The following is a 72,089-nucleotide window of genomic DNA, read 5'->3' as shown; positions in this document are numbered from 1 at the left end:
GAGTAGCTCCATGGGACAGGCCTGTTCTGGGTCCAGTAATTTGTAATGTGAGAGTCAGGACATAGTGGCTATTTTCTGTCAGCATATCTTCTCCCTTCTTCTACAGGCAGATCAGCTCAGTCCCCTTTGAACTCAGGATATTTGCTGAGGCCTTAGGAAGTGCCAGGAACTAACACACACAGGAGAGCCATGTGAGTCCCTGGTATTAATTAGCTCATGGTTAGAGACAAAGCATGTCATGTGAGGAGGAAATCCAGAGCATTACAATGCACATCAGGGGTAAGTACTAGACGCCAAGAGAGACCGCAAGGAGGATCCTCACCCTGCCTTGGAGATCAGGGATTTATGAAGTTTTGTGTTACAACTTGGGAAGCCATATGTTCACATGTGTTTCTTCAGGATGTGATTCAAATTACTCTTGAATGATCAAGAAGAGCTAGCCAGGGAAAGTGGGGGCTGGCGGGGAGTCTTCCACCAGCTCAGAGGTAACGTGACTGAAGGATATCTTAGGATGCTTCAAGCTGTTATCATGCCCTTGTTTTTGCCTCCCCTGTGGCTTGGGGGCTTCCTAAGGACTCTTTCCTACCTAAGGATTTGCAGTCCTCCCAGCTGCGCTGGAGCCCTGCAATGTGGGGGTGAGGTGAGGTGAGTGGTGGAAGTATTCTAAGATCTTACGACTAAATGTAAATATTGTAGGGGAGGTCTGCCCCTAGGTTGTGACCCTCACAAGTTTCTCCTCCCTTAACTGCCCCTTCAGGTGGTACAGGAAGACTAAAGGGGGCTAGAATTGGGAAATACCCTTCCCCAGTGAGGTACCAAGAAAGACTTCTATGCCCAAAGGTCAGTCATTTGTGAGGAGAATGTGCTGGGTGTCTTCAGTGAGGCTTGCGCTTTTTGTTCCCTTAAGAGCTTCTCATTCTCCTACTCCTCCACATTCAGTCTTCAGAAATTTATCCAAATTATTTTTGCAAAGTTTGTACTAGTTCATGGCTCCAGCAGGTTCTGCTTCATATTAGACCTTGTCTGTAAATCTCCGGATTTACCTGCCTCTTCAGGTTTTGAGGTGGCAGATTGCCTTGAATGAAAGGCAGGTGTCTTTCTGGTGTGTCCAAGAAAAGCCACTGATTTTCAGTTCAGGTTTTTTTTTTTTTTTAATTCTTTTATTGTAAGGATGGGAGTGATGGCTTCCAGACTCTTTACATGTCAGAACCGAAACTGGAAGGACCACAATGGAATCAAACCTGTAATCCAAGCAGAAAAATAACAGTAATTCCCCAAACACTTGGAAGCTGAGTAACATATTTCTAAATAATTCACTGATCAAAAAAAGGAAATATCAAGGGGAAAATACATTGAACTGAATGAAATGAAATACAACATATCAAAATTTCTGAGACAGAGCCAAAGCAGACCCGAGAAGAAGGTTCATAGCAATAAATGCTTACATTAGGAAAAAAGTAAAATTTCAATTCAATAATCTATGATCCCATCTAGAGAACTGAAAATAAGGGAAAAAAATAAATCCAATGCAATCAGAAGGAAAGAAATGTAATGGTAAGAGTGAAAATCAATGAGATTGAAAACAGAAAATCAATAAAACAGAAAGCTATTCTTTGTAAATATCTATACAATTGACAAACCTCTAGTAAGTCTTACAAAGGAAAAAAAGAGAAGATACAACTTACCTATATCAGAAATAAAACAGTGGAAATCACTATCAACTCTACAGATGTCCAACTGATAATATTGGAATCCAACCATCTCTATATGTAAGTTTGACAACTTAGATGAGATGAACCAGTTTCTCAAAAAAACACAAACTGCCATAATGTACCCAATTTGAAATAGATAACCCGAGTAGCCTTATAATTATTAAGGAAATTAACTGCATAATTGGAAATGTCCCCCCAAAAGAGACCTGTATACTCAGCTGGATTCATTTGAGAATTCTGTCAAATGTTTAAGGAAGAATTAAAGAATTACATACAATCTCTTCTAGAAAACTGAAGGAGAGAGAGCACTTCTCCATTATTTTTATGAATTTAGAATAGTATCCTAATACCAAAAACAGATAAAATCAGTTTTTAAAAAAAGAAACCACAGAGCAATAACACACATAAATATAGGTGGAGCATTTATTTTAATTAATTAATTAATTAATTAATTAAGAGAACACAGTGTCAGAGCCTGGGAAAAAAGGCGGGCAAGAGGCTGGAGCAGAAACGGAGGGGGAGGAGGGCGGGCAGGGGGGAGGAAGAAGGATGGGGAGAGAGAATCCTCAACGGACTCTGTGTTGGCCTTGGAGCCACATGTGGGGCTCAATCTCACAACCCAAGATCATGACCTGAGCCGAAACCAAGAGTTCAAAGCTTAACCAACTGAACCATCCAGGTGCCCCAGATTTAGCATTTCTTAACAAATTATTAGCAAGTATACTTTAACAATAAGAAGAATTAATTACCAGAAGAAAGTGAAATTTACTCCAGGGATATAAGATTGGTTCTATATTTAAAAATCAATCAATGTGAGCCATAGTATTAAGAGGGTAAAGAAGAAAAAATGGCATGAATATACCAATTGATGCAAAAATAGCATTGACAAAATTCAACACCCATTCATAAACAAATAAATTGAAAACTGCCTGGGTGGCTCAGTGGGTTGAGCCGCTGCCTTCGGCTCAGGTCATGATCTCGGGGTCTTGGGATCGAGTCCCGCATCCGGCTCTCTGCTCGGCAGGGAGCCTGCTTCCCCCTCTCTCTCTCTGCCTGCCTCTCTGCCTACTTGTGATCTCTCTCTGTCAAATAAATGAATAAAATCTTTAAAAAAAAAAAAAAGAAAACTGCCAATAGAGGGAAATTTTAAATTGAAAACTGCCAATAGAGGGAAGTTTTCCATTTTGATAAAAGAAATCTTCAAAATACCTACAGCTAGCATTGTCCTTAGTAATGGAAAGGTAAATGCTTTCTCCCCTAAGATCATGCAAAGGCTACGGTTCTCTTATCTGATAGAGTATTAGAAGGTCTTGCTAGTGTAATGCTGTAGGAAAGGAGATAAAGGACATCAAGATTGGAAGGGAAGAAATAAAATTGTGCTTATTTCCAGGTGACATGATTGTTTACATAGATAATTCCAAAGAATCTATATAAAAAAAACAAAAACAAACAAAAAAACAAACAAAAAAACCCTCCTAGAACTAGTAAATAATTTAACCCATTTTACAGGATCCTAGATAAACATATAAGAATCAACTGTATTTCTATGTATTAGCAAAGGAAGTTTGAATACAAAGATTTAAAATACAGTAGCACTTGTAGTCCCTCACAAATATGAAATATTTCCGTGTACGTCTAATAAGACATGTATAGCATGAGTAGCTGAAAGTTGTAAAACACCGATGGGAGAATTCAAAATTCTAAATAAATAGACTTACCACATTCATGGATTAGAAAACTCAACAGAGGAAAGATGTCAATTCTCTGAACACTGGTAAACAGGTTATATATAATTCCTATCAAAATCTTGATAAGATATTTTGTAGGTACAGGCAAGATCTTTTTAAGATTCATGTGGAAGGTGAAATACCTAGAATAAACTAAAAAAACTTTGGAAAAGAAGGATAAAGTGTTAAGAATCAGTCTACCTAACCTCAAGATTTATTTTACGCCTGCATCAATAAGACTGTATGATCTCAGAGAGGGACAGACATATATTACAATGGAACTGAATAGAAAGCTCAGAAATAGATCCATACAATATGTCCAACTGGTTTTTTAAAAGAATTTTTAAATTTTATCTATCTATCTATCTATCTATCTACCTATTTGAGAGAGAAAGAGTGAGAGAGATTGAGAACACAAGCCAGGGGAGAGGCAGAGGGAGAAGCAGACTCCCGGCTGAGCTGCGAGCCCGACAAGGGGCTAAATCCCAGGACTCTGGGATCATTACCTGAGTCAAAGGCAGACAACTGACTGAGCCACCCAGGTGCCCCTGTCCATCTGATTTTTGATAATAGTGCAAAAGCAATTCAGTGGAGGAAGGAGTCCTTTTAATAAATGGTACTAGAATAATTAGACTTCATAGACCAAAAAAAAAAAAAAAAGCGACTGATCTACACCTCATGCCTTATGCAAACACTAATTCAAAATAGATCATGGGGGGTGCCTGGGTGGCTCAGTGGGTTAAAGCCTCTGCCTTCGGCTCAGGACATGATCCCAGGGTCTTGGGATTGAGCCCCACATCGAGCTCTCTGCCTGGCAGAGAGTTCCTTCCTCCTCTCTCTGCCTGCCTCTCTGCCTACTTGTGATCTCTCTCTGTCAAATAAATAAGTAAATAAATCTTTAAAAAAATAGATCATGGACTTCAAAATAAAATGGAAAACAATAAAGCATTTAGAAATAAACATAGAAGAAAATCTTCCGGATGTAAAGCAAGGGAAAGTGTTTTTAGACTTAACACCAGAAGCAAGATCCATTAAAGCGAAAACTGGTGAATTGTACTCCATCCCTAATAAAGAACTTTTGGTCTTCAAAAGATCCTGTCAAAAGGAAGAAAAGAAAGATTACAAATGTGGAGAAAATGTTGGCATTCCAAGAATCCAATGAAGAACTAGTAACTAGAATATATAAAGAACTCTTAATACTCAACAGCAAAACAAAAAACAAAGCAATCCAATTAGAACAAGTGAGGACACAAATCGACCTAGCACCAAAGAGGAACTACAAGATGGCAACTAATCATGGGAAAAGATGAGCAGCATCTAGCCATTAAGGAAATGTAAATTGAAACCAAAATGAGATATAAGACATGCCTGTCAAAATGGCTAAAATAAAGCATAGCGACAATACCCAATGCTTGCAAGGACCTGGAGAAATTGGATTCAGTCTTGTGTTCCTAGTGGGAATATATGGAACATGTCACAACCAATTTGGAAACGGGTTTGGCAGTTTCTTAGATAAGTAAACATGTAAGTGTCATATGACCCAGGGATTTTCCCCCGTGAAATGAAGACCTATGTTCAAGCTAAAACCTGTATGTAAATCTCCATCATAGCTTTATTCATGACAGCCTTAAACTGGAAACAACTGATGTGTTTTTCAATGGGTAAATGTTAAAGCAAACTTCGTTAGATCCAAAACTTGGAATACTACTGAGCAATAAAAAGAAATAGACTATTAGCACACGCAAATTAATCTATTGAAAGATGTAACAACTTTGATGAATTTCCAAGGACTTGTGTTAAGTAAACGAAGTCATTCTCAAATGGTCACATACTCTAAGATTCCATTTATGAAATATTCTTGAAAAAATAAAACTCTAGGAACAGAAGACATCTGTGATTTCCAGGAGCTAAGGACAGAGAAGAGAAGGGAAGTAGGCCAATAGGAGGGATCCTCCTGGTGTTGGAAATATTCTGTATCTTGACTGTATCAATGTGTTTATCTGCAAGAGGTCACCATTGGGGGAAGCTAGGTAGAGTACACGACCACCCTTTTTCATGGCATGAGTAGTTTCATACCTGCGTGCTTTATTCAAAGGCATCTCTCTCCCTCACTTCCCCTGCCAAGAAGAGTTCAACAATAACCACCCAGCAAATTTTATTCTTTTCATTAGCTGATACCTCAGTTTTCATAAGATTTCTATCTTCGGTTTGGCCTTAGGCTGATGGATAAGAATTCATTTGAATTTATGTAAAATTTTGCTCTCTGTGAAACATTCAAGGAGTTAACATAATTAACATATAAGGACACCTAATAGAGAATTCAACGGTGAACACTGGTCAGTACTCTCGGTATTCAATGACAAAGTTTTAGCTTCTACTCAGGATGCTTCAAACATCTTTAAGTCTCCATGAGAGACTACCAGGCAGCTTACCGACCCAGGCCTAATTGAAACATTGTCTGGAACAAAATAGAAACAGTCACTTCCTCCTTTCTTGAAAGTTTTGAAAGTGTGTCATCGCATAAAGGAAGGGATGGGGTGAAGGTTAGAAGTGAGAACCAATCTGAAAATCTGGTAGACACCATTGCCTTAAACATCATCTTAGATGTCCTTGCCTGAGCCTGTAGGATAAACAATATTGTCCCCCACGTAGCCCCAACCCACCTAATTACCCTAAGTAGGAAGTAGAGCTTACACTTTCTTTTAGGTCCGGCTTACTAATGCATGAAGTCCCTCTGGTTTCTTTTTCAGAGGCTAGCTTTAAAGCACTCTGCCAGCATGTGCCTCTCGAACATTTCTGAGCTTCTCAGGGAAAAGAGTCGTACTCCCACTCAGTTCTCTGCACTCTTCCTTGCTTCCAACCTCCAGCCATCTTGTCTAGGGGTCAAGCTATTACTTTTGCTGCTTGTGCTGGTCACTTGGCAGGGTGGGCATGTAGGATTCGGCTGCTGAACTTTGCTGATGCTTCCAAACTAGAGCTTTCAAGACATCTGTGCACCAGATACTGGCTGCCCTGGGTTCTGGCCCCACTAAGGGTGCTTTCACTCCTTTCCAGTAAGAGGCCAGGACTCTTGTTGCCAACCTGTGGTTGCAATACCAAAAGCAAGAGTTTCGCCTGCACCCCCAGAACCACTCCTGGTTCATGACCCCACTGGCTGTCTGCCATTGCAGCAGAACACCCCCTTTCTCGTGTGTCTGCTCATTTCCTGCCCCGGGATAGACCATGGATGGTCCTGGCGTGACTGACCATCACAATATCCATATTTTGACCACCAGGCAATGTGGAGTTAAGTCCCTATAGTCCTATGAAATCACCTAAAAATCATCTAGATTGGGTACATTCGGGAGATTTGGAGAGTCTGTTTGGTTTGTGGCCACATTACCTATTTTCTGATGTAACTGGACATATTGGAAAAGGACACATCATATCACTGACTCCTGGGGCGAGAGTTTTATTTGCCTGGTTTTAAAAACCGCCCTCCCTCCCTCTACTTTCATTTTAGTCTGAGAAGTGACAACGAAGTTTAGTGAACCTAAAAGCGTATGTAGACAGTACTGTATTGCTTATGTGGAGGCTGGAAATGAGATTGTTTTATTCAGGGCTTCTGATCATATTTAATACAAATTTCCTCATTCATTCTTGGCTTTAGAACGAGAAGGAGCCTTGTTAAACAAAAAGATGTGCCCTGGACACAACTATGCGTTTCTTGTTGAGTGCTAACAACAAGGCTGCACTTGATTATTTATTTATTGAATAATGGCTTCTGTTTTCCCAGATCCAGTTCACCAATATTAAAAGATAATGGTGACATATTTATATTTCACTGGATTTAATTTGCTAGATTATTGGTCCCTCAGGAAATATTATAATTGTTATAATTATTATTTTCCAAATAATCGAATGCAAACATCACAGGATTATTTAGTTGGAGGCATGGTCTGAGAGTGATTATTTGGAGCAAATCTACTTGTAATACAATTTGCAACTGCATTATGCCACTTGCTCTAGGAGAACATGGGCAAATTGATTTGCAAGTAAAATATTTCATAGAATTAATATTAGTGCATTTTATGTGACTTGTACAATTCTGGTGTTGTTTTAGAGACCACTTCTGAGTGCTAAATTTCCTTGCATATCTTGTAAATTAATGGTGAAGAAGAATCTTGGTCATTGGCTTAAAAAAATCTGCAGACTTGTTAAGGGTTGTGTCCTATAATTTAAATTTTAGTTTCTAGAAAATCACTTATAACTTACAGCAAAAGCGTTCTTGCATAGGGTCTATACTAGGATAGATTTTCATTCTATGAATTTTAAATATGCTACCATGTTGTATGTTCATGTTTTTATCTTTTGGCCTTTTTCTGTGCCCATTTGAGAATCAGTGTTTGAATTCGCGGAAGTGAGATTTTCGTTGCCATCCAGTGTACTTGGGCCAGATTCACCCAACAGCACTGGTTTTTTTGTCACTGAGGTCGGAAGGCTCCCATACTCCGTCGACCACTGCTCAGCCCATTTGTTGACTAGTCTGCTTCTCACAGGGTTTGGTTTCTGTTGCGTTCGCTTTTTGGGTTTTATTTGTTTTTCTCTTTTTGTTTATTATACAGATTAGAATCCACGAACTATTCTCCCGTCACATGAAACTTTATTTTAGTAAATGCTCCAAACAAAACAAAATCCCGAAGGAAGACATCGGAATGGACATCTCCCTTTGTGTTTAATTTGTGAACCTGTATGCAGATAAGTGTACTATTTTGGATTTCTAAGGAAAGGCATGGAGTCTGGTAGAAACCCATGAGTATATAAGCTTAGTCTATGCCACTTTGTACTCTAAAAGCATATAACAACATTAGTAATTTGATACCATTGGCTTTTAAAAGCATATGTATTTTGAAACAAAAAAAGCATAAATAGAATTATGCAGTTTAAAAAACATTCTTATACTAAGGTCCAGCTTTAAAAAACAGATGGTTAGTACCTATTTCTTTTATGCTCCTCCTTGATTCTGAACCCTGCCTAAAGGTTATCTGTTTTTTCTGAGTTTTATGTTTCTTCTTCTTTTTTTTCTTTATAGTTTTCCCATCTATGTATCCTTCCCTGAACAAGTAAGTGTTTGAATATGCCAGCTTTGAAGTACATGGAGATGGACTCATACCACATTTATTCTTGTCTGGCTTATTTCTTTTTCTCAACATTATTCTCTAGAGATTTATCTATAGTGATGCAGTAGTTCTAGTTAATTTATTTCTTAAATTATTTTACTGCTTTGGAGTATTCCATTGGAAAGGTATTTTGCAATTGACTTGTCAATGCTACTGCTATTGGCAGGCATCACAATTCTTTACTTCCTCCTGTTACTATGAACAGTGCTACTGGGACCAGTATATGAGGTACACACGTGCACATGAGCAGTATTTTCTTGGGGGGGGTCACTTTGATCATAAGGCACTTCTTTGTCCAGCTTTACAAGGCCAGCCCATAGTTCGAAGTGTTTGTACCAACTTAACATTCCTGCCAGCACATGTGTATTCTCCTTCTTATGCATCTTCTCCTGCACTTGATGTCATTAGACTTCAATTTTTGCCAAATTGGTGGTAGTGAAATGCACTTAAATTGCAGATTTAGTTTTAAATTTCCTGATTAGTATTGTGGTTGAATCTCATTTCGTGTATTTGTGGGCCATTCATGTTTTAATTTTTATAAATACATATTCATGTTTTTTTTTTTTTTTGGCTGATTTTTCCATTGGATTGATTAGCTAATTAAAAATGCTCTAGATGCTAATCCCTTATCCATTGTAAGGGTTGGAAACACCCTCTCCGTTTGTGGCTTACCAGTCCACTTTATATAGTATCTTTCAATGAATACAAGCTTTTTCCTTTTAATGTGGTCAAACATATCTAACTTTTTTTTCTTTTTGGGGATCTTGTTTAAAAAATCTTTTCCTACTAGGACACATGTGTGACTCAGTCAGTTAAGCATCTGCCTTCAGCTCAGGTCATGATCTCAGGGTTCTGGGATCGAGCCCCGCATTAGGCTCTCTGCTCTGTGGGGGAGTCTGCTTCTCCTTCTCACTCTCCCTCTGGGCTCTCTTTCTCTCTCCCAAATAAATAAATAATATCTTTAAAAAAAATCTTTTCTTACCTAGGGATCATAGAATTCTTTCAGGGTTTTTTTTTTTTTTTCTAAAAAGTTCAGTACAAACTGCATTTTTTTTAAGTATGAATAACCATTATTGTAGACCTTTCTTCTTTCCCCACTCAACTGCCCTGCCCGCAGTCTTAGACCCTTCCCGTGGTTGTGGGTCTATTTCTGGGCTATTCATGTTGACCTTGGCTCCACGCCACACTATTTGATTACTCCTACATTACAACACATCTTGATTGCTATTATTTTATTAAGGATTTGTTACTTAATTACTTTTACTTTATAGCAAGCCTTGATGTCTAGTAAGGCAGTTATTTCTACCTTGTTCTTCAAAGGGGCATTCGTGATCCTTGCCATTTGTTCTTCCTATTAAATTTTAGAAATAGTTTGTGAAATCTGTGAAAACTTCTGTTGGGAAATGTATTGGACTTGCAGTGAACTCATAGATCCATTTGTGTAGCACTGATATATGTTGAACATTATATTTTTTAATTAAAAATTTGGCATCTCTCTTCTTTTATTTAGATATTCTTTGATAGCTGTTTTTAAATGCCTTATACATCTTTCATGAGACAGTATTTCCATAGAATGCTTAAAATGTTTAAGTTCATTCTCAGGTCTTACATGTTTTCTCTTTGTATTTAAAATGGTATCTTCTTAATTATTTAAATAACTTTGTGTTGCTCTAGAGTAGATACTATTATTCCTTTGTGTATTGATTTTGCACACTTTGTAGCAAATATTCTTATTAATTATAATAATTTGCCTGTAGATTTTTTGAGACTTCTGTAGATAATTGTATTTTCTAAAAATATGGACTATTTGGTTTCTTATATTGAGTTTTACCTTTAATTTCTGTGTCTGTTTTACTGTGTTTACTTATTTTGGTCTATTTTAAAGAAAGCACTTGTAACTTCAGTTACAATTTCTCTTTTCATTCCGTCCACACATATTCACACATGTTAGCATTAGCCAGCAAACGAAGCCAACAAACATCCCAGATACCATAGAGCTTAAATTTTAGCAAAAGTAGCAGTGACGATGGAAAATAACCAATTAGCATAATAATAACTAAATTATGTGGTGATGTAGAGGAGGTAAATATCATGGGAGAAATAGTAATATGAAAAGTGGGTCAGGTCTGGACCATGTAGATGCTATAATGAGGTTTAAGAAGCTCCTTTTTGTCCTCCCTCCCAGTAGGGCATCCAGGTGCCAGAGACTGTGAGTCAAGCTTCTCAGCTCTCCGAGATTAGCGGTCCCATGGGGGTCTGAGGTTCTGGTCAGCAAGTCCTCACACCCTGTCATGTGACCGCATCTCACACACTTCAGCTGAAGTCTCTTTCCTTCTGCCTCTCCTGTGTGCGTCTGCTGGTGACTAACTCAGTTCTGACTTGTTGAATGTATCTGTATGGTGCTTTCATTCCTGAAAGATATGGGCGTTGAGATTGACAATTACTTTCTATCAGCACTTGGAAGATATTAATTACAAAGCCTCTTGGCTTCTGTTCTTACTGTTGAGAAATCACTCATCAGTCTGCTTGCTATGTGTTTGTGGTGATCTGTCTTTCCCTCTTTGCTTTTGACTCTTCAGCAAATTCATGACGAGTTTGATTGCCATTTCTGTTGATTGGAACTCCCTCGGTTTCCCGATGTCAGAATTGCTAAGTTACAATTGGAGAGTGCTTACAGCCATTGCCACTGTCTTTTGAATATTAATTATTACCCTTTATTTTCTCCTTCTGGAACTGTAGGGAGACAGAGTTAAAACTTTTCACTTTCTTTTCAGTGCTTAACCCTTCTGTTATGTTTCTCATCTTTTTTTTTTTTTTTTCTTTTGTTGCTGCTTTCAGGGTGATCTCTTCAGTTCTGACAGTTTGCTAATTCTTTTTTTTTTTTCAACTTTCTCCAATCTGCTCTTTAATTCACTAATTTAATTTAAATTTCATTTGTAGACAGTGAAATTGTGATGTCATTCTTTTTCAGATTTCCGTGGTTTTAAATAAACTCTTACAACCCTTTCATATTTTCAAACTCTTATTTCTTGAAGCATGTAAAATATAATTTTGATTCCGATAATTCCCATTTTGAGTGCTTTTGGATTTTCTTTTGCTGCCGTTCTCATACATGGGACATTGTTTCCTTCTGAGTTTTATGCATTTCAAAATGTCAGCTAGTTATTTTCCCTGCACTTAAATGTCGGGATATTTCCTACCTGGTGGCACTCAGCTAGGATTTGAATCTGCTTCTGCCCGTGGCCTAGAACCTCACCAACCTAGGTCAGCTTCAAATTTCCTTCCTACCTTCTTTCCTTCCTTTCTTCCACACGAATGCTGTGATCTGGGGCTGTATTGTGTGAAGGCATAAATTCTTCAGAGAGGTTCACTCCACCCCAGAGAGTATCAAAATTGAGATTAATCCATTTCCTCTCTGGACAGTGTCTTTACTCCTTCAGGATCTCAGCTTTATGAGGGAAGGTGTCTTCTGAGATTCTTCACGTGGAGCAGGCCCGCATATTTCTGTGTCATAGCAAAGCAGAAGCTCAAAGCCTCCAGTTTCCAATAAAATCCCAAGGCAAATCCAAACTTGCTTCTTACACTTCCTGCTTTTTTCCCAGGTTTCTGCTTTCATTTTTATTTAGATTCTGTGGGTTCCTTCTCTGTGCCAACTTGAGAGCGAGGCTCAATGGTACCATCTACGTGTCATCTATCTTCCAGTATTTTAATTGTTTCAATAAAGAAGATCAAGGTCATCCAGGTATCTAGTCTGCAAGAAATGTCAGTCTTATTGAACAATTTAATACAGTGTTTTTAGAATATCATAAGCATTTCAATATAAAATAGTCACAATTTTGAATATTGGTCTGGACCTGCATTGAAGCACGTATTTTTGTTCTTAATACTCATATTTTTATGCTATTTTATTACTTAAAGTCTAGGAACTGCCTATAATCTATATAATTATATTTTATATTTCAAATATACATCATATATATTTTAAAAGTTATTTTCAGAGTTTTACACTCTAGAATCCCAGAAAAGTTGTCCATAATAATATTTCCTAAGAGGTAAAAATGTGTGTGGGGGATAAAAATAGCTTTCATTTATACTATTTCTCTTTGTATTTTGTTCTATAATTGCAAATAGATGATATTTTTTACACATCCGTGTACACATTGTAGTTTTAAACACGGACATTTTTCTAGTAGTATCTGCTAAGCACTTAATGATGCTGCTTGATGAGAAAGGAGAAGATGTTAAAGGCAATAGATACACTGAAGAAACAAGTGTAGGAAGCTGATCTGTTTTACAATAGAAACATTCTTCTTAGAGAAAGACAAAATGAAGGTAGGGGTTTCATTTTTTTTTTTTTTTTTTTTTTTTAAATAGGAGATCTGGAAGGCCAATGCAATGCTATGGTGTATAATGAAATCCAACAAACTAAATCCACACAAAGGTTTTTTTGTGGGGGTTTGTTTTTTAGCTTGTTCAGCACCAACGACAACTCTCTGAACTTCTCTACATCACCTGCTCAAACACATCTAGTAGATTTCTCATATATGAGAATAAAGTTCAAATAAGACAGAAATTAGAAATAAAGGGAAAAGAAACCCAGAATCCCTATGTGTTTACCATACAGTGTGATAACATTCTACAGTTTTGTTGTGGTTGTTTACCACCTTCCTTTCTTTTAAAAAGTCACATTGAAGGCAGGCGGGCTACCGAAACCGTTGTTCACATCGAAGAAATAGCGTGGTTTTGTGATATCTGCTGGTGTTTTGCAGTTTAAAGGATGACCGCCTATGGTAGAGCCTTCTTTAGCAGAAAGACTTGGGCTTTCATTTGTGGAATGGGGAAAGAGCCACATCTCTCTGCTTTGACTTCAGCAGGAATTCGGAAATTCGAGTTCGGAAGGAGAGTATCAGGTCTGAGGAAGAGGATCATGAGCAATGAAAAACTCCTCAAGGCGGGCAGTGTTTGGGTATTTAAGAGAAAGTGGCCCTATAAGGCAGGACGGAGGTCTTGGAGGATACCCCAAATCCGATATGCTCAAATATCTCCAGGATTTCCAGCCTTGTAGGTACACCCTTATCTTAAATATTTAAATTAATGAGACAAACAGAAAGTATATACAATAGCTTTTCTCTTGTTGCTCAAGAAAAATGGATAATACTGAGAGGGATATTAACTGGTGACTTTCTGCACCTTATTTCAAAGCCAGTAAGATTACAGCCCAGCATTACCAGAATGTGCGGCACTTGGCTGCAAAGTCCTGGAATGAATTGTGGGATGAGATGCCCGAAGCTTGGTGAAGTATGTGCACTCTTCATATTAAATGGAGGCGGCTGACTTGAGAAATTCACAGAAAGCAAGTTTTGACACAAAGAATGGTAAAGAGCTCTTGGAAATGTGGCAGGGAGGGGGTCCGTGAGGCCCGCACACTTGCCTGTTAACTTGGTCGTGGCTGTGTTTGATTTCTTGATTTCCAGCTCACTGCTCCCCTCCGTCCATCAGCAGTGGTGGAGGGCCATGAGGAGGTCTGGCCAACTGTGCAGCTAGACGCATCGATGGGAAGGCTCCCTCAGTCCTGCCCTCGGGGTCTGGGAGCCAGACCAGGGGTTCAATGCGGCCGTCCATACTGCTGAGGCTTACTTCATTACACAGGTGAACCTCCCACTAGACTGTGTTGATAAATCTTCCTTTTTTTTAAAATTTATGTTATTTCAACAATTAGGCTGACTTATAATTTATAAAAGGCTAAATTCATCTAAAGTCTCCTAAATATTTCATGAGAGCAGCATATCCTGTCAAGAAGAGATTTCTTCCCACAGCACAACACTGCCCAATTAGGCATATTCCTTCAGGACTCTGAGCTCCTCCGGGCAGAGTGTTATTAGCAAAGCACAGTCTTATCTATCACATTCCTCTGTATATGTTTATGATGCCAAATAAATGCTAAATAATAATTATGGGGATTTTAATGTCTTCCTCAGAAGCATCCTCCATGGGCCATTGTAGGAGATGGACTAATGGCCATTAGATTTTACCACAGTCCCATGTATTTTGGGCAGCCTAGAGATTGTCTAGGTTGATAATAACCTAAGTTTATTTTTTTTTTACTTATGCCAACATATATTCTCAAAATTGGTAGAATGCCATTTGTAAGACTCAACGGACTCTTACTAAATTTTTTAAGATGCTGCCAACATGATACATGTTTCTTTTGTGTTTCCTGTTGTCCTTGAGTTGATACATACACAAGTGAGAAATTTATTTCAGAACCCAGTGCATACCAGTAATAAACAGATAGACAAATAAATAAGGAAGAAGGGCCGACTTTTCCTTACAGCAGAATGCCACATGCCAACTAGGAGATGTGAGAAAGTGCTGGAGCTGGAAACATCAAAGTAAAAATTGAACCAGGCAAAAATTGTCAATGGATGGGAAACTAAGGGGGGAATTTTGATAATAAGCACCCAGATGTCTACCCATAACTTTTCTTATTCATTAAAAAAAAATAATGATGATGCAATGGAGAAATTGGGCAGTACCATGACTAAGTGCTTACAACGGACATCACTGATGAGGGACAGATGGGCACTGTACGCTTCTGGACGTGCCCCCCCAAGAAGGACACAACATCCCCTCCGTGGTGTGTTCCAGCCCATACTGCATCCCCTGAGTCCAACATGAGGAGACATCAAGCACGACCTAAAGAATGTTCTGTTTAAAAGGGAGATGGGTACTGAACTCTTGAAAAATGTCAAGGTCATAAAAGAAGGGTGAGGAAATGTATGGGGAAGGAATCTGCAGACCCGGGAACAACAAAATGCGATCCCTGATCCAAGGCTGCATCTCATCCTGGAGGGAACAGAAGGTAAAAAGGACAGCACCGTGTCAACTGCACAGTAGGAATACGGACGGTAGATGAGATAAAAGGGTTGCATCGGGGTAATTTACTAATGTATGCCAGGGCTCTGCAAGAAGGCTTCCCCATCACTAATCCATGGGCATGGGAGGGTTTCAGGGTAGAAGTAAAACCCCATGCAAAATTCATTTGCTCCTTATTTGTATCTTCTTCCGTGTGTATGAACTATCACATGTCATTCCCTTTCTTCAACATCAGGCATTCTATTTCCAATATATAAAACCTGAGTTAAGTAAGTATCCACCTTTTGAGAAGTATAGAGAATCTTTCTGTGAGTGAAAGCCTATGAGAAGAATAGCTTCTCCTAATTTCCTTTTTCTAAAAATGCTGCCGTTACGGCTGCAAAATTACTTGAACATAAATAGATCTGTAAAAGGCATGTGTATTAGGCTCCTTTTCTTGGTTCTTTGCCTTTCTTTTTTTAAAAATTATTTATTTATTTATTTATTTATTTATTTATTTAACAGACAGAGATCACAAGTAGGTGGAGAGGCAGGCAGAGAGAGAGGGGGAAGCAGGCTCCCTGCTCAGCAGAGAGCCCGATGCAGGGCTCAATCCCAGGACCCTGGGACCATGACTGGAGCCGAAGGCAGAGGCTTAACCCACTGAGCCACCCAGGCACCCCGGTTCTTTGCCTTTCTTAGATGGGGGTTTGGAAAGGGGACCTGCTGCTCCAGCCGGGAAGAGCTCTCAGACACCAACCCGGAGTGATTCGAAGCGGCTCTATTCCCAGATCTAGAAGACCAGCGCACAGATAATGAACCACACTCCTTTCCTAGCTGCTTTCCCTCTGACACCGCTCACCCTTGCCAAGCCTCCCTTTCTCTGACCAAGTGTCCTGGTAACTTCATCTGGCCTGTGTAATGTAGGCCTTAAATCATCATGCAAGCCACATGATGTCCGTCCCTGGCCCAGGCCTTGGTGGTTTCCACCACGCACCTTCCATTCCTGACCACACGTGGACCGCCTGGGCCTCAGAGTCCTGGGGCCAGCTTCTTCCTGAGCGGTTTGTCAGAAAGACCTGGGATGCCAACACATCAGAAATTCCTTTCCTTTTTGTTCATCTGCATGAAATCTACCAATCATCTGCAAAAATGAATGCCAAGCGGTTTTGTTGGGCTGGGGCGCAGGGTGGGGAGGAATGACGGGTGAGCTCGTGCCCATCAGGTCTCTGGGGCTGGGATGGAGGCATCCGAGCTCAGGCACAGGTGGCGGGGGAGCCTGGCGGTCTCAGCGGCTAGCTTCAGCAATCCGTGCATGGATATGGACCCAGCTCTTGATGTCATGGTTCAAAATAAAATGGCCCAAATGCAATTATCAAAGCTTATTAATTTCTTCGTTCTGGGTCAGTAACCCATCTCTGGCTGTGGGGGTTTTTACGTAAGGAGGACAAGGATTAGAACACTATTTGGGATAGTTTGATGTGTCCCTGGAAGCCAGAAAAAAATTGCCAACAAACTGCTTGTTTTAATTATTGTTCCCCGGTAAGAACCAAAATTGAGATCTAATTTTTAAATAGTTAGCTTAATTTTGCCAAGAAGTAGTAACAAACATCTCATCAGCACACATCACCAGGGGACTACTTAAAATTGACAACGTGGGCCTGATCTCATTGTGGTGAACAAAAATAGAAAGAAAGAGGGAAAAGTTTACAAGAATACATCCAACTTTGTATTTGCGGTACCGAGGAAACCTTTTTAATGATCTTTCTTTGGAATTTTTATTAATTTAAAAAAAATTGGAAAACTGGATGCTAAAAACTGGTTTTTCCCTGGAATAAATTTTTGGTCGAAGAAATTGGGTGAAAATATCAGTTTAAAAGAGGTATTTAGAGAAAGTGTTTTTCTATGTTACTTCCTGAAAAACCCGTGTCTCAGAATTAGAAACATACCTCTTAGTTATAAATAGACTTTAATTTCACCTTCTTGCTGCCTTTTAAGAATGTAGGTGTACTCATTAAAATGCAAAAGTGGAGAGCGACTCTAAGTTTTATTTAGACTTTTCTCTGTATACAAATGAGGATGTCAAGTCTATTGTGATTTTTCTCTCAGAATTCATATTGGTATAATTCCAGGTTAGTTCTTGAGATCATATTTGTTGAATGGTTTTTAATCTTGCTTTACACTCACATGTGAAAAATGAAATAAGAAGCAATATTTAAGCATGTGAGTATGACAGTTTTTATCATTAGAGCAGATAGCACTGATCGTAAAGGAGAATTGCCCCTGTGCTATGGTCTGTGTTAGGAGTTGGGATGGAGAAATGAACACCACCAGCCCTGCCTTCAAGGGGCTCACAATCCAGTGGCAGAGAAGAGAGCAAGCAAATGGTTAAACCTGATCCCAAAATCTGAGTCCCGTGGGCTGGGTCAGGACTCCAGGCCCTGCTGCTTCACTGGGAAGAGCTTTTTCAGAACTCGGGGGACTCTGTTCCTGGCCCTCATTAGCTACCGAGTTCACCTGATCTGAATGAATGTACTGGGTGAACTTCCTGAATATTGTCAGAATATTCCTTTATATTACGTATCTTGGATGAGTGGAAGATGGTTCTTAAAACTTGAATGGCTAGTCTGTGTTTTAAAACTTTTCTCCTAAACTCCAGCATATAGATCTCCAAGGGGTGATTGGTAATTTTCAGCCACGAATAGAACTCCAGGAAGATTGTTGAAACTTTTTACCATATACCGCAATAGACCACAACAACACATCTGCAAAATGGTGTTATTTCTCAAGTGTTAATGGGGAAAAGATTTCCAGTTAAATAAGAGAACTGCTTTACTCCTTTGCTGGATCTGGGCTGTTAGAGGATACTCTGTGCTAGCACTTTCTTTTATTGGGATGTCGTTGACGCACGTTTATGGGATTTAAATGACCCCATGAAAAATCCTTCTGTCATAACCCACAGTCTCGGTGTCTTAGTCAAATCTGGCAGCCCTGACAGAAATTCCAAAGTGAGGAACTCGTAGAGCCTCGAGCACTGCTCCGGAGTTAGCTCTGACCATCAGGGTCGTCCAGGGAGCTTGTGGAACATACACGTAACGGGACCCCACTCTAGACCTGCTGCATCTGAATAGCCATGGAAGGGCCGGTGAATCTGGTTTTGAAACTTCCTCTTTGGAGAGGATTGTAGATTCACATGCACTTCTGAGAAATGGTACAGGGGGGTCCTGCTTACCCTTCACCCCGTTTCTCCCAGTGGCACCATCTTGTATAATCATAGCACAATTTCACAACCGAGGTGTAAGCCTACGTGTGTGCGCACGTGTGTTTGCACTGTGTTTGAACTTCTGTGCGTTTTCCTCACATGTGCAGATCTGCGCAATCACCAGTCAAGCCTCAGAACTGTCCCGTCACTGCAAGGCTCTCTCCTGCTACCCTCCACAACCACATTTACCGCTCCTCCTTCCCGCGTCCCTCACCTCTGCAGTCACTAACTTGTTCTGGACACTTTTGTCATTTCACAAATGTTCTCTGAATGGATTCCTACACTATATAATCTTCTCGGACTGTCTTCGTCTCACTCAGCATGGTTCTTGGAGGTTCATTGAAGGCATTGCCTGGACGGATAGTGCATTCCTTTTTATTGATGAGTAACATCCCACTGTGTGGACGGATCACGGTAAGCTTCCCCGTGCCCCTGTTGAAGGACTTCCAGGCCATTTCTAGTTTGGGCTGGCAAAAATAAATCTTCTGTGAACCACTGGTGTTTTTACTGGGTTTTGTATTTTAACTGTCCTGATAAATTTGTAGTGATCTCTCATTTTAGTTTTTTTTTTTTTTTAAGATTTTATTTATTTACTTGAGAGAAAGAGAGCGACAGAGTGAGACAGCATGAGAGGGGAGGTCAGAGGGAAAAGCAGACTCCCCACGGAGCTGGGAGCCTGACGTGGGACTCGATCCCACGACTCCGGGATCATGACCTGAGCCAAAGGCAGAGGCTTAACCCACTGAGCCACTGAGGTGCCCCATCTCATTTTAGTTTCAATTTGCTTTTCCCTAATGACTAATGATAGTATGCCTCTTTTAATGTGTTTGTTTGACATTTGCATTTCTTCTTCTGTTGGATGTTTGTTTTTGGCCCATGTTCCCACTAGAGTATGTGTTTACTGTTGAGTTTTGAGAGTTCTTCATATATTCAGATGGTAGTCTTCTGTCAGATATGTGGTTTGCAATTTTTTTTTTTTTTTTTGCTAGTCAGTAATGTGTCTTTTAATCCTCTTAAGAAGGTCTTTTGCAGATCAACAGATTTAATTTTGAACAGGGGTAACTTATCATGTCTTTCTTTTATGGACCGTGCTTTTGACGTCGAGGCTAATGACTCTTCGCCCGGCCTCGGGTCTTGAAGCTGTTTTCACATTTGAACAAGTTTTGTAGTTTTTCCATCTTACATTTAAATTCATGATCCACTTTTATTTGAATTACTTTTTGCGTAAGATGTGAAGTTTAAGTGGAAATGATTATCTTTTGCTTTCAGATACCTGGGTCAGCACCACTTGGTGACAAAACTACCCTTCCTCTGTTGCTTTGGCTCACTTGGGAAAGAAAATCAGCTGGGCATATTCGTGTAGGTCTGTTTCTGGGCTCTTTATTCTTTTTCATTAGCCCTGTGTCTATCTCCCTGAAACACCACGTTGTCTTGACCCCGGGGGCTATATCATAACTCTTGAAATCCAGTAGATCGATTCTCTCCACTTTACTTTTTTTTTTTGTAAAATTTGCCTTTGCCTTTCCATAAAAATGTTAGAATTAGCATGTCTATGTTTACAACAGAACTTGGTTGGGATACTGATAAGAACTGCATAAAACATGTAGGTCAGTTTAGAAAGAAGAGACATATTTATTACATGGAGTCAAATTTATACTTATGTATTTCAATTTCTTCACAGTAATTGTGAATTTTATTGCATTAATTTTAGTGTCTAAGTGGTTTGCTGTTACTATAGAAATGTGATTGATTTTGTGGGTTTTTTTTTTTTCTTGTGAACTTGCTGAGCTCACTTACTATTATTTCTCCAGGTTTTTTGGATATATTCCCTGTGATTTTCTACATTAACAATCGTGTCATCTACAAATAAGAACGATTTAAATTTTTAGAAATCTGTATGTTTCTGATTTATTTTTCAAAGGATTTGCACTGGACAGAACTTTCAAGACTATGTCAAATAAGCCAGGTCAAACCTGAACAAACATGCCAGTCGTGATCTTAATCAGAACAGATTATTCAATCTCTGCCATGAATGATGACATTTATTATGTGTTGTTTTTTGTAAATGCTCTTTTTCCAGTTAAGAAAGTTTCCCTTTGTCCTTAGTTGTCTGAGAGCTTTTATCACTGAAAAAAAAATTATAATAGATTTTCCTGATAGATTGTATCAAATGCTTTTCTGTGTCAATCGGCATGAACACATGACTTTTCTTCTTTTTCCTATTGATATGGTGAATTGCATTTATTGATTTTTGAGTGTTGACCCAGTGCATACCTGGAATAAATGTTGCTTACTCATCGTGTGTAATTCTGTTTACATGTTGCTGAATTGGATTTATTGAATCTGTATTCTTCATGTCCTTCTGTTTATTTGCTTACTTTAGTGACTTAAAAAATCATGCCAGATTGGAAAATACTGCTATAAGAGGTATGTGATTATAGTCCTATCTAACTTTTAAATTAGAACAAATTTGTTGGAAAAAGGAGACTTTCCAATTGCTAAGCAGAAGACTATTCTGCCACACATCTTTCTTTTATAACAATATCTCTCACTGCCATCAGGCACCAGACTCATTCAGGCAGCTGGTGACCTGTGTCTAATAAATTCATAGAGGAGTCTCTGCCACTGCATTAGACAGAGTATTTTCCATTCTGGGGTATTTAGGACATGGTTTTATTACGGGCTAGACTGATCATTCAGAGGTCACAACAGAAAAAAATAGATCACTGGAAAATTCTAAATTAAATATTTTTTGTTTTAGTTTTTGTGTACTTATTTTTATTAAATGATTTATTCACTCAAGAGTTACTGATTTGTTGAATTTCAACAAAATTGTGCTGCTTTCAGTGAGGATTGCAAAGTTGAATGAGACACAGATCAATCTTTCTTTATTATTTTCTTCATTTAGGTATTCATACAATAAAAGCATGTTTGAGCCCCTAATGTGCCTGGACCTACAAGTGTACATTGCAAATAGAAAAGGATGTGCTCTCCTGGTACTTCTGTTGTAGAAGAGTGTGTGGGTCATATGAGGTCATGGTCAAAGCTTATGGTGCAGTACTTATGACATGGTATAGGTATATACACAACCAGTTACATACAAGACAGAAATATTAGGCTTAATCAAAGCGGTAGTGTTTACTGATTCAGAAGTTTGACAGAGGATAACATTATTTTTGATTCAGGGTTGAGTTTCACAGGGAAGGTGTCATTGGAGCTAACCCTTCAAGGGCGAGGAGTATTTGGACAAGCAGAGAGGGTGCTGTCGTCAATGGGTTGACTGAGTAGGGCATTCCAGTCTAAGAGGCATCATGGCAAAAGGTGGAGAGCACTTGGGAAAGGTGGGGAGATAGTACAATTAGAGTAGTACAGGGATGCGGGTTATGACACAGGTTAAGAAGCTAGAACATTAGATAAACTCAAAATGGATAAAAGACCTCAACGTGAGACAGGAATCCATCAGAATCAAAGAGGAGAATATAGGCAGTAACCTCGTTGATATCAGCCACAGCAACTTCTTTCAAGATATGTCTCCAAAGGCAAAGGAGACAAAAGCGAAAATGAACTTTTGGAACTTCGTCAAGATCAAAGCTTCTGCACAGCGAAGGAAACAATTAAGAAAACAGAGGCAACCCACAGAATGGGAGAAGATATTTGCAAATGAGAGTACAGACAAAAGGCTGATATCCAGGATCTATAAAGAAATTCTCAAACTCCACACTCACAAAACAGATAATCATGTCAAAAAATGGGCAGAAGATATGAACAGACACTTCTCCAATCAAGACATACAAATGGCTATCAGACACATGAAAAAATGCTTATCATCACTAGCCATTAGGGAGATTCAAATTAAAACCACATTGAGATACACCTTACACCAGTTAGAATGGCCAAAATTAACAAGACAGGAAACAACGTGTGTTGGGGAGGATGTGGAGAAAGGGGAACCCTCTTACACTGTTGGTGGGAATGCAAGTTGGTGCAGCCAATTTGGAGAACAGTGTGGAGATTACTTAAGACATTAAAAATAGAGCTTCCCTATGACCCTGCAATTGTACTATTGGGTATTTACCCCAGAGATTCAGATGTAGTGAAAAAAAGGGCCATATGCACCCCAATGTTCATAGCAGCAATGGCCATGGTTGCCAAACTGTGGAAAGAACCAAGATGGCCTTCAACGGATGAATGGATAAGGAAGATGTGGTCCATTTATACTATGGAGTATTGTGCCTCCATCAGAAAGGATGAATACCCAACTTTTGTATCAACATGGACAGGATTGGAAGAGATGGTGCTGAGTGAAATAAGTCAAGCAGAGAGAGTCAATTATCATATGGTTTCACTTATTTGTGGAGCATAACAACATGGAGGATGGAGAGATGGAGAGGAGAAGGGAGTTGAGGGAAATTGGAGGGGGAGGTGAACCATGACAGACTATGGACTCTGAAAAACAATCTGAGGGTTTTGAAGGGGCAGGGGGTGGGAGGTTGGGGGAGCCTGGTGGTGGGTATTATGGAGGGCATGTATTGCATGGAGCACTGGGTGTGGTGCATAAACAATTATTTCTATTACACTGAAAAAATATTAAATTTTAAAAATATGGAAAAAAGTGTGATGAAACTTGATCCTGCTGAAGGTATAGATATATTAAAATGTACATGAAGCACATTTGACTTAAACATTAAACATATCATTGGTGTACAAAAAACAAAAAACAAAAAAAAAAACAAAAAAAAGAAGCTAGAACATTATTACATAATGTGAAAGGTTTTCACCATCCTCTAGGTTTTGAGAACCACTGGAGAAATTTAAGCAGGAGAGTGAATGAACAGAGATATTTTATAAAGAACACTCCATTAGCAGTGAGGGAGGCAGACTGGCGATGGGGCTGTGCAGACACCATGAAGAACATAATTAGGAGACTACTGCAGTGGTCCTAGCGAAAGTTGATGAGGCATGACTGAAGCAGTAGCAGAAAGTACAGTGGGAAGGGAAAAAAGTAGAAAGATGTCTGAGAGTGAAGACTCATTGTTGTGTGGGCAACAGAATCAGGGCGTGGGGTAGTGACAGAACTAAGGGTGATGCTTTTAAGCTTTCTTGCTGGAACAAATGGGTAATTACTGAAAGCATTATCAGACTTTTTAAATACCCAAAAAAGAATAGGTTTAAGAGAAACTTAAAATATGCAAATTTATGAACTCAAAGAGAAAATAGATACAAATCTTTGTGTGTCTGTATATATATACACACACACATACATACATACACACAAAATTGTTACATGGAAAGGGTTAAGAAGTGAATAAAGATGGAAAGGAAATGAAAATTGTGGTAGGGAAGGAATGAGAGAATAGAAGTAGAAGTAGATGTAGGTCTCATAAAACAAGACCATTTGGTAAAAAGAAAAGTATGTGGGTAGTGCCCCTTTCTATGTATATAGAAAGAACAAAATAAAACAGAAAAAAAACCTTTGTTTTTCCTGGTTGTTGGGTCTTTGTTTGATGTGAGTTGATGTCTAGATTGAGAGAAACACCAGCTTACTTGGGAACTGGTGGCTTCTAGGGAGCTGGCCTGGCAACCTTGCCAGCTGTCTTTGAAGCACACCACCACAAATGTAAAGAAAAACAAGCAAATAAATAAAAACACAAATACATAAACAAATAAATAAATGTGCATTTTACAATTTGACCATCCCCCAATTCCACCTTCTATTGTGATCACATCATTTCCTTTAGAAATGTCTCATTTTAAAAAAGTCTAAAACTTGAAGTTCTCTTGATTTTCTTCCATTTCTTTTACTTGCTTGACATTTGAGTGTTCTTACATGAATCTCCTTATACCTGACAGGGTCCCTTTTTTTTTGCTGACCTTAGCAAGTGTCTCACCTGGATTCAGAAATGGTCCTCTCTCTCGATCAGCTATCAAATTGCTACTCTTTCGTGAAGGCCTGGATGGAAACCTTCTGTCTGGCACTTGTATGGGTCCACGTCTGAGATCTCTTCCACTTCAGAATTCTGAGTTGGAGATCTGTGGCAGGTATATCTCTGGTGTCCTTGGACCAGCTGCCCCAGATCAGGTGAGGAGCCCACGGAGGGCCTCCCACACGTCCCGGAATCCACCAGACAGATCTGTATTGCTAGCAGAAACGTGTGTGATCATTTCTCTTTCATAATAATGATAAGGACTATGATAGCCAGACTTTTCCCCTATTTTCCTTTTCTTTTCTTTCTTTTTCTTAATTTTGTTTTGCCTCTTTCGTCATCATAATGTATTACTATTATTTTCTGACTCCCCATCCCCCAAAGAGTTTTCCTGGTTTGCAAGTGGTGTTTGTAGCATCATGATTTTCAAATTTAGAGTAAGAAGATAGCACATGCCTTCCTTAAACTCACAATAATCTTCCCTTTGTGAGATTTAGAAGACCAGAGAGGGGAATGGAGTGCCGCTTTGCTCTAATTTTCATCATGCAGAGTGACATCTCACCAGAAAACAATAAACCAGAGAGTTGGCTGTGGACAGTCCTACGTCAATTAAGCTGCTCTATGGCGGGGGGGTACGGTGCTTGCTGCTAGGTGACAATTTCCAATAATTTAAAAGCTGCAAACCGAGTGCCATCACTCTCCTCTTTTGTTTGTTTGGTTTTATTCTCCTGAACGGATGCGCACCGTGCTCGGATCAGAAGGAATCTGAGAAGCCGGTGACCATGGCTCCTGAGGAATCTCTGGTTTCAGCCCCAGTTGGAAGCTGCCTGTTGCAGCGTGCAGTCGGCTAATAGTCTGAACTCATCAAGAGAACTCAGAAGGTGGGCGCAGCTCATTAATCTGCTGTGCTCGTTTCTTAATGTTCTGAGCCCTGGAGTGTCAGCTATTTTTGTGTATTCTTGAGTGAGTAAATGGAGAGAGGAGGTCAGCCTCCATGGGTTTACAGGGATTTCATATACAATGAGATGTTTTTGTGAGTGACAGGATGGCAGAAGCGTTCCCCGTATTAATTCCGGTCCTCTGAGAAGCAAGTACCAAGAGAGCATCCCACGTGCAGGAGAGATGCATGGGACCGTCCGTGGGGGGACGGGTGGGGACACGAGGAGAACCTCGACAGCGAGGCGGCTCTGGCATCTGTCAGAGGAAAGGAGGAAGAGAGGTGGGGGGTGCGTTTCAGACAAAGTAAGAAGGGCATGGGGTGCCCATGATGGCAGGAAGGTCCTTGTCCTGAGCTGGCGGTTCTCCCTCCCTGTCTGGGAAAGCCCGAGGACTCATGAGTCTGGCACAGTCACCATGCAGATCTGAAAGTGCAACAGCTGGGCCTGTCACCCAAGCTTCCAGCCATCGCCACTCTCGCAGGGGGACACAAGAGCACACCTCCATGGCTGCAGAACCCCTGCTCTCGTGCATGTCTGGGAAGCACCTCTTGTCATGCTCCTGAGTGCTCTCCCTGGAGGGGTTCCTGCAGCAAACTGGCACTGGTCTGGGGGCAGCTGGGCAACCTCTCCACCCCCACTTCCCCTGGCAGTGCCCTTCCCTTGAGACAGCGTGTCTGCTCCTGACCAGCGTGCCCGCTGAGGTTGTGTTCCCTTCCTGTGGCTGCCTGAGGGAGCACGACAGCCTGGTGTTGGGGGCGGGGGGGAGGGAGGGAGCTAAAACAGCTGGAACTCCCTCACCTTGTGGAGGCCAGAAGCCTGAATCAAGATGTTGGCAGGACCTTGCTCCTCTGAAACCTTCAGAGGAGGACCTGTCCTGCCTCTTCCAGCTTCTGGAAGCCTGGCCATTCCTTGGCTTGTGGCCTTGTTTCTCCCAGTCCTGCCACTGGGTTGTCCCCTATCACTGCATCTTGCTTTCTCTTCTTACAAGGACACCAACCCTACTGGATTAAGGCCCCCCTGAATTCAGTGAGACCTCATCTTCACTCGCTTGCTTCTGTAGAAACGGTGTTTCCAAGTAAGACCACATCCTCAGGTGTCAGGATTAGGACTCTAACATACCTCCTTGGGGGATACCCTTCAGGTGACCTTCCTGGTGCAGTGACTGGTGTCTTCATTCCTGAGAGGTCAGAACCCTTGACAATCACCCCCTTCTCTGACCACAGTTGTTTCAGGTCCCCACGCACTATGACAACAGGACAAGGGATGGCCAGGATGCTCTTCTGGGGTCTGCATGTATTGACCCCGACCCCAGTGTGGAAAAACAGCCCTACCTTCCCCTGCTGAATAGAATAAATTCCCTCATCAGGACGGTGACCCCACTTTTCCCCTCTGGTCCTTTGACATAAGAAGTTCTCGTGTCCAGGCAGTAGCCGCAGCCTGGGGTTCAAGGAAGCCTCCTCTGTGACCCCTGGTGAAGATGAGTGGGCTCCTCCCGCCTTGCAGATTCCAGACTTGCACAGATGGAGTGTGGACTTGTTCATGGGTCGTGTGGAGTGATACCAACTAGATCTGCATCTGCTTCCATTTCCACCCCTTCTATGTATCCTCTCCATTGCTTGCCACCTAGAGGGCCCTGAGCCGTGCACACAGGGTCTTGTGTGGCACCTCATTCTTGCAGGGAATGGAGATGACTCTCTCGCTGTGCCTCCAGTAGGCTTTTCCAGGGCTCCGGGGAGTGACTGCCTCTGGACCATGTGGCTTATGATACAGCCACTGGATTTTATTTTTTTAATAGAATGAACATAAAGCATATCAGAGAAATGCTTTCCTGGCTTTCTCTCAGGAGTTCATGCTAACTGTATTCCCCAGGAGAGGAAAGCAGAGAAAGGAATGCTTCGTTCTATTTGCCACTGATGATTGTGAGTTGACTGGACATAAAGGCGTCTTAGACTTTTTGACTGCAGCCCTTTGACAATAGGGACCTCCAGAACCTTGGGCATTCTCAAAAACATGTCAGCTTCTTTTCTGTTCCCTCTCCAGCCCAGTTGCAAGTCCCAGTGGGACTTTTCCTCTCCTTTTTGTTTCTTTTTGAGTAGGCTAGACAAAGTTCTGGAAGCTTCCTGTAAACTGTAATTGGGTACATTTTCCAAAGCAAAACTTTATTTCTTGTGAACCTGTGTTTTCCTTCGCCGGCTGTTGCCTGTCACAAACACACATCCGTGTTTGAAGTCTGAAGGCAAAGGCTCACGGGCTCGTTTCTGCACGGGTTCCTGCCGGCCGCACGCTCTTCTCCCCACCCTGCTCCTCTGCTCTCCCTCCCACACCAGCCCTGATGGGGCCAACCTGGTTCCGTTCCCCCTTCCACGCTGCCCTCCCTTTCAAGCTTTTTCTACTTTTTATGCAAAACCTGAATCCTGGAGGCCTCGGTGTTGCCATGACAGTGATGTCGCTGTGCGCCTTCAGTGGATTTGAGCCCCAAACTTTGAAAAAAAAAAAAATAATGGCCTCAAAGAAGCAGAAGGGAGATGGCAAGAGGGGAAATAAGAGGGAAAAAATCAAACAGGTCATCGTGCTAAGAAGGAGAGAGAGCAGGAAAAAGCAGGGCAAAACCCTGAACATACCTTCGCGGTGACATCATTGTCTTTCCCACAGAGGCCATTGACGTGGGAGCGGCGTCCATTCACCGTCCTGAAGCGGGCTCGCCAGGGCCCGGGGAGCCATCGCTCTCGGCCTGAATGCCTTTTTTGTTGGGAAACAGTGGACTATTTCTGAAGTCCTGCATAAATGACTGAGTAATTCCCCGCAGTTGCCAGGAAGTCTGAGCCACTTGTGAGCTAACAATAGTGAACTTTATCTCCTGCCCCATGCTGGAAGGTCCAGCTGTAGGTCCGAATTCTAATAAGGGCTTTGCTCATGGCTCTGAGGTTATGGTAATATTTTATCCATCGTTTTTCATTAAGACGCAGTCATGGCCGCTGTTGAGAATCGGAGGCAGGTCCTGAGGGGCAAGGTGCCGGGGGTGTGTGTGGCCGGGGTGATGAAGGAAAGATGGGGCATGAAACTAAGGGGAAGGAAGAGGGAACATGGCCTCTGAATTATCCTGATGGCTTTGCTTTTCAATATTAGACTCTACATTGACTTAGAGGAGGGAAGAGAATGTCTCGCTGTGACCCATGAATCCCTATTCCAGGAAGATTATTTTAGGGAATTTACCTTGTTCTGAATGCTGTCCCTCTTGTCTCTTTTGCAGAATGATCAGGGACGAAGGCTAACTGTGTGCTCTGAACTAGTGTGAGGCTATTGGGCTTCTTCTGTGTCTGTAGGCAGGTCCCTCTTTGTATTGCTTAGTGACTCTGTATCCCAGAGAGTCAGATGTTTTAAAAACCAACCAACAAACAGTTCTTAGCCCAGTGAAAACCTGAAGTAATTGTTAGCTCTCTGCGTTGTAGCCTCTGAGGACACACCGCCAAAAGTGCCTGTGAAGAGGGTCAAGGCCATTCACCTTCAGGAAGACACTCGAAGGACAATTTCAAGTGACTGGTTACAGTGACGGCTGATGCTTTTGTGTTTATGGCCTTAGTGTTCGCAAGGACCCCAACCCCAACAAAACAGTAGCGTTATCCCATTTTGAATCTGCATACACAATGGTTACTGATCCTTGCTGCCTTTGTAGTGCGGCTCCATTTCCCCCATTACGAAAGTCCTTTTCAGTCCTGATGATCTTAGCTTCTTGTTGGCTCACAAGTAAGGATAAATGGCTGAAAAGAGGATGGGGATCTTCTGGGTGAGAAGGGTTATAGCAAGTGCTTGACTTTTTATCTCCCTGTAGCTCCTCCCCACAAAATAATCCAAATAAAACCATAGGTGAGCCACACACTCAGCATTATCAGCAGATAGAGAATATCATAATCTACACAATTATCCCTCAGTGGAGAAGAAACCACACTCCGGCAGGGCTTGCTACCCAGCACTACAAGCTCATGGGTGAGGGTGTGGGGTTGGTGAGTTGAAGCGACATCATGAAAAAAAGACACCAGATGGAGACAGCCTAGGTCAAGCAAAGGAAATTTTTTTTTTTTTTATGAAGGGAAAACCCAACACTAAATGCTAAAATGTTGATTAGAGTTCAGGACGTGGGAGTCTGGACACCTCAGCCAGAAATGTGAGCAGCCCCAAAGGCAGGCTCCCAATGGTGAAGAGCCGGAAGAGGAAGCAAGTGTGGGCAGCTGCTGGGAACAGGGCAGCAGAGGATGGAAGGAAACAACGTGGAATGAAGGAGTCTACAGGTGTGAGTGACGGATGCCCCACACCGTCCCTCTCCCCACCACCACAGCCAGCTTTGTCTACGTAAGCACACTATACAGAAGGCAAAGGACACACAAAAAAGTACACTCTCCAACTTAAGAATTCTTCCCATGAGAGCAACAGGAATAGAAAATGCAGGTCACGTTCCTACAGAACTAGTGTAAGAAAACTGAAAATATGAGTCAACACATAAAAGCTGATAAAAATTCTCTGAAAAAAATACCAACCACGAGGCAGAAGAGCATTGTAACAGAACAATTGAACTGAATTAAATACACTCAAATAAGCATTCAAAGACATAAAGAAGACACCTTAAATCAAAAAAATTAAAAATAGAAGCAGAGAACACACAAAAATTTACAAAACTAGAGTTAATGGGACCCAGAGAAGAAACAGTAGATAATGACAGAGTCATACAGGAAAGGAGAGCTAAATGACAAGTTGCTCAAAGAACAGATTTGACTCAAATTTTAATAAAGACCAATAAAGACCATGTTAAGGAAAACAAACAAAGGGAATAAAATCAAGATACAATACGAAAGAAAAAGAGTGAGAGAGAAAACCATTGAAAAGTTAGAGAAATAAGAGGCAAGTACATGTGTGTTCAGCTTAATTTTTCAGTTTGGCTGAGCCACACTGCCCAGTTAATTCAACACCCATCCAAGGGTTGCCGTGATGGCTGGCATCTTTCAGATGTGGTTAACATCTACAATAAACTGACTTTGAGTAAAGGAGACTATTCTGTTGGTGGGTCTCATCTGGTCAGTTGAAGGTCTGAAGAGCAAAACCTTAAGTTTCCTGGGAAAGGAGAAATTCTGCCTTAAGAATGCAGCATCATGGGTGTCTGGGTGGCTTGCTCAGTTAAATGTCAGCTCTTGGCTTCAGCTCAGATCATGACCTCAGGACTGTGAGATCAAGCCCAGTTCTGGGTTCTGCACTAGATGCAGAGTCTGCCTAAGATTATCTCTTTTCCTCTGTCCCTCTGCCTATCCCTGTTGCTTGCAAGTACACATATGTTCTCTTTAAAAAAACAGAAAGAAGGAGAGAAAGAAAAAGAGAGAGAAAGAAAGAAAAGAAAAAGAATGCAGCATCAGCTTCTGCCTGAGTTGTCTGTTGAGTTCTGCCTCTTGGTCTATTGTACAAATTTTGGAGTTGCCATTTCCACAATTGCCTGAGCCAGTTCCTTAAAACAAATCTATGTATATCCTCTCAGTTCCACAGGTCTGAAGAGATCACAAAGATAGATAGATAGAGAGAGAGAGAGAGAGATAAATTAAATACAAATACAAATGCATGCTCAATCCTAATTCTAAAATCTTTCTTAGTTGGGAAACACTAGAGCCATTTTATTAAGTTCAGGAACAAGGCATGAAGACATTGTTCTAGAAGATTAAACCAATGTCATTAAAGTAGAGAAAAAAATTAAAGGTGAAAGGATTAGAAAGAAGAATAAACTCTGTTTGTAGGTGCCATGACAGTACATGATGGTATACCTGGAAAATCCAAGAGTGATCATAAAACTGCTTACTTAACAATTTTGATACTTAATCAAAATTGTTAAGTAAGCAGGGCACAAAAATTAATATATGAAAATCAATAGCCTTGATATATTTGAGTGATGGGCAGCTACAAGATAAAATAAATGAAGAGGTCCCAATTGCAACCACAATAAGTCATAAAGTGAAGATAAACTTAAAAATAACTGTTCAAACCCATCTGGGAAAAAACAAACAAACAAACAACGTATGAAATATGCCAGAAAGAGCCAAAAGGAGATGGGGATGTTTTGACACGACCATTCTCCCCGTGGCCTGGCCATATGTCAGAAATCTGGCATAAGGTAAATGTGGTGTTTCAAATAATTGGGGACAAAGAAGGACTTTTTAATAAATAGCATTGGAATAACTGGAGAATCATAGAGAAAAAGATGAATTTAGATCCGTGCTGCACACAACTTCAAGAGTAAACTCTGAATGAGTTAGAAATCTAAATGGAAAAATGAAATTGTAAGAGATCTAAAAAAATGAAGAAAGAAAGGTAGATTCTTTTGTAAATTGAGTGTGAGGAAATATTTTTCATAACAATGTAAAATCCAGATTCAATAAATGAAAACATTGATTTGTCTACATTATCCCCTGCTCCCCAGAAAACCCTCTTTCCATGGCAGAAACCCACATATATGTCAAAGAACAAATGAAAAACTGGAAAAAAAAATACACCTAATATATAAATAACTTTTATGTAGTAAGGGAAAAGGAGCAAATATCATATAGAAAAATGAATATGAGTCATTCGTGAATAAAAAATTAACAAAAAATATATTAAAGTAATATTATATGTAAAAGATGTCTGTTGCAACTCATAATCAGAAACATTATAAATTAAAACTACATTGAGATACTGTTTCTCACCCATCCATCCAGACAAAAGATTTGGCAAGTCACTCAGTCGGCAAGGCTGTCTGGAAACGTGCATCGCTGGTGGGACGGACAGGGCACAGTTACGGCAGACGGAAACTGGAGCTCTAACACAAGTACATATGCATGCACTCTGCAACCCAGAGATCTCACTTCTAGAAACTTACCTTGGAGATAGAGCTCCAATAATGCAAGAAACAAAAATGAAAAATAAAATAAAACTTTTATTTTATTTTTTTAAATTTTTAAATTTTTTAAAATTAAATTAATTTATTTATTTTCAGAAAAACAGTATTCATTATTTTTTTACCACACCCAGTGCTCCATGCAATCTGTGCCCTCTATAATACCCACCACCTGGCACCCCAACCTCCCACCCCCCCGCCACTTCAAACCCCTCAGTTGTTAAAACTTTTATTTTTAATAACTTTTCTGAGATTTCTTTTTTGTATAGTTTTAAGATTTCAGAGCATGTCAATATTCTATCAAAAATTAAAAAAAAATAAAACAAGAATGAGAAGGAAATGGAGCTAAAAGCTGCTGAAACAAGTGAATGCCACTGCATTTTAAAATGAATAACAGGGGCACCAAGGTGGCTCAGTCAGTTAAGCACCAATTCTTGGTTTAGCCTCAGGTCATAATTTCTCGGGTGGTAGGTTCAAACCCCCATAAGACTCCCTGCTCAGCCGGAGTCTGCTTGAAGACTGCCTCCCTCTACTCCTCTTCTGTGCATGTTCTCTCACTCTCTCTCTTTTTCTCTCTCAAATAAATAAATCTTAAAAAAATAAAAAATAAAATGAATAACAAAACCACACTGAGGGGGAGAGAAGACGTAATCAATAACTTAGGCACAGAGTTGACTAGGGAGCCTCAGTCTTGGGGGGTGGGGGGTGGGGTACAGTTGGGGATTAAGGACCAATGAATCCTCAACACTTTCTTCGGTAGTTTGCTTTCCATTCTGAATATCTGAGTCAACTCTGAGACTGTTTTAGATCTATTACAGTATTGACAGGTAAAGGTACTGACCTTAGAAACCAGGTTCTTACTGTGAAAGAATATATGTGTGTGTGTGTGTGTGTGTGTGTGAGGATAATAGCGATATGTAGAATGAAGAGATGCATGTACAGTATATAAAATATAATATATGTAAATGTATGTGTTATATGTGTATTTAAAATCCCTATATGTGAATGAATTTGGATTTGACTGTAATGCATTGGAATTGGCTTAGAATTTGAAAAATTGGTATACACTGATGATTTCTAAACTAGAAGTATGTAAAGGCACATATATGTGCAATATATGCCTATTCACATATCATTGTACTATGTGTGTGTTTATTTATCCCCCAGTTCTGTCCACTGAAAGTGCCCAGAGGCATAGATATCTCAAAACAGGCAGCACACTTGGAATACAAATCTTGGTTTCTGGTTCCATTCTCTTTTGAATGGAACCATCAAGCCTAATTCTAGTGCTAGGCTTAGAATGGGACAAGATGAACCTGGAATATCTTGTTGCCTCAGAAAGTAAGATTCAAAAAGATATGGGTAACTCCTCAAAAGAACACAGAGTTTCCAGGGGGCACTCATTGATCACTACGCACAGTTTGAGTACCACATTAATTAAAGACAGTACCGAATCATAAATATTGGGGAAAAAAATCCATGAGACCAGGTTAATAATGGGTAGATCAATAAATGATCCTAGAAATTTTTTCTAGAGCTTCTGAACGACAGAGACAGGCCATGCATGAACCAAATCTGTTCAGGTGTCTTCTGCTGAGGGGTGGGGTAGGCCCCTATGGTAATTTCCATCCTTTGCGGAGGCATCTGCTTGGATTTAATGGTTGAGAAGATAGTCGATTAAAAATATTTGAGAATTTCAGTTGAATAACAACTGCCAAAGGGTGTATGACACATTTCAGTTTACAAAGTGGATTTGCATACTTTACTGCAAGGTAAGATTTTTATATTCATATTTATTTCAGATGGGGGGATGGAGTCTTGAAGGGGTTAGAACAGATTCAGAGCCAGTAGCCATCTAACATGTAGTGAGTAGGAAAGAGACTCCAACTCCACGACAGCCGACACAATATTAACAATAGAAGGGGAGACTGTGAATATATCATTTTTATATTTTGTCATACAGCTTTATCCTCTATGTGGGATCCCTCTCCATTTTACTCTTAGGATTTACTGATGAAAATGCTAAATTCTAAACTTGGCCTCTCCCCCAATTTCCCATTTGGCCAATGTGAGGAGTGAAGTGAAGTAATGTGTCCTTTCCTTGCAAATCGTCTACCACATCACGTACCCAGGAGCCCCTGACCTCAGGGAGAGGGCGGGGGAGTGGACAGATGTGTGTGCGCATTGCTGTTAGTACATATAATTACCTCTTCACTCATAATAAATGTTTGGGGATGAGTTTGACAGCTTTATTTTCCTTCTTTTTGTCTACAACCAGGCATGGAACAGCACTCCCGTCTGGACGCTGGGCTTCTCGCACTGTGTGATGACCTCATTACCAAAGGAATCCAGCAGAATTATAAATTCATTAAGGGATGAAAAATGACCTGAAACTCCTGAGTTAGGTCTCTTGCCTGGGATCAGAACTACTCTGTCAGCTTCTCTGTCTGCTGCCTCAAGAGCACCACTGATCCCATAAATTCTACTGCTCCTGATTCACTTGGAATTGAAAGCCTCGGTTAATTGATATATTTTTAGGATCTTGGAATTTGGGAAGTAAAAATGTCCATCCTCTATTTTCTAAAATATTAGAATGAATTGTTCCTAAAAAATTGGATCGACCAAGGCTTCACGTCTACATGGTTGGAGTAGAAGACAGAGGTGCCAGGGGCTTCTTTTTCAGGACCAGCCCAATCTCGAAGAGTTGAGACAGAGACCTCCTTCACTCTTAGTGCAGAGCTACAATTCTGCACTGCAGAAAGTGGTAGAATTAAAACAGTTATCTCTGGAGAAGTGCTTTCAGGATAACTGTGAATTAATCAAGAAATATCTTCCTAAATATCTTCTTTCATAGTTAAATCACCTTGGGAAATCCATGTAATTGTGGAACTATTAGCAGGGTAGCTCTCCAAACTCACTACAGACTTTTAGAGAAGATTGTCACTGTTTGGAACTAACGCCGTGTTCAACTTTGACATCCCTTCAGAATAATAGAATTAATGGACTCATTTCCCTCTTGTGAAAATAGAAAGACAATGAATAATGGCCAGACCTAGCAGGAATCTTTTATTTTGCCCTCCATCAACTACCTTGCCGTGCGTACTCTCTTGCCATATGTTGAGGTCCTTACCTGGTGAGTTTGTAAAACTGGCACATGGCTGTCCATGGCACGAGGCCAGGGACACTGAGACAGTAGAGGCTTATGGGTCAACCGAAACACTGTCAGGCCTAAGGTTAGATCTTCATCTTTGTTGGCTCTTTCTTCAGAATTTCTGCTTCTAAACTTATGTTACAGAGAGCTAAATGATTCTAATTTTGAAATCCCAGCCTTGCATATAGAATAACATCTATGATGTTCCACACACGGCACACCTTACCATCCCCCCAATACAAATCTTTTCATTCCCCAGAATATGCTGGTGGTTTTATTATTATTAATGTTTGTTGTAAGGCTAACGAAAATTATTGCATATCCTTCTTGTCTTACAGAATTCTTATACCAATATGAATATACAGTTCTATTAACTTTATAGCAAGGGAGAAAGCTTTTCAGAATAGAATGAAAAAAAATTTGTAGAATTTATAAACTTGGTCTAGGAACACATCTTGTTTTGTTTCTTGTGGGAGGGCTTTTTAAAGGACAAAAAACTAAAATGCACTGGTTTGTGCCCAAAGGTAATATTACCCCAGTTCTTGTTGTCTAGTGGCTTTGTCTACTTTGGCCCTGGATATCCTAGAGTTTTGCCTCCTGTTATCAATGTTCTTTCTTGCTTCCTTTCTCCATCTGTTTTCAAGATTTCCTATCTTTCTAGTTTTATATATTTATTTATTTATTTTTTTGAACAGCTTGGCAGTATTCTCTTTTTGCTGTTTATCTTTCTGCCTTGGAATCCAGTCATAGAAACTGAGCTATTAATAACACCACTGCTAGTCAGAAACAAGATTAGCAGAATCAACTCTGCTTTCTTCTTCAGAAAATTGTATATACACAAACACACATAGACATGTGTTCATTCTCTTAGCCTCTTTCAGACAATACTAGACATTAGTAGTCAAATGGTCAATAGATTTTTCTTTAGGAGGAAGAACAGGTTTGGACAGGAGATTGGGATGTCTTATAATGGAAATCTGGTCCTCCAGGAATTGACAGAGCCAGAGTCTGTGAAGTAGAGGCAGAAAATGGGAAAGCACAAAATAGAGAAATAGAGAAAAACCACATATTATTCTAATTGATAAATATTTACATGAATATTTGTTATTTTTTGTTCTTTCAGTAGTTGGGATAAACTCAGAGCCTCAGTGGAGTTTCAGTACATCCAGAAATAACACTCTTCATCTGTTCTGAAAGTGACATTGTCAGGGCACAAGGCCATGGAGAGACTTGGCCATGGCCTTGGGGAACCCGGGACAGTGTGACCCCATTGTGCATTGAGTTGGAGTTCATGATGTGCCATGACCTGATTTCAGTCACATGTCCATCCATTCAGTACATAAGATTACTCAACAGCACTTCTTGAGAGACAGCTTGGAAAATATGATAGATTTTGGCTATTTGAAAAGAAGCCAAGAGACTATTTGATAGTTTATTGGAAACATAAGTGGGGGGAGGACGAGGGCTTGAGGATGGCTCTCTGGTCGCCACTTAGGGGAACGGGGGGATGATGACCCTACATTTTGAACAGACGGCAGCAGAGCGGAGAAGAGATGGAGTTTCATTCTGAGCTGGCTCAGTGTGAGATGCTGGTGGGAATTTTGTCAGAAAATTCTGGAAGGTTGTTTAGATATACAAAGCTGAAATGCTACACTAAAAAATAGCAGTTATGCACAAACACACACTGGCTAAATCCGAAAGAATGCATACATTTCCAAAAGTGAGAAAAGGCTCGAATGGAACTCTGCCTCCCTCTCCCCAGAGCAGTGTAATAAATTGAAAAAAAAGTCTGTGGATAAGGGTGTGACCAGAAAAGTAGAGGAAGACGAGGAGCGTAGGGTATTTAGCAAGACCAGGGAAGAAAAGCATTCGAAGAATATAAGAATATTCGAGAGCAAGATGTTTCAGAAGGGCCAAGACCTCAAGGCCTGGAAATGGTCCATTTAAGAACTCAGGAGTCACTGGTGATCTTGTCAGGGGTTCCTTTGGGGGTGGCCGTTGGGGCAGAAATCTGAGGGCCTGGGTTCAGGGAGGCTGGAAGTTGATATACTGTAGTAACTCCGACTTGGCCCACACCGGCCGAAACTGAAACACCCAGGTCTGTTCTGGACAAGGGAGCCTGCGTGGTACAGGCCAATCTCCTATTCCTATGCCAGAAATTCACCAGGCTGCTCTGGAAGTAAGGGAAGGTCATCGTTCACTCACCAAAACAAGCTCCTGTAAGTTGGACTTTAACTTCTTTGGCGGATCTTCCATTTCCTGTATAAACATTCCATTTCCACTTTATTTTTTTATATCATTCTGCTCCACCTTGCTTTCTTTTTCTGGCCAAACTTAGCTTTACTAACCCAAACTACCATCTGGTGCCTTGGAGTCCATGACTTCATTAAAAACGAAAAAAAAAAAAAAAAAAAAAAAAAAAAGAAAGAAAAGGAAAAAAAACCCGCCACCACCCTCTCAATGAATGTGACTCTGGAAGTCTAGGAACAATGGTGAAACCTCTGACTCATTCCTGACCCTTTTCCACAGCTCTGGGGATCCGCTGTGAGCTGGTCTTTCACTCACAGATGATAGGGGGTGACGTGGCATTGAGCAGCATGGTTTCCTCAAAAATTCAGCCATTCACGTATTTGCCAAGAGTCTCTGTTGAAAGGATTGTAGGAAAGAGAAGCCCAAAAGTTCAGGCATCTATTTCCTACCAACTTCTAAGCCTAAGGTCTGAGCCGCACGCTGGGCCCCAGGGTCCTCCCTTTCAACTCCAGAAATCTCTTGCCGGCAGGCTTCCTCCTGACAGTCCAGCACTTCCTGTTTGCCTCAACAGGAAGCACTGCCAAGGAGCTGTCCTCGGCGTCTTTCAGAGCTTCCCCTTCCCTCCAGAATAAGGAAATGTTATTATGCATATCACCTGGACACTGAACAAAAGAAAATAAGCCCACTGAAATAATCACCAGGCATGCGCGCGCACACACACACAGACACACACACACGCACACACACACACACACGAGGGGACTTTGGGAAGTTAAACACACTCAGCTTTCATGACAAACACATAAAACAGGGACTACTTGGACTAACGTGGGTCTAATTTTCCAGAAGACAGTAGAAGAGTACAGTAAGTTAGTGTAATGCAAAAATACAGACGCCGCATGACTCAGCCTCCCGTAAGTCGCTGAGAGGCTTTGAGCAAGTCGTTTAAACTTTCTGGATTTCAGATGCTTCCTATATTAAATGGGGGTAATATCCTAATAGTTGTTGAGGGGATTAAGTGAGATAATTCATACTGACAGTTAGCACAGTGGCTGACACACAGAAAAATGCAAAACACTGATTATTAATTACCCTAGTTTTCCTACAGGAAATTATGAGGTTTTAGGACTATGAAACTTTCATCCCGAGTATGTGAAAGGTCATGTTATCTGAGGCAACGCTATAGAGAAAGCCATAGGGAACAGAGTTCGTGTTGAACTATTGATCCACACAGTGCCCAGGAAACCAGGGTGTACAATGGATCTTATCAATAAACACTTTGATTCAACCGAGCGTAGTTTTAGTGCCTTCAGTGTAGAATAAGATGCCACTGATCGAGTTGAGGTAAAGGTTTTCCCTCTTTCCACTTATCCAAATATAAGAAACATTGGCCTGTTTCTTTACAGCAGAAACCTCAGGATTTTGAATTGCATTTTCCCCTTGCGTCTGGATGTTTGGCAAGGTGCCGGCAGTCCCCTCGCTCCTCGCAGGCGGGAAAACCAGGCCGACAGCTCAGGACGGGGAGTGGTGTGCGTTCGTCTAGCCTCTGCGACCCCAACGCTGATCCTAGGGTCACCCCGGGGGTGCTCATCGAGTCAGGCCAGAGACGCCGCTGTGAGCTCCTCGGCTGCATGACACTGTGGCCGCGGCCAGAGGACACCCCCCAAGGGGCTCCCATCAGTCACACACGCTTCTCTTCAGCCGCCTTCACGGCCCGGAAACAGCACGAGCAAGGACAGCGACGTGAGGCAGGGACTGGGACGCCGCCGAGGAGGCCGAAGAACGACGCGCGTCAGCGACGTGAAGCAAGAACTGGGACGTCACTGAGGAGGCCGAAGAACGACGCGCCTACAGAACTCTATTTTCAACCCATGTGTTTTACTATCATTTTGGGAAAGTGAATGCATTTCTACTAGGTTGCACTGTTACTTCAAAATAATTTGTGAGAATTTCAAGTGAAGTCATCAACTTAGAAAATGAAAATGGGGCAATTTGGTTAACCTTCTTTTAAGAGGAGTGCAGGGGGTAATACGAACAAAATGCATTGTTTTTTTGGTGACACTTATAGTCCTCTATCAGCTGTGTAGGTAAGTGCATGCATCTGTGTGTGTCTAATACACATTTTTTATGTGTGCACGAATTGTATAGGTTGATTCATTCACACGTGCGTACCTACGTAATCTGCAAATACGTTTGACTCTATCTAAAAAGTAAGTCTGGTAAGCCTTAACAAGAAAATGAAATAGTAAATAAACAAATCCTATATTCTCCCCAATTCCTTCCATCTCGTTGAGCCCCTGTCCTGCAGACCACTGTCCTCTCCCACTGGCCCATTAACCTAATGTTCCTCTGCCTCACCCCGACTCACCCTCCTGCTAGCTTCTCTCCAGATGGAGCCACAGTGGTCTTTTAAGAAGTGGCAAGTTGTGATCCTCCCTTGCTAGGAAGCCTCCCAGGAGAAGAAAGCCATGCTTTAAAAGAAATTTAAGTGAAACATTAACTAGTTGCAATATATGAACTTCACTTGGATCCTGATTCAAACACACTAATAAAAATTGTGCACACAGACCATTCTAAAACACTGACACGATCTTTGAGAATATCTATTTGATGCTCTTCAATGTGCAGGTGCGATACTTGCTGAATCGTTTATGGGAGATCTGCAGTGACCCCTGGTCAGGAGGGGGGGCTTGAGTGAGCCTTGGACAGAATCAGGAGGGCCTGGCTCGTTTATTGTTGAAGTTGGCTGATGCTGCTGTGAGATTCATGATGTTTCTCTCTACACTTTGAGTATGTTTAAGATCATCTCTGTATTCTTTTTCTTCTTCTTTTTTTTTTTTTTTTTTTTTTTTGGTCGGGGGATGAGGGGCAGAGGGAGAAGGAGACAAGGAATCTTAAGCACGCTCCACGGCCAGGGCAGAACCCAACACAGGGCTCAAACTGACAACCCCGAGATCATGACCTGAGCTGAAATCAAGAGTCAGACGCTTAACCACCTGAACCACGCAGGTGCCCTTAAAATCATCTATATTCTTTTTTTTTTTTTCCCAATTTATTTATTTTCAGAAAAACAGTATTCATTATTTTTTCACCACACCCAGTGCTCCATGCAAGCCGTGCCCTCCATAATACCCACCACCTGGTACCCCAACCTCCCACCCCCCTGCCACCTCAAACCCCTCAGATTGCCCTTCAGAGTCCATATTCTTAAAACAAAAAATAGATCAATAAAGCCCTCCACGACTTACCATGCACTTGTATTAAAGTCCAAGGCCCCACAATGCTTGACCTGAGCTGATCTGCCAGCTTCTCCAACCCCATCTCCAGCCTCCCTGGGCCCCAGGGCCGCCATATTGGCTTCTTGGGGTTCCCCCCACCATGTGCAGATCTTTCTTGGCCCAGGGTCTTTTTGCTTGTTCTCCCATTGGCCTGGGACATGAATGCTCCAGCTCTTAACACGGCGGTTCCCTCACGTCACTCAGGACTCCTGTTTTGGTGTCCCTGGCCAGCCTCACAGACATGACCTTACAATTTGTTCTCCTTGCCCGTTTCACCTCCTTTCCATAGTTTGCTCTTACTTGTTTTCTCGGTCATTAAGGCCTTCTCTCACCAGACTCTCGCTCCTCAAAATCAGGTTCTTGTCTGACTTGTCACTCTTCTGCCCCAGGCCCAGCATAGAGGTTGGTGCATGGCAGGCATTTGACAAACACTTGTTGAATGAATCAACTAATGTTGCCATCCCTGGGACACGGCAAAATTCATTCCTTTGTGTGGTAGTCTTTTCCTTTCTCTCTCTTTTCAAAATTAGATTGAGAGAGAAAGAAAGAAATGTCAATTATTATCTTATTCTCACTCTCGTTCATTGACAATTCTAACGAAGAAACAGACAAGGGACGATGAAATGTTCATCCTCTCCCTGTGAGGACGGACTCCTGTTAGTGGCAAAACTATTGAAAGGAGAGAAGTAAAGAATAATTCTTAGAGGGAAAAAAAAAAAAAGAGTCTTCCTTCGGTAGTCTCTGTGGATTCTGGTTGGGAGCTAAGAAGAGAAGAAGAGATTCTCCCCTCCTGCTGCATACACAAACCTTCCTTACCCAACCTGCTCCAACCTCCATTCCCACTTCTCTCCCCTCCTGAGTCTCCAAGGAGCTGGCATGACCAACCTTCAAAACCTCTAATCCCATTACCCAGAAAATAACAACTTGTCAGGGACTGTACCTTGAATAATGAAAATGGATCTTTTCCTTCCAGAATCAAGTCTTTTACCATTTTTCTTTTGTTCTCTGGACTCCATAAGCCTCCACGCTAGCCTCTGCCCTCTGTGTCCCCTCTTGATATAAATACAAGGTCATATAAAAAAGGTTTTTTTGACCTTGAACCAAATACCATTAAAAAATAAAACCTGTAAGCAACCACCACGTAATACCTTGTCAGTCAAAAGCATAGGGCACGTTTTGCCTAAGGGGACACTGCCATGGAAGCCAGGGGGTTAAATTCATTTTTAATTTGCCCACAGATGGATGCACTCAGTTTTCCCTTTATCTGAGAAGCGTACGTCCATAGCACTGCAATAACAAATATTCAGGAAGCGGCATTCACTGTGAAATGTAACAAAGGGAATTAGCCACAGTGTGTGAACAGTAACTTTAAATAGCAGGAGCAACAAAGAGAGCCGCGCCTGATAAAGGAAAACCCGTAATTACAATATTAGTGCCCTTTCCACATTAAGTTTCTAAACTATATTCAAAGGTTGCTCACAATTCCATCCTTTCTCCCATCAAAACGGAGCAAAATAAAATATGATAGAGACAAACTGATTTCCTGGATTACTTTTACAAAATGACTCAGTCGCTATAAAATCTTCTTTCACAGAATGCAAGTTCTAATTGTAAAAATTAATTTGGAAATATTTTTTGAAAAATTTCAACTATTTTCACAGAGACTATTTTCCCGTGCCCGCCTCGAGGGAGGAAGAGTAACAAACCTCATCTTTCTCAGCCTTCATCCAGGAGCAATGGACTGCAGCTTTCCTCGTTAATATTTAATCCAAACTTTATTAATTTTTTTTAAATAAAAGATTCTGTGTCTAATTTATGCTCACCTCTAGGATTGCTGTAAAGCATGGCTTCTGTGATATAAGGCCCGCATAAAAGACTGTATTATCTTGAGCTCTCTTTATTATCATTTTACTTCAGCCATATTTTTCTTTTTAAGCTTTAAAAAGCATTGATCTGAGACAAGCCCTCGCAGTGAAACTGTCTCCGTGCGAGAACACTGCATCAGGAAGCACTGATTGAGCCAAGGAGCAGGGTGCTGCTCTCGGGGGACCCATAGCCAGGAGCCCAAAGCCACCAGCCAGCTGACGAGACGTCGGGAGAGTACCTCCAGAACGGGCCTTCCACAGGAGCGGCTTCCGGAAGAAGATGCACTGTGCCTCCTGCCATTCCTTTATACTCCCTTCTGCTCACCTGATGAAAGGTTTTCACTTCCAAGCTCACCATTTTAAGAAGGCGAGTGTAGTTGTGTGAATATCCCAAGAAAGATGACCGGTATAATAAGCAGAATGAAAATCAATGAGCGGGGATGCTTAGAAAATTAATCACTTAGAGGAAACACAGTAGACCTTCACTTTTTTGACGATCTGTCAAGTGGAAGACGAAGCAGGCTTATTCTGTATGATTCTAGAAGGGTAGGACGAAGATCAACAGATGAAAATTGCGTGACAAAATACCGTAGCTCGATATAAGGACTTCCTTACAATTAGTTCTTTCTCAAAGATTAAATAGATTTTCCTGCAAGTTAGGGAGCTCTTGGTTGCTGGAAGGACTCCAAAGACATTGATTGATGCTATTGTCAAGTCTGTTATTGAAAAGTCCCTGCCTGGGGCTCCCCAACGCAAGATGGCTCTGTGGCAGAAGTAGAGACCCATCTGCGACGAGTCAGCCCTCCCGTCCAAGACAAAGAGTTATCTCGGAGAAATGCAGCCAAGCTGGAGACTACCTTACATTTCTCAGCCTCTTTTGCATGTACTTGGGGTCTTGGGATGAGTTCTGACCACTGGAGTATAGCAGAGCGATGGCTGCCATTCCCACAGCATCGTAGTTAGGAAGCCAGGAGCTCCTATTGGCCCTCTCCTCCCGCATCTGCTGTCTAGGTGCAGAAGACTCTGAGATCCTGCCGAAAGGCACAACCATGGCGGGGAAGGAGCTCAAGACCATGAAGGCTGCCCACAGACCAAGGGCACATGTGCTGGACCAGTGCATAGGCCAGTATGGTGCCAGGATAATATGGGGACAGATTTGTCTTTTACAGCAGCTGGGAGGATTCTAAGATATCCACAAAGTTTTCTCCCAAATGTAAAGTGTATTTATTTTGGGGACACCTGAGTGGCTCACTGGGTTGAGCCTCTCTGCCTTCGGCTCAGGTCATGATCTCTGGATCCTAGGATGGAGCCCCGCATCGGGCTCTCTGCTCAGCGGGAAACCTTCTCCCCACCCCTCCCGCCTGCCTCTCTGAATATTTGTGATCTCTGTCTGTCAAATAAATCAGTAAAGTATTTCAAAAAGTGTATTTATTTTGAGTAAATCGGGATTATTTCTGGAATGTATGCATTGCATAGGAATTCCAGAAACTTCTTTTTTCAGACAATGATTCCCCTCAGGATGAGTGATTATGAATCCGTCTTGTTTCAACCCTAGTTAAGAGCCCCTGTCCTGACCTGTTTTAGCTAAACCTTCTCAAACAGTTAACTAGAAAGTATAATTCAACTGGCGAATAGTTCCATTTTCACTTGCCTCTTGCGCTGTCCTTTCAGGGGGACAGACAGTTCTTGAGCAGTGCCCGGGATGTTCAATCCTACATTATTTCTGCTGGTGAGAGTTTGAGGCCAAGGCAGTCAAAGGGACCCCGGTGCTAAGACGGGCTCTGCACTGTTGGACCCAAGCGAGGCACATTAAGCAGGACTTTTCTCAAACAAAGACTCAGAATATTTGCCGCCTTAGTCTTGGCAAGGCCCTCAAAGGCATGGCCCGTGAGACTGGATTTCTTCTGTGCACACATCATTCTTTTCCTTCCCCTTTAAAGGGTATTTAATTTCCATATAACTGTGAAGGCTGGAAGCATGCTTAGGACCAAAATAGCACCGATTGTGAAAGAGCGTCACCTTGGTTAAACATTCACATCGTGAATGCTGGGCTCTGTGGCCGAGCAGTATTAATGTATTGAAGTTGTTTGGGTTGAAACTATGGGTCATCGTTGGAGAGGAGGGCCCCGAGGCAGCAAGAGGTTCAGCCTTTGTCAGCGGCCGCGTCAGTCCACGGCGAAGCCAGGTTCAGAAGCCGACGTGTTTATTTCCCTTGGCTGCGCTCGGCTGGACACCGAGAATGTTATTACTCAAAGATCAAACCTTCATCTCCAGCCAAATTCCTGCCGAGGGAGCGGGGGACGGAGCGCGGCTTGTTTTTCTGTCGTGCGCTCGGGCTCGCCAGGACGCGCACGCGGGGCCGCGTCAGAGCAGGGCCGGGGACCGCCGCCTTCCCAGCTGCCCGTGTCCCCCCACGGGAAGAGGGATTGCGGCCCCCGGACCTCCCCCGCCCCGACCGGGTACTCTCGGGGCTGCGGGTGTCCGTGGTCCCCCGGGTCTGCCCGGGACGGACGCGCCTGCTCCGGAAGCGGGTGGTGTCCGGCAGCGACGCCAAGACTCGGTGTCTTTCTCTTGGGGGCGGGGGGGCTTCCATCGCACAGCGCGGAGGTAACGCATTTGGGGCCAGAACGGGTCAATACTGTCAATGCGGCTCCGAGTTCACCCTCCGCTTTCCTGCGACCGAGGCGACGGGTGTCGTGTGTGGTTAAAGCTTCGGGAACGGCCTCTGCCCCACGGGAGAGGCGGCGGCTCCCGGGCGTCCCGCCCCCGCGTCCCGGTCGGGCCCCGGTTCACAGCGACCAGCCCCGAGCGGCCCGGTCGTGTCTGAACGATCGACTTCGTTCTGTCCCTCGGAAACGCCTCCACGTGCTGTGAGCGGGACCCGCGAGGCCCGGCAGCCAGGCCCCTCCACGGCGCCGGGCCGGCCTCTGTGGCCGCGAGCTGGGGACCCCACGCGAGGCCGCGCCGTCCAGGAGTCCGGGGTCCGCGGGGGCACTTCCCCCCCACTGCGCTGCTGCGCGCCCGACGGCCCAGGCGGGCTGTGCTGCGCGTGGACGGGCCGTCCCCGACTCCTTCTGCCGGGTCTGGGGACCCCGGGACTGCGGACACACGTGGCCCCGGCTCCCCCTGGTGGCCGGCGGGACCCGGCCGGAGCCGCCCTCCTCCCTCAGCAAAGCACGTGCTGCAGAGTCCGCTCCCCGACCCCCACCCTCTCCCCTGGTGTCTCTTGGCGCGCCCGTGGCCCGGGACGGAGCCTTCTGTGCCCTGTGCCCCGTCCCGACAGCACGGGCACCAGGGGTTTCAGGGAGCGCAGGGGCTTTGGACAAAGCGCCTCCTACTCCTGCCACAGACCTACCCGGTCTCACTTTGCAGACTGTGGTTGGGATGCTGCGAGCAGAGCCCTCGTGCCCCGGAATGGGACCTCTGCCCTCCCCAGACATCCTGGACGTCTTGGTTTGATTCTTACGTGGATGTTGTGAAAATTGTTTCAACAAACGTTAGCCCACAGATTCTTCTCCAACCATAAGAAACGCTGTCAGTATCGATGAAACCAACCCAAAAGACATGGACAGCAACCTCACCACGGAGCAAGGAGTATCAGGGCCCTGGAGCTACCTTTCTTCTGCTGAGAAGGAAGAATGACTTCGTTTTCACTTTTTCCCTTGAATTCTATTTCTCTTGTCAGGGAAGTGGGGATGCACTTGCCCTCCTCAGACAGGAGCTGTGGGACCTGTGCAGGGGGACGCGGACCGCCGCACTGCAGAGTGTTGAGTGCTGGGCGGACCCTGCTTCTAACGGGTCCCTTGGTGTTCAGCAGGTTACTGGACTGTCCCTTCATGTCTCCACCAGCACAGTGAACCTTCCTGATATCCTCGACGAGGATCCCCTAAGATGATCCTTGGAGACCGATGTGGACCATGCCGGCTGCTCAGTAATTCTCAGCGGTTGTCGTTAGAACTAGAAGAGAACCCTAAACGTAAGCTTCTGTGAGCTTCTGTTCTGGCATATTTGTGCCTCAGGATTTTGCCAAAGTCAAACCAATTTCGTTTTAGAAATTTAAGAAAAAGGCAGCGCTCTCTCCTGAGACCTTCCTCGACCCATGCCAGCTTGCGGTATATGTTTACAGCTGATGCAACGGTTGGAAATACGAGGCTTTAGAGAATCGGGTGCCTTCAGGGTGGAGTCATGGGTTGGTCTTTATTTGTAGGCGGCTGGTTAAATTCTGAGCTGAGTTATCCTGGGATGGCTTTTAAGTGGCCTGCCTGAAATGCATTTCGGACTCAAGCCCAGTTCCTACAGGACAGGTGTCCACCCGGGAATGTTGGCGCTGGTCTTGGAAACTTCAGTGGGGAGACTGGGGCTCAGATCAATCAGGCCCAGGGCCCTGAAGATACCCCAGCCCCAGAAGGGCCACTGGCCATGGTCTCAGGCACAAAGGCAAGAGAACCAACTAGGAGTTGTGAAGCCGAAGAAACAGACATTGAGGGTTCTAAAGTGTTTCCGTCTCCACTGTGTCATAAAAGTAAATACGTTAGCAGGGTTGGGGGACAGTTGGTTTTTGTTTTCAGTAGAAACTATGATCCTGAATCCGGTGCTGCAAGGGCATACCGAGTCCATCTGAACAAGCCTCTTGAATCACGGGCCCTGCTGTGACAGGGCAGTGACGTCGCAGCCTCCCAAGTCCCCAGCCCAGGCCAGCCAGCGCCCCATGTTTTCCCTCTGTCCATCCTGACCTCTTGTTTGCCCCCAATTGCTTTATTTCTGCAAGCTGAGACTCCCTATTTTTCCCATGGCGTAAATAAACTCCACTTGTCTTTTTCAAGGTGACAGATTGTAGAGGGCAGCCGGACTTGGAGGAAATGGTTACTGAGCTTATCTGTGGGGGAAATGCATCTTGTCTCTGTGTATGAGACGGATGGCCCTGTTTCCTGAAGTGGTCCCCATTATCATCCCTTGCCTTTTTTTAAAACGAGAAATTCCCTGACCGGCACGAGAAATTTTCAGGCCGCGTCTTCCTTGTCCTCACCTCTGTGTCTGGCGCTGATTCGGACTCACGTGGATTTCAAATAAACCCAGTTTGCGGGGAGGACCGACGAGCTCCAGAGTTGAGTGAATGAAGTCCTCATGGAGACTCAGCTTGGGGACACGGTGAAAGAAGGACCTCGACAGAGGCTTCAGCGGCCCCAACGGATAATTGACCGAGATGCAGGTGGCCTTGCCCCTGCTCCCCTCACCCCGCGTCTCCTTCCATCCGAGCGTCTTGGCCCAAGCCCCGTGGAGGGGGCCTTGGGAACGCGTCCTCTTGTGCTTCCCCTTTGGGGTGGTGGCTGTCACTGGCATTGACGCTGGGTTTGTGCACGGCCGGGAGTGGGGGCCGGATAATTGTAGTATTCCTCAGGCACTTTTGTCTCTCAGATATGGGACCGTGGCAGCTGAAACACCTTATGAAAATAGCATTAAAATGTGTAATGTACCATAAATAAGCAGAAAGACCCAGCCAGGAAGCTGTGCTAATCACTGCTTTGATGTAGTATGAATTACTGTATTTTTAAGGGCCTCATGTTTCTGACTGCGTGTTTTGACTCGGCTGCCACTGTTTCGTGAAGGCTTGGACCCCGTTCTCCACCTCCTCTCCCCTCCGTGGTGACAGCTGTCGTCCCTTGACTCACAGGAAAACGATTTCTCCACCCTTCCCCTCCCTCCCAGCTCTTTCCTGGCAGGACTCCCTGCAAACCTGCCCCTCTCCTCCCCTTCCCGGGGGTGGCAGAGGGCAAGGACAGCCGCCTGGCTCCCGTCCAGGCCCTCCCAGGGCTCCTGTGTCATCGCCCAGCCAGCCCAGCCCTGGGCAGCAACGTCCTATTTTTAATCTCGGGGAACCTGGCGCTCTCTGACTTCTTTGGCTGTGTCTGGAAACGGGGTTTCGGTTTGACAGAGTGATCCCCTTGCTGAGGGGAGCTTGTAGGAGGGAGGCAGCCTGGGCTCTGGGGTGCAGTCAGGCATAATCCTGTTTTCCGGGCACGCTGACAGCCCACTTCAAAAGGGGCCAGATCCCGAATTGCTACCAAGGGGTCCACTAGTCCTTAGGCTTGATAAGGGCTCCCTGCCTCCTTGATGTTAGGATCCTACGGGGGACGCAGGGCACAGATTAGCGCTGGAGGCTGTCCCTGCTTGTAAGCACCCCGTGGCCCCTTTCAGACAGCACCCCCGGCAGCTCCCCAGCCCCCACCCGCACCTCCCCCGTCCTGGGCATGGCCCAGTGGGGATCTGGGCACAGTCCTTGCTCGCGCCTGTCTCCTACAGTGCCCTCTTGTGGCCGGAGAGGTTGTGGACACACTTTCTTTTTCCTTTCTTTTCTCTCTCTCTCTCTTTTTTGTTTAAGATTTTGTTTATTTGAAAGAGAGAGAAAACACACACATGGGAGAGGGAGAGGGAGATGTAAAAGCAGACTCCCCGCTGAGCGGGGAGCCGGACACAGGACTCGATCCCAGGACCCTGAGATCATGACCTGAGTGGAAAGCAGAGGCCTAGCCGACTGAGACACCCAGGCATCCCTCTCTCGTCCTTTTTTTTAAGAACAACATTATTAAGCATTTTCTCAATTTTTGTGTGCTCCTCTAATCCTTGGAGCGAAAAGCATTCACCATTGTTTGAAGGTGAGTAGGGAGAGGTTCCCCATCGTCCTCGTGGGTTAAAGCCGTGGTCAGACTCTGCTCGTTCCCTCAAACCTGGACACTGAACACATTACCACAAAGGTCTCCTTGCCTTCAGGAATCTAACCTCTTATCCTTATTTAGACATGTGTCTCAAAATTAAACTATATTTCTTAAAACTGTTTTTTCCTCCTGACTTTGTTCAGAGAGTGTTAAGAGCTGCCATCTCGAGAGAGTCCAAAGGCTGAGCCCTTCACAAACCACCACGTCTGGGCACATGCAGGGACATCTGTCTCCACTTTGCTAATCTGCTTGGTACAAAGACTCAGCCTGTAGGGACTGACCAGCGGGCGGGCACCCTCCTGCCTCCCCATGCTGGCTTTCCCGGGACACCAGGCTCTGCTGTGGGTCTACGCCCCCCTCCTGGCCCACCCGGTCTCCCCACCTTCCCCCACTGTTTGCCTTCACTTGCTGTGGACACTGGCTCCACTAAGTCCCTTGGTCCTCCCCATTCGTGCTACTGTGTATCTTGTATCTTCTTGTAAACACTCTGAACTACCTCCCCAAGGAGGTCATCTCTGTAGGTCAGGGACATGGTTCTGCCTTTTCCCTCCTTGGTTGACAGGGACATCAACAGCAGCACTACTAGCCAACAACGGTGGGTTGTTTACCAATCTCCCTTGTGCCTCAGTTTGCCTAATCTTCACTCTGACCTTGTGGAGTCTGTGTTCAATTTCTCTTATTCTGCCCTACAGCTGCAGGACATCTAGAGAGTCTGACTTTAGTCCCAGTTCTGCGTGAGACGGCCGAGGCGGGGGCTGTGACCGATCGCGGGGGTTGTCACACTTACTCAGCTCCAGAGTCTTCAAAGAGGAGATCCTGCCACGTAAGTTCATTCTGGATGGTCATCTGAACACCCGTGATGACAAAGGGTTACTTAAACTCTCTGTTTTCAAACGGGAGTATAGTGAAATACTTGGGAAACCAAAGCTTATTTTATTTTATTCTTTAAGATTTTATTTATTTGAGAGACAGAGCAAATGAGGGAGGAAGAAGAGTAGAGAATCTCAAGCAGGCTCCATGCCGATCACTGAGCCCAACATGGGGCTCAATAGCGCGACCCTGAGACCATGACCTGATTCAAAATCAAGAATCAGACACCAGCTGAGTTTATTTTTAAATATTGCATATTATTCCACGTTGGAGAAGATATCTAACAAATGCGAATTAAGATCTCTCGTCTCTGATATTCTCTTTTGGTAGATAAAGTATTACTATGTACGAGTTGGGAGGCTGCGGCCTCCATGTAACAGAGAACCAACCAAACTGGGTTAAATAGGAAATCATCTGGTCACCCCACTTGGAGGGCTTGGATAGATGCTTACTCTGCCAATGGCTCTGGCTCCAATAGCAAACACTGTGGGGTTTGCCTTCCTCCAAAGAATGGTTTTATCCTCAAGCTGGTAATTCACTCTTGAGCTAAGATTTGCTAGTTCTGAGACCCACTTGGGGCAGATAATGTTTAGAGGAGGAGGACAGAGTTGCTGATAGGGGCTTTTCTGGAAAAGCTGGAAAGAGCTCTCTCCTGATTCCCCATTTGGGTTGCCTTTGTCCCAACATTTCCTCTTACGAATCCTGCAGTGGCCGGCCTTATCCTCAGCCTGGTCCTCCTCTGCAGCAGGGCTGAACTCAGCGCCGGGGAGAGCATGCCCGGCAGCAGGAAAGATCCCTGAAGAACCCCGGCATTCCACAAGGAAGCGGGAGGAGAAGACGCCATCCCCCAGTGAGAATGCTGGCTTGCGCATGGTAGACCTTTTGTTTTGGTTCTTCACTTGTGGGGGTGAATTTACACTGGGATGACGTGTGCACATTTTATTAATCAGTATGTCACATCAGTGGGCTGACCGGAGTGGGGGAAGCGAGTCTGAAGCCGTGGCAGAAAGCCCAGCTTCCATCACACGCCCTCCGTATTCTTCGGACTCCCGGCTGTATTTTTAGTGTTCTGTCTTCGTCATTAATTCACCATGTGCTTACCGAGCACTCAGCCTGTGTCTGGCGCTGCTCCAGGGGCTGGAGACACCGTGGTGAGCCAGGCTGTGGAGGTTCCTGCTCTCCCGGAGCTCACGTCTTAGAGAGGGGAAAGGTCAGTAAACAGATTAACAGAAGGGATGGCTCTGACTAATGGGAAGTGCCATGTGGAAAATCAAATGGAATGATGTGAAATGGAGGAGCCGAGGGGAAAGGGAGAACTAGTTGCATCATTTGCAGGACTTGGTATAAAAATTAAAAAAAATACATATAGAGGGGCCTTGTTCAAAAAACGTGAAAAAATTTCAAGACAGTCACCACAAAACATTAAACCACACATAGAACCCTTCTACGCATGATGCCCAGGCGTCCACACGGGTCCCCTGCCCGTGATGCTGGCCCTGTACAGGGGACAGCTTTGGTTACAGTGCTCAGTGAAGGCTTCTCTGAGGAGAGACATTTGGACTGGATTCCAAGGAGATCTGAATTGTAGCAAAGACTCTGATGGGATAAGCATTTCAGCTTGTCACAGATACAGCGGGCAGGGACAGCCTGAGAAAAGTGACAGGAAACGAGGTCAAGGGGCAGAAATATGACATGGGGGCATCAGATGGTGTAGACAACCCCCAGAGGGTCGTGGCTGAGGCTGGCACAGATTTCATTCTCTGCCAACGGACGGTTTTGAGACGTGGCGTGTCGTGATTGGATTTGTACTCTGAGACACTCTGGTTTCCAGGTCAGAGGTCGAGAGATCAGTTAAGAGATGATTCCGGTTGCCCAGGAAAAAAACGATCCAGACTAAAGTGAGCATGACCCAGAACTGTTGTGTGGACGGCCAAGTAAACGCTTATCTCCGTGGGATCGTGTGTGTGTGTTCTATTCATGCAAACACAGCCGGCGCCCATTCGATGTGCACAGTCAACATACCCGCACTAGGCCTTCCCCGAAGGTTGTGTACCTGCAGGTCTGGGGAAGACGATGCTACAGAACTGTCTTTACTATTTATTAACATTTCTACATTACAAGGCCTCAACTGTCTTCATGTGGCCCCTGACCTCCCCCAGTCAGATGCTAGCGGACTTCAGCCCCCGGCCAGCCGGACCTTAGGTGCTCTGACCTGGCTCCATCCCACGCGTTCCTGACTACTCATCGCTCTTTGCTCGTTCTTCTCCTCGGCAAGACCTCTCAAGACTTTTGGCACCTCCATCCCCGAGGCGGCCCCCTGCGATCTCCCCAGGAAGACCTCTCAGGACTTTCCACATCTCCATCCCTGAGGCCGCCCGCCGCCGTCACAGCTACTGCTGTGTTCTTCTCTAAGGCCACAGTGGGGGTTCCAGGACACCAGGGACTGGGTGTGTGGGTATCTGCAGGGGCTCATCATCCCCAGGGCCCTCCACACACTTTGCTGGACAAAAGGAACAAGAGTATCAGGAAGTGGCAGGGGTGTGTGTGTTCTGACTCCTGGTCCCGGGCTCCCATCTGGCCTCCACAGCTTCCTGGTGTCTGACTGCGATTTCTCTCGGCCTCAGGTTCTCTGTATGTAACGGGGGACGGTGCTTCCTGGTGACGTTAGTTTGCCAGCACGGCCGTAACAACATACCCCAGCCTGCGGACCTGAGCAGGGGTCCTCACTTCCCATGGCTCCGGAGGCTAAAGGTGTGGGATCCAGATGTGGGCATGGCTGGTTTCCGCAGAGGCCTCTCTCTCCGCAGCGGCGTCTCCCTGTGCCTGTCTGTGTCCTGGTTGCCTCTTCTTACGAGGACAGCGGTCGGGTGGGATTGGGACCCTCCCCCAAGATCTCATTTAACTGCCATCCCTTCTTTAAAGCCCCTGTCTTCCCTGGGGCGGAGGCTTCCCCATGGAGCTGAGGGGCCACCGTCAGGCTCATAGCGTCCCTGGAAGAGTTACTGCCCCCATGACCCGTGGCTGCTCTCGTCAGACTCCCTCATCCGCTCTGTGCAAGGCAATGGACTTAGAAAGGCAGCTGAGTGTGCAAGCCAAGACCGAAGTTTCTCCCTGACATTGCAGCTACGTGTCAGGAATGACGAGGAATAACACCGAGGGGTCTGCACCTGCTCCTGCTGAAATGTGGTCCATGCGGCCCCGGCAACATCGCACCGTCCGTCTACACCACTGTTTCCCATAGCCCTTGATCCCATGCCCACTTTGTGTGGTTAAGCAGTTCATGTGGGTTTATCTTGCCCCCTCAAGTGATGCTTTCTTGCTGGCAGGGGACGCGTCTTGTCCTGGTGTGGATCTCTCTGGCTGGTCTTCGTTGAGGACGTTGTTCCTGGTTACTTGTTCAACAAGACGGGATGAAATTCCCTGCCAAGTCCTCAGTATGTCTCTGCACCAGGGCGTGTGGAAAGGGAGGGGCTGGGGAGAGTGCGAACACCAGATTCCCTTCACCCTGTCCCCCTCAGAAGCCGCAGACGAGCACCTGCAGCTTCTGGAGCCAGACGGAGCCGAATCACTCGAACGCTGTCTGTCCGGAACAGCCAAGGCTCCGCCCAGGGACCCCACTTCTCTGAAACTCCGTGTTCTCCTCTTTGAACCTGAAATCCCCTCTCTCTTCTGCAGTGTTCATTGGTAGTTTTGGACACTTACACAGCTTACCTGTGACAACAAATGGCAGTTGGGGGAGCAGGCGATGATGGGCGGTGTCCCCCCCACCTTTCCCGCCTACATTAGGGACCTCTCATGAGCCTCGACTTCATGGCCTGATTCTGTGTTGGGCGTCCGTCACCGCCTAATACATTTATGTGCATTAAATACATCATGTTATTCATGGCCACTATTATTCCACCTTCAGATTTGAATTTAGCCTCCATAAAGGAGATTTGAAGTTGGCGGCCTTTCTCAGAAATGGGAAGATTCTTTAGGCAGCAAAGGCTGCTGAGCCCCATGCACCAGGCAATGGAGAATCCCAGACAAAGACGAAACAGAGCAAGCCATGGCATCACAGAGCTTAGACTGGGGGAGAGAGGCAGTCGACAAGCAGAAAACCAAATGGTGTGCAGTGCTGGGCAGGGGAAGGAGGTGGCAGGACGGGGAGGGGCCAGGTCCCTAGGGGCCTCCCCGAGGTGACCCCTAGCAGAGACAGGAGGCAGTGGACGGAGGGGGCTTCCAAGATATTTCAGGGCCCAGCTCCCAGCAGCCAGCACAGGAGCCAGGAGGCCAGAGGTGGGCACAGACACAAAGTGCCTCAGAAATGCCAGAGACCACTGTGGCTGCAGCTTAGGGGAGAGCCATGGCGGTGCATTGTGGAGGGGGGACCCACCCTGGAGAGCTCTGGCAGCAGAAAGAACTGGAAGGACCAGAGACTGCCATGACCCACTGGGTTCTCCCTGGGACAACAGGCTGCAGGAGGCAGGTTGGGGAGGAGAAGGCTCAGAGAGAGGCTGGGGAAGTGTTCCCTGCCCGGAGGGAGGCAGAGGGAGAGAGGAAGGAGATCTCCCATCTGCCCAGCTGCAGGCTGTCCCCATGGGAGAGAAAGCCTGCTGGAACCCACTTTGCTTCAGCTTGGAGAGCTGAGTTTCATGGCACAGACCCAGTCACCACAAGGCTCTCTCCCCAGTAGTGACCTGGTGCCGCTGCTCCTGTAGGTAATGAGGACACCCGTGTCTCTTCTCGAAGAGCTTCTCATTTTGGAAAAGCATGAAAACCATGGTCGTCTGCACGGGTGCATTTACTGAGCAGTCTTCTCACCAAAACACACTGGGGTATCACAATTCTGTGCGCCCGATCCGTGCGTCCTGATCTGACTTACGCAGGGGAATTGCTTCAGCGTCTGGATTAGACCACACTTGTTTGTCTACATCTGGAGACAATCACGATGAAATCTATTTCTTTTATTTTCAGGTCAACAAGTTTGCAGGCCGCAGGGTGAATTATTCTCTGAGCCTTTTCGGTCTAAGCTTTTAACTTTAAAATGTCATTTTTATTTATCAGTATTGTGCCTGACCAGGAAAGCTTCTATTTTCCAGGACTTTTTTGTCTCCCTTTTTTTTTCATATGGTCTGTTATTAGGTACTAAATATCTCCTTGGAATGAGAAACATTTAATTCAGAATGTGTTACTAGGGCAATGGGTAAGAGAAGGATGAAATACTCCAGTCTGGAAGACCTATAGAAAGACACTTTCTAAAAAATGTTGTTTGTCTCTCTAATGCCAGGAAATAGCAACTGTCTCTAGCTGCAGAGGGAGAGCAGGGGTCCTCTGACTCTCTTTTCCTTATATCTGTCTGCCACTTTCCTCCCTTTCTTTTCCTCCAATCTGGAGCTATTGTTTCAGATGCAAAAAGTGTGGGTGACCCCTTCCTCCTGAAAGGAATCCTGAGATGCTGCTGGTCCTTTTGTCCTTCCCTCAAGATAGGTAGAGGATTTAAAAAATGTGATAGCAAAGAGATTCCTGACACATTTCCCCACCCACTTCAAGCTCCATTGTCTGCCTTGCATCTGTTTACAAACCCAAACACCCCCAAAGACCAGGACCACCCTTTCTTCTCTTTCCTCTGTCCTAAAGGTCCTTCTTTCATGGTCTGTACGTAGTGAGCCCTTAGTGGGTGTTTAGGAGTTGTATTTAAGCCTACCCTTCAAATCCAGGTACCAGAAATTGGCACTCATTCCCCATGAGGGAAGAATCTCAATCCCTTCCCCGACCCCATTGCCCACCCTGGAAATTTTCACGAGGCGGGTAATCTTTTTTTTTTTTTTTTTTTTTTTTTTTTTAAATCTGTGTCATTGTAATCGTCTCAGCTCAAAGTTCCACCTCTGCTTACGATGTTTGAAGACCACTTGAGGGTCTATAATTACTTGGAAATGTTAACACGGCCAAGAGCTCAATTTTCCTTTTAACCTTCGTTTTAAAATTTTGAGAGCCTTTTGATCCTTGGTATTTTGTAAGTTCTCACTTCGGGGCTTGTCCAGATAACATGATGAGGCGTCTTATGGCTGACCCAGTTGCAATATTTTCTGAGCTACTGATTAAAATCCTTCATTATTGATGAATTTAAAGTTACAATGGTTTATGTGTTGGCAAAAGATAGATTGTTGAGCAAAATTAGTGGAAATCATCAAATTGTGGGGATAAATACAATTTAGGGAGAGGACAGTCAGTGACAAGAGATTTTGTGTTTGGCTGGAACTTGAAAGGAGGATTTAAAACCATGTAAAGTCCCCAAGGCACCCATTAATAGCCTATTTCGTGTCTTTGATTCTTGCAAAGTAATGATATTATGCTACAGAGTCTCCTAAAATTAAGGAGACATGGATGAAACGTATCACATTTGATTTATACATACTTGAGTTTTTCCATGAAGTCTGGTGGAGCTGGGAGCTTTTCTGTTATCTTACTGTTTGCATTGGTGTCTGGAGAGAGATTTGCCTACATTGTAACTTGTGAGAATGTTATTTTTTTCCCCTACGCCGGAAAACAAACCAAATTGTCAAATATTCTTGCTTTTCTACCTCAAAAATTCTTGGCTAAGTACTTGGGCTGTCCTGATGCACAATTTATTGTGTCAAAGAAAGACAAATGTGGGGGAAATGCCCCCGTGGGGTCTTTCATCTCCACACCTGCTCCAACAGCCTAGCCCAGACCTGTGGTGCAGGGTCCTGGGGCGCTCTCTTTCTTTCCCACTCAATCTCTGGTCTTTCACTTCATTTCTCTCTCTCTCCCTCTCTCTCTTTTTTTTTTTTTTTTGAAGATTTTATTTATTTATTTGAGAGAGAGCATGCAGTTGGCAGGGAGGACCAGAGGGGAGAGGGACCAGCAGACTCTGAGCTACGCGGGGAGCCTGACGTGGGGCTCAATCCCATGACCCCAAGATCATGACCTGAGCTGAAATCAAGACTCAGATGCTTAACCAACTGAGCCACCCAGATGCCCCTCTCATGTCCTTTAAATCTGCTCCTTTCCTTTTGGTTTCCAACTTATCCATGGAGAACTAGCCCTCTTCCCCAGTTCTTCCTTGTCCCAGCCAACTCTGGCTCCTTTCTCCCATCATAAGAAAATCTCAAATGTATGACCCCCCCACGTCCATTTGCCAGCATCATTCTTTCATCTACCCCTGAAGAACAATTTTTCAAACTAATTCCATTTCTTTTCTATCCCGGAAAATACAAGTTGTTCACTGATCATGTATATGTTCATGTTATTTGAGTAGAGGGAATCATAATCCTCAAAACCCTCATCCACGTTGAGATCATGTATTTTTTATTGGTTCCCTACATTTTTTATCACACTTGCCTTCTCTAGTCAGAACTGCCCTTCTTCTGTGACTAATTTAAAAGACAAAAATAGGTTATAACAGGTTAATGTGGTTACTAGAACATGGTTAACATGAGCTGAAGCAGTCAGACAAAATAATGAAGCAAACACATCTTTAAAAAATTTCTAAGTTGTAACGTGAGCAGACGTTAGTGCGGACCGTGCTATTTTTAAAAACGTTTTGGTGTCAAAATGTTCCTAGTCTGTATGGGTAGCTTTAATGAAGTACAGTAGACAGGGTGTCTTATAAAAAACAGAAATTTATTCTCATGATTCTGGAACCCAGGAGTCCCAGACGAGGGTGTCCGTGTGGCCAGATTCTGGTTGTATCTTTCCGGAGTGAAAGAGAGCAAGGTAGCTCTCTCCCTGGTATCCCTCTCAAGAGGGTGCCCTCAGGTCGGTCAAAGGACTCTACCCTCCAGACCTATTCACTCCCAAAGGCCGACCTCCTAACCCCCTCATCAGGGGTTAGGATCCCAACGTATGCATGGGGGGGCATAAATATTCAATCCACCGTGGGAGGTGAACTCAGGAAACAGCTAACCTGTGTGGGACGAGTTAAGGAAAGTAGTAGTTCTCTCTCCTCATCCAGACCTGGTCCTGGACGGGGGGATGCCGGACCAGCCGAGGGGGGACGTGCATGTCGAGCTGGAGAACCAGGACGTACGGGCCTTTGGAGCATGGCCATTCGATATAATGATGGCGGCCACTGCCGCAGGCAGCCGTGCAGGTGTCCTCGCTTCCTGGGCACTGGGCTTCGCACACATGCTCTCTCGCCGCATGCGTCATTTCACAGACGAGGACACAGACTCAGAGTCAGATGGCAAACGCAGTTAGAGCGTCGCCGCGCTAGAACCTGAGCCCGGATATTTCTAACTCCAAAGGGTCCTTCGTGGCATTGTACGTTGCCAGAGTCTGTGTCTCACAGAGAGCGGCGACCCTTTCAGGTGTGAGCCATGTCCAGGGGAAGCCGCAGAGGGGGAGACGCACAGGGAAGGACCTGAAGACACCGTGGGTCCTGCAGCGCTCCGATGACAGCAGAGGAAGACCTCCCCCAGGCAGGTCTCTACCCCGGACCCTAGAGGCACTGAGAGGGATTTCTGGATTAACTCCATACCTGATTCACGATGCTCCGTTACTCGGATGAAGACTTAGAACTAGCTCTTGCCAAAAGCATGGGTGCTGTGAGTCCAGCACAAATATACTAGCTATCAGGATCAGGATTTCCAAACAGCCAGCAAATTTAGAAATTGCGCTAAATCTAAAAACATGGATTGAATAGGATCCATGTAAAGTGGTGTCCTTATGTTAAAACATCGAACTGCGGGCCCATGACGGAATAAGCACTGGGGGTGACAGACGCCTGTGAATTACTAAACTCTACCTCTAGAAGTAATAATACACTGCATGCTAATTAATTGAATTTAAATAAAATTAAATTCAACTTTTAAAAGTAAAAAAAAAAAAATCCAACTATAAGAAAGTACTGAGGAAAAGAGACAACGCTACAAGAGCTGTGAAGACCAGCCCTAGGCTTTTGCTGGAAATACCCAGGAATGTGAGGTCGTGTTCGTAGAGAGTGCAAAGCAGCATTTCAAAGGTCGCGCATTGTCAGAAATAAGCACCCCTGTGATCAGGGAACTAAAAGATGAGGACGCTTGGGAACTGTTCTGGTAACTCGAATGTGAGTCCAGTGGAAAATAAGCCAGCCTGAAATCCCTGTAGGACCACCACGTGGAAGAGAATTCCAGGGGGCAGGACTGGTGTCAGTGCGGAAAATTACAGAGAACAGATTTTAATTCTTCAAATGGGGGGAGGATGTTGTCCATTGAAAGCCATCCAGTGACCGAATGGGGGGGCCTCACCATGTGTGCTTGAGAAAATGTCATTAGCAGGAAAGGTTCACGTGTGCAGTTTTACTTTTAATCCCCGTTTAGGAAATTAAACATGATCTTGAACCATGTTGCCCACTATATTATTTTATGATACCCTCTCCCTTCCATTACATGGCTGGCTTCCATATTACCTTTCAGATATTTCTTTTCTTAAGTTCAGAAACAAAGCTGGGTTTGTTGTTTTATGCCTAATTGTGTGGAGTTTTTGCCATGGAACGACCCCAACGTCTAGGCGTGCTGACGTCTTGGAAAAACAAAATGGAGTCGCTGCTGAGGGCTTCTTTCTGCTGGTGAAAGCTGATATCCAGATTGGAAATGATGCGGACTTCCTAACGTAGACCTTAGCCTACTTTCCTGGAATTGCTGGTCGACTCACATGCCTCCACTATTGGACTGTAATTGTCTAAAGGGTAGGAGTTTTATATTTTCCTTCATATTCTCACGTGCTCGGCCAAAATAATCATTCAAGTAAGTTTTTTAAAAAAAATAAATAAAAGAATGGCTTAGCAGACATGTTGGAGCACAATCTAAATAAGGGAATGAGTGTGTAGATCTGGAATTTTGTAAATTGGTTTAGATGCCAGGCCGAGGTTTGGTTCCAAACTGAAAGACATCTTCACTTCAAAGATCGTGTAATTCTGTCCTCAGAATCTGCCCTTTACACTTACATGTGGAGGGAATTTCAAATGCAGTCGAGAGGTCTGCAGAAGGGTTGGGAGAATTCAGAATGAGGCAGGAAAGTAGTGCAAGAGATTTGGGGAAGTTGTGCGCAGTGACCTGGAATCTGTAGGATCCGGGGCAGCCGCGAACCATGGGGGTGGTCGAATGGCGCAAATAGACGGCCTGAAATTAGGAAGATGCAGGATGGGCTTCCCTAAGGATCTGTGATTTCTAGAACAGTGCACTCCAGGTCATCTGACATGGTAACTGAAGTCCTGGCTTATGGGGTTCACGGGTGCATTGAAGGTGGAGGAGAGAATCTCATAGATATTTCCAAGGCTTCCAGAAACAAGGGGGTCCGTTCTGAAAAATAAGAAATTACCACTCACGTGCACTGAAGTTTCAGTCACAGAGAAAGGAGCGTGGTTTGCAAACTGGAAAAATACATGATTAGAAAATTAAGACAGGTAACCGAATGTGTTCTAATTTAGAATCGTGTGTTTATTGCTAAATCAAAAATAAACCTCTCTCCTCCCCCTCCCTGACCCTCACTCCACTTAATTGTTCCTAGGACAAGAATTGCTCTGAAGGGTCTGAATGTCTAGAGGATGCTGAGTGTGTGTCCGTCTCTGTTCTCTTCGGACACAGCCATGGCAAAGGGTGCGTTCTTGGTTGGAGATGGAGACACGACCCAAGTGTGAGTGTCTTTACTGTTCACACCTGTCCGTGAAACTGCTGTCCCGGGCCTGAGTAAAAAGGAAAGTGATCTGAGCTTTTCAGTACTCTGTGTGATGTATGCGTGTGTGTGTGTGTGTGTGTGTGTGTGTGTGTGTGTGACTGAGCTGAACAAAGACAGAGGCATGGGCGTACAGAAGGGAAGGCTGGAGGCAGGGGCCCCGGGAAGGACAGGGAGCTGTCCACAAGCCCAGGGCCGCGTGTGGCACTCCACAGGTGGTCGTTTGCTTCCTTCTCACAACCAGCCTCTGCGGTGGGTCTGGTCCCACGAAACACGCTGCAGCGCAGGTTAGAGAGGCTGAACCACCTGACCGGGGCCACGCGGCTGTGAAGTGACCTCACGGCAATCTCACACACGCGTGCCGCCTCTCTCCCCGGCTGGGTTTCTTGGTGGCAATGTGGGGCGAGGTGCGTGCGGTTCTGTGACTTGTAGTGCTTGTTGTGACTGGGGTTGTATCCCTTTCAGATGTATATGCTGAAGCTCGAATTCTGAGTCCCTCAGAGCGTGAATTTATTTGCAGAAGGGTCTCTGTAGGGTTAAGCAAGGTAAAATGAGGTCATTACCACAGGCTCTAATTCAACAGGCCTGGCGTCCTACAGAGGGAGATTTGGAGATGCCACGGGAACAGGAGCCAGGCAGAGGACCCTGGAGCAGATCCCGTGGCCTCAGAAGGAACCAAACCTGCCGACACCTTGGTTTTGACTCCAGTCTGCAGAGCCGACAGATCGTAAATTTCTGTTGTTAAGCCACCCGGGCTGTGGGACTTTGTGACAGAGGCCTCTTGAGGGGCACCGACGGCCTTCACGAGGGAGGGCAGTGGGCACCACTATTTGTTTCCAGCATTGCAACCAGGAACTCTGGCCGCAGAGCTTCCTTCATCCGTCCGCGAGGTTGATACATGCTGCGGGTGTCTGTGTCCACCCACCTCCGGGGCTGCTGTGGGACAAGAACGCCGCTCCTGTCAGCTGGGCCCCCAGCATCCACAGCACATGGGGAGGGTGCTGTCTGCAGGTGCCTCCACTGGCTTCCCCCAGGACCTCGTGCTCTGCCCTCTCCCCACTTCCCACGGCACACCTCCTGTGCTGGCCCCCTTGTTTTTCCTTACGTTACCCAAGCGTGGTTGGCCGCAGGGCCTCTCCCTCCGCCTGGAGGGGTGAGCCAGATGGCACTTGCCTGTGTCCTCGGTTCGTTCTGCTCAGAGCTCACGTGTCACCTTCCTGGACATGCCTTCCTGACCACCAGTCTCAACACACAGCTTCCTCCGCCCCACATACGGTTCTTGCTCATGGTCACCAAGGCCACTGTCTCCAGGGGAGTGGCAGGGCTGCCAAGGACGGAGGTGCATGTTGCACGCACCACCCCTGCTCATCGACATCTCCGGGGACTTCACAGACAGATGGCAACTTCAAAGATAAAACGATGAAGGATTTCAAGATGGTGATATCATGAAAGGGAAGTGCGGGGCCCCTCGGGCGGCCTGGTTCTGCATAGACCCCCATGGCGGAGGGTCACGGACACAGATCTCGAGGTGGCTGCCCTCCCTGAGCTGCCCTGCATCAGCCGCTCACCACCCTCGCCTTCTCATTCCATCTTCACTTCAACACATCGGTCTTCGTTCAAGACCAATTTCTCAGCCTTGGTTTTAGAGGCAGCTCCCTCTCGAGCTCTGCACAGTCTTGGAGGGATGGAATTCTGTTTCTCCTAGACTTTCACCCTCTTCCTGGCACCACCTCCAGGCCTTGCTCAAGTCTGCCTCACCCAGCATTGACAGTAGTCCCCACCGGAGAAGCTGCCCATGCTCAGGCTGTCTCTCTCCCCGCACCCCTGCAACGAGGAGTGTGTCGCAGCCATGGCCTTCTTTCCCTCCTACCCCCTCCTGAAAATAGGTGATTGGACAAGGATCAGGGTCTTTGGTCTGTTGGTGTCACCATCCCTCTCCCACACCTCCCCCGCCTGAGTCTGGCTCTCATTCTGCCCGTCACAATGCACAGGAGCAACAGTGAGCCAGGAGGGGATGGTTCACAACACAAAGCCCTGGATTCTTCTCTCGCAAGGGTGTCCCTTGATCTTCTGAAGCCAAAAGTCTCTGTGCATCCCAGGCACTGGCTGTTTTATTTACAGAACGAAGATGCAGGTAAAGAGTAAGACCACGACTGAAGCCTTGGGTATTTGGGCTTTAAAATATGAAATAATTGAAGTCAGGAGGGTACTGAGTCTCTGAGCTGGGATAATGAACCTGGCATTTTCAATCCCTGCCCTGCGTGGGAGTACCTTGTAGCCGTCCACCTCCGGGACTGAGCTTTCCCCAGACTCAGGCCCCAGGGAAGGACCGTCCTTTGCCTTGAGGATCCAGGCTTGCTGGGCATCTCCGGAGACTCCCAGTGAAACTGGAAGTTGTCCTTTGGTAAGAGAGAAGTCACCTGCGGACCGGCGGGAGGTCACTGGTACAGTTGCAGCAGTCACTGCCGGGACAAGTGGAAAGGAAATAAGGGTCCCACGTCAGGGTGTCAGAGCCACCAGTCAGAGCCTCTGTAGGACCACTGGGTCCTGACTGAGGCTCCTTGCAAACAGTGTTGGAGTTCACTAGACACTGACTTCCCTGCTGATGCCCTCAGAGATTAGCCACACGCGGTAAGGAAGATCTTGGAAAGACCAGTGGGGCAGAGGCAGCTTCTGGTCTCCTGAAGGCAAGTGGGCCGTCCATCTTCTTCTCTGTTAGGTCCTGCAGACCCTACTCCCCCAGACGCTATCCTAGGAAGAAGACTGACGTAGGGTATGGCCTTGAAGAAGATGGTGTGTTACCCTAGCTGGGCACAGATGGCTCTGTAGGGATGCTACGAACTCCTATGACAATACCAGTGGGACCAAGTGACACCTGCAAACTCTAAATTACCATTTAAGTAGGCACATGGTGTCCCCCTTGTGGAGAGCTGTATCAGCTTCTCTTCTGCCTGCTGTAAGCGTGAGCTCTCTACCTGCCATTGCTCACACACTCCCCACAGGAAGACAGATTTCTCTCTACAGTCTAAGAATATGTTGAGACCCATGTTTCCCCACTGCGTGGACACTGCACCGACAGGTCAGGAAACACATGTGCCCTTGACAAGAAGGTCTCTTGGCAACTGAAAAGGTGCAAGGGAATTCCTTCACACTAGCATTGGGTGACACTAGGCAGTTGGAAAATCCTCACCTCTATCCAGAAAATAAATACATAAACAAAAATATTGACATCGTGTAAATTTTCTCTTTCAAAAATTCCTTGTGGAGCACTTGGGTGGCTCAGTGGGTTAAAGCCTCTGCTTTTGGCTCAGGTTATGATCCCAGGGTCCTGAGATCGAGCCCCACATTGGGCTCTCTACTCAGCCAGGAGCCTATTCCTCCTCTTTCTCTCTGCCTGCCTCTCTGCCTGCTTGTGATATCTGTCTGTCAAATAAATAAAATCTTAAAAAAAAATTCTTGTGACCTGACAATATATTATAGGATCAGCTTTCTGCCTCAGTCTTAAGTCTACTGCATTTTAGACTCCAGTGGGTTATTTCCACAACCCAAGATAACAGTTAACAGTTGCTTGGTTTTAGAATACTTGCTCTATTGCACTGCACAAAAATAATAAAAGGAGATAGGGTTGATTATTCCAACATACTTCCCCTTGCTTGCTTGCTGATTTATTCATTCATTTGTTTGTTTGTCTGTTTACGCTAAAGGTTGAGATTCTGAATGTTCTTCTGGCTCCTGTTTAGATTTTAATCAGTATCTTATGGATTCCAAACTATCGATACATATTTAGATATACATGAGCTGGTTGGTTGTGTGTTTGTTTAGTTCATGCAACCTGTGATTCTTACTCGTTTGGAATCTGCCCCACCCACATAAGGAATTATATTAGCAAAAGCCCTAGAAAATTTTTCCTTTCAGTAGTCATTGTGAGCTTATTTTCTATAAAATTATTTTAATATGTCAGCCCTAAGTACTTCCTTTTAAAATACAAAATAATACAAATACCTAACTCCAGTCATAAGAGAATGAGACGTTAAAAGAATATAGTAACAAGAAAATGTTAAAGCAAGAGAGTTCACGTATTTTTGTTTAAGATAGCGACATTGGTTTATGCTCATCCCCACTAATTCTAAGAAAATTACTTTTTTCTAAATTGGATGGTTTACGTAGTCTCCTGTTAAACTTTAATTTTCACAGAACTAAAGGCCAAAGATCATATCTTGGTCACCCTTAAAATTACCTTGTATCTGCAACCCTTCAGTAAATCAATAAAAGAATTCCCTAAAAGTAGGACATGAGGTGTGGATGAGGCCACCAAAAAAGTCTTCCCTTATTTATCACTCTCAGATCCATGCCTTAGGATTTTGATTACCTTGGTTTCCCTGATGTGCCAAAGCAACAGGCTTTCATCTTCGAGATGTCTTTGCCTAGATGTGACCTTATGACTATCAGCTCAGGAACACAGATCATTATACTCTCACATTTTGATGTGATAGGAGATATTAGCATGTATGCCTTGGTCGGTTAGGTGGAAAGGTTCTATTAGTTTGATTCCTGTTGATGCCACAGGATATAGACATTTTTCGGTTTGTATGTATGGGGTTTAATTTACCATCGAAGATACAAGGATTTCTAAACTGTGCTTAGAACTTTAGACACAGCTTAGCCACACATGCTTTAAGGAGACTGGGGCTTCAGGGGTGTGGGGCACGTGCGGTAACACCAGCCCTCCCTCCACACACCGCACAGAAGGGCACCACGCTTGCTGTAATGCTCTGCTGTTGCTGTCCGCCGTTCTTGACAATCTGATGTTTGAACGTGTGTTTTGTACACAGGCAGAGGAGGGGCATGCAATGTGTGTATGCTATGCCTCACTGTCACTTTTGTATGTAGCTTTCGTAATGTGCCATTGGAATTCCTGTGTCCCCACAATGGGTGAGAGAGGAGTACAAGAGACCCAAAGCAAGCCCCAGGTACGTCCACAATGTCTGTGTGCAAAGGGGCACGGAAAGCCCCCAGAGAACATTTCCCTTTTGAACAGGGACTTACTCCAAATGCAGAAAGAAGGCAATGCCATTCTAAGACACAGAGCAGCCAAGAGCCCTTTGAAATCCCTTCTAACTAGTGTTCATTTCCTGTATTAACCAACCAGTTAAGCGGCAAATGATGATGTGGAAGGAGGAAGATCAGGTCATCTGTACTTCCCTGTTGCTTTCTGTCCTTCCCTACTCACCATTAAGCTGAATGCAGAGTGTTGGTGAATTTGCACAGAGCAAGAAGTGAAGTAAACGCAGCTGGGTTGGTTTTGTGCAGTGTTTCTGGATTTGGGCAAGGTTTCTGCTGTCCTGGTAAGAACAAAGTACATGTGCACCTACAGGCTGGGAAACACAAAGGTGCATTTCAGTGATTCCACATACAAGCTGAAGGAGCTCACATTTCATTCAAACCTGACACTGCTTGCGGTAAAGGTGAATGGTGAAGTTTGTGCATTAATTCAAACATATGTTTCCTTATCATGTCACTAAAAACAAGTCGAATAGATGTCATGACTATTGCAGAGAGACCACAGAGGAAAGGACATACGTTTATGATCAGCACCGTTCACTGTGATTTTGAACCAGGCTTCCCCACTCCTGTTTGGGTAGCCACTCCTGGGGGGGGACACTGACTCTCCCTGGGAAGGTAAGTTATGAGTCACACAAAGTTGGCCATGTCTTATGGCTTCATTTGCTCCATCTGTAACTTTGCTCTAAATGTCCTCAGAGGGAGGGATGTGAGAGAGCCAAAGAACCAGCAGTGTCATAGGAAGGGGACTCCAAGATAGGACAGGACACCTGACTCAGGACCCAGCTGCTTTTAGTTGACTTGATTCTCGGAACCTTGGCCATACCTATGGGGGACTTCTCCATCTGTAAGTTGAGGCGAGGTTATGAAGGTCACTATTCTAAGAGAGCCAATTTTAGCATTCTGTAAGTAGCTGACAGATGAAACCCTGGTCAGGGACCTCCCCGCTCCCAAGCCACCTGCAAAAAGCAGGTAATCTGGACCAACGCATATACTCACCTTGCAAATTTGCTGTCACGAAAAGTTCTGTTTTGGACCCATAGGACCAGATCAGTACTCCCAAGTTCCTCCTACCTAGAATTTCTCAAGTTTCCTATTGTCCACCATAGCCTTTCCAAAATGTTGGAGGGGGCATGGAGATCACACTCAGTTAATTTGTTCTCCTCATTGATCATATAATCATTATGTTCAGAAGTCCTTAACTCAGCGCACCCTACCCCCCCCAACACACAGGTCATGTCCCAGACTTCAGCAAGACTTCAGTCAGTTCGTCTCACAACAGATGCTTCCCAAATGGAATGCTCTGTCTTATTCTCCTGTCTTCTTCTTTTTAAATATACTTTTAAGAGACTCATCTTGGGAGAGGGAGCTAGGCTTCTTTAAACCCTATAGTTTTGAGAGAGGATGAGTATCCTAACAGCACCTAAGTAGTGGCCTTGCTGTGACCATAACCAAGATGGGCCTGAGCGGCGATCTTCATCATGACCCCAGGAGGGTCCTGCCCAGTTGCCTGTGAACCGTTTTCCTTCTTGGTCCTCGGAGTGTACTTGTTGCCTTTGAAACAGAGATCAATATTTACATTTGACACAGGTTTCCATTTAGTGGTTTTTAGCACATCCATAAATTAATAGATAAACTTGTTAGAAACTCAAGAAAAAAAAATAATTAGTTTGTTGATGCAAATTGTTCCTCAGCTGGAAGTCCAGACAAAATAATCACACAGTTTTACTTGTTGACAGTTGCATTTCCTTACATCAGTTATTCCCATGATTTTTCAATAAAAGCAGCTTACTGTGACTATCAGTTTGTTAGGGCACCAGTTAATTGTTTTCTAGCTTAGTACAAATGATACTGACTCTGCTTCCTTTTAAAATACTGTACAATCTTCTGAAATGGGAGCACTAACTGACCTCCAATTGAAAAGAAACCCTCCTCCGCAATCCCATCTTCTTAATTGAAAAGCACATTTTGAATGCAATAAGAGAAATGAGGGAAACATTGTTTCCTATTCACTTTGTCTACTGTAAAATGGATAAAAAGGGTCTAACACCAGATGGGAGGTCATTCTTAAGTCTGCCATTTGTGCAGTAAGTGTTCTCAAACAGAGAGAAAGAAACTCGCTTGTAGAAAAATTGGCAAGGGAGAGTGGGAATATTTAGCTTCTGGTTATAAAATATCTCAGGGTGGATTGGATCAGTCCTAACTGCAGATTCAGGGAAGCGAGACCAGAGTGGAGAATGGGCAAGCCCCTCTTCCCTCCCCATCACTGTCTAGATTTGGAATTACTGATGCCTCGAGTCCAAGAAGGGAGGAATTTATTCATTTATTCTCTGGAATATTTATTTATTCCCTGGAAAACAACTTTCCAATGTCTCTTCCTAATATAAATCTCAAACGTTCTTGTCTCCATGTCCTGGGATTCTTCTCCCATCATTTTGAGCTCCATGAAAGTGGTGGGGCTTGTTGGTGGGCTGCTGTCTGGCCCGGCTCGGTCCCCTATATTTAGCCTTGTTCATCCTCCTTCTAATGTCTCCCAGATGCCCTACAAAAAAAGATTGCTTTGATATGATAGAGATTTGTTTTTTTTAATTCTTTTTCTTTCTTTCTTCCACTTTGGAATGAGTTTAGACTTAGTATTTATTTGCAAGGCTGAGCTTCACTGGAGAGGGGCTGGAGCCCCCCGCTCCGTGTGGTTAGGGAAGACATTTATTCTGGCCACGTGAACGGGGCTCAGTCAATTCAGAAACAAGTACATACGCCTTTTCTTCCTGTTGAGTGGAAGTTGCACACAGTAATCCAAGCTGATGCCATGGAACAAGTTGTCATCCTTCCAGGTAAGAGAGGAGAGACCGCCATCCTTGTCCGCCAGCTCATCAACCCACTGCCTTTCGCCCTCCATTTTGACATTTGTGTCTTTTGTACCTTGGGTCGTGACTTTCCTCTTCTGATGTTCAGTGTCTCACCCTCTGATGAATGGTCGTTAATGAGGAGCCATAACTCAGAAATACTTTCTTTAATTCCTTGTGACTAGGAAAGATTGTCCATGATGTGCAAAGACCTGAAATGCAGGAAATTATTTATTGAGTTTATGAAAACTATGATTACTGTGATTGAATCATTTGGCAGAGTAACCACACATTATATCTGAATGTCAAAAAATAAATGCCCAAATTACTTGGGGTTTCTTTAGTCCCTAATTATAGTTAATGTCAGCACCTCTTCCTACCTCCTCCTCACTTTCAGGACTATTTTCATGTGGTTGTTACGTACTAAAGACATGGAAGACACCCTATGTCTTAAGTTGTTGTGGAACAAAAGAGGGTCTTGCCATCAGCTCTTATTCTTAAAAAGGAAACATGACTAATGTCTACTCAGGCACACCTGATGATATAGAGAAGGTGCCCGCCAACACTGCTATTTGCAAAGGCAATTTAGGTACATGCACTCTGTTTCTGTGAAGAAGAGCTGGGAAATGGATATTAAGGTTATTTTTTCACACACTGTGGAATGCTGTGATTTCCACCCCCCAGCCTTCCTTTCATTATCTGTAATTTTCCAGCCGCCTAACAACAAACTGGTAACAGGTGCTCCTGGCGAGAAGCACCCCTGCCTTGCAGTAAGCAGTCTATTTCGCTTAGAGAATAAATGTTCCATAAGGGAGAACACCAACAAATTTGAAAATGAGACTAATTAAAATTAGCTCAGACTACCAAAATCATGTCACAGGGCCACCAAGAGTGTGTTTGGGTCCTGATACGGAAAACGATTCAGGATTTGTATTGACGAGTGACAAGGGCTGGCCCGGTCCTATCAGGTGTCTGTGGTTTGTACGGCATGGGGATGTTCTTGTTGAAATCGGGTGGTGTGCCTTGGGGAAATTTGTTTTCCTCCTTCCTTCAGCGTTTTTGAATTCTCCATGGTTTCTGTTGAGAAAATGCGTATATTCAGGGGCACCCGGGTGGCTCAGGGGGTTAAAGCCTCTGCCTTCAGCTCAGGTCATGATCCCAGGATCCTGGGATCGAGCCCGCATCAGGCTCTCTGCTCAGCAGGGAGCCTGTTTCCTCCTCTCTCTCTCTCTCCCTGCCTCTCTGCCTACTTGTGATCTCTGGTCTGTCAAATAAATAAAATCTTTAGAAAAAGAAAAAAAGAAAATGCGTATATTCAGGAACCAGAAAGAATGGAATGTGTAGATTCTTTCTTTTGAAACTTTTTCAGTTTTTCATATTTTAAACACTAAACTGAGTATAAATGTTCTGGTATTTTTTTTTAAGATTTTATTTATTTATTTGGCAGAGAGAGATCACAAGTAGGCAGAGAGGCAGGCAGAGAGAGAGGAAGAGAAGCAGGCTCCCTGCTGAGCAGAGAGCCCAATGCTGGACTCAATCCCAGGACCCTGAGATCATGACCTGAACCGAAGGCAGCGGCTTAACCCACTGAGCCACCCAGGCGCCCCAATGTTCTGGTATTTTAACTTATGCCTCGTAGCAGATATTTTTCCGTGAGGAAAAGGTAAAATAAAGTCTGCTACTTGGGCACTAATGAATAACCTGTAATATTGAGAAATGTGAAATTGAACATAGTTTCTTTTGAAAAAAGTTCCTTTGAAATCAGAGGAGGAGATGAACCATGAGAGACTGTGAACTCCAAGAAGCAAACTGAGGGTTTTAGAGGGGAGGGCAGTGGGGAGATAGGTGAGCCTGGTGGTGGGTATTAAGGAGGGCATGGATGGGCACGGATTGCATGGAGCACTGGGTGTGGTGCAGAAACAATGAGTCTTGGAACACTGCATCAAAAATTAATGATGTATTTTACGGTGACTCAAATAAGACAATATAAAAAAAAAGGAAGTTTCACAGTTACAAACAAGTATCTTTTCATGACTACACATAATACCTACTTCCCTCTTTTCTTAGTACAAACCCTAGTTTAGTATTTCTGTGTTTTCTTCACATCCATATTTTCATGTTTTAATTAAATATATCTTTAGTTACCAATGGCATATTGTATTATTTGGTGTATTTAAATATTAACAGAACTTCATGCATTAAAGGTATTAACAATCAGGAAATGAACATGCTTGTTGAATCTTTAAAATAAGGTAATTTGTTAATTTGTTAATTATGCTGCCTGGCTCTAGCCATCAGCTGTTTTTCCAAAGGCTGCGATGTGTAGACATTTATAATTCTTAAAACAAACTCTGTGGCTTTAGATAAATGCTGTCCAGCATAGTGATATTAACCAACTGTGGCTATTGAGCATCTAAAATTTGGTTAGTTCAAACTAAGATGTTCTATCCATGTAAAATACACAATAATTTTAAAAACTCGGTATAAAGAGATAATGTAAAATGCATCAAAAATTTTTATATTGATTATAGGTTGCAATGAAAACATTTTTGACAGATTGGGTTAAATAAAATATATTATTGCTAATTAGTTTCCTTTTTTTTAACTTTTCAATGTGGGTACTAAACTGTACGATTACATTTGTGCCTCACTTTGCATTTCAAATAGATGCTGTTTCTCACGAATTCCTAGAAACTCAAGCCCTGTCTCTTCTACCTTCCTCCTGATGGACTCAGGTTTCTCTTCATCCAGGTGAGTGTCTGCTTCCCAGAAAACTGCTCATCTCTGGGCTGTGAATTCCATATTTCATGATGCTGGTGCTGTTTCTGAGCTTGGAAGCTCCATCCCAGAGAATGGTCTCATCTGTGACTGGCAACCACGGCCAGAGTGAGTACTTTGCTCCTGGGTATGCAATG

Source organism: Neovison vison, chromosome 1, assembly GCF_020171115.1.
Source record: "Neovison vison isolate M4711 chromosome 1, ASM_NN_V1, whole genome shotgun sequence".
NCBI lineage: Eukaryota > Metazoa > Chordata > Mammalia > Carnivora > Mustelidae > Neogale > Neogale vison.
Note: the sequence above shows the minus strand (reverse complement) of the source record.